Source organism: Pleurodeles waltl, chromosome 2_2 (genome assembly GCF_031143425.1).
Source record: "Pleurodeles waltl isolate 20211129_DDA chromosome 2_2, aPleWal1.hap1.20221129, whole genome shotgun sequence".
NCBI lineage: Eukaryota > Metazoa > Chordata > Amphibia > Caudata > Salamandridae > Pleurodeles > Pleurodeles waltl.
The window spans coordinates 716,276,030-716,348,118 of record NC_090439.1 but is presented as its reverse complement, the minus strand read 5'-3'; the positions used below and the strand labels follow the sequence as shown (position 1 = coordinate 716,348,118).

The 72,089-nt window shown below is 44.5% G+C and overlaps 1 protein-coding gene across 1 annotated transcript; it reads left to right on the top strand.

Annotated features, from left to right (window-relative positions):
* The first annotated feature begins 19,444 nt into the window (after positions 1-19,444).
* Positions 19,445-54,974, top strand: TCF24 (transcription factor 24). The gene is made up of 3 exons (XM_069219217.1): positions 19,445-19,531; positions 46,668-47,120; positions 54,861-54,974. Exons 1-3 carry the CDS (start codon positions 19,445-19,447, stop codon positions 54,972-54,974), a joined length of 654 nt encoding a protein of 217 aa, XP_069075318.1.
* The last annotated feature ends 17,115 nt before the right edge of the window (positions 54,975-72,089 follow it).

The window sequence follows — 72,089 nt, the reverse complement described above, 5'->3', positions numbered from 1 at the left end:
GTAGTAGAGTGAGGTTTGGTGAGTTAGATGTGGAAGCGGAGGGAAGATCTTAGGCAGAGTTATTTAGGAGATGAAAGTAGTAGAATGGATTTGGGATGAGTCAGAGTGGGAATGGAGGATAGTTTGATAGAGATATACATATATACATATGAACTCGTGCATGCCTGCATGACATCAAAGTTAAACAGACCGTATATTTCATTACACAGACCTGACACCTAGAGCTGAGATGAGTTTGTTGAGAGGTTCTTTCTTGGTTGCTGGATTCTTTCGGTTGCAGCACATGCCAGCTATCGGTAACCATAAGACCTCTTGGTTAGAAGCTTGTACAATCCTTTGAATAGGGAAGTTATATCTCGGTGTCTTTGAACTGCCTCTGTGTTATTTCACTCAGTGCATCTCTTTGCCGCTGTCAGGCTTCTTTGGTTTATATGCCACTAGGCAGTCACTGATCCCACCTCTCACAAGTGCCTTTGCAGTGTATTCAGCAATGCAGCGACTCTACTTTTTGGGACAAATGCACAATTGAGACATATTTACCTAGTTGGATTTGTCAGTATAATCCTATTTTTTTCCATTACTTTTCATCTCTCTTTCAGAGGAAGTCATGATTCTTCCATTTATCCCTGCCAGGTGTCCACAAATGCAAGATTAAGTGGCACACCACAACTTGTTGCAAATATGCAGTAGTTGGCGGATCAAGGTGTGGGTTGCCTTGAGGCTTTGTAAACACCCACAAACGTGTGGGTTTTTTGACACACGAGCTCCAACAAATACAGTTGTAACGTCCTGTCCAGGGCAGGAATGGGAACGGAACATTCCCAGTCTTTGTGGGCAAATGAGGCAAAGAGTTTTCCACAAAATGTTTTCTCTTTGGAAAAAAAAATAAACAAAACCGTGTTTATACTTCAGGCTACCATTCTCCCATACAGAGCGTTACACTACAGACAACTTCGTACCGAGAAATAGTAGATGACACAAGACATTTCCCAGCAGCATGGGGGAGAAAACTGCAGATGTCACATTATATTCTCAGCAGCACTGCTGGAAAGCTGCAGATGCCACATGACATAACCAGGAGCACGGCTGCAAAGCTGCAGATGTCACATGGCATTCCCAGCAGCATGGCTGGAAAGCTGCAGATGTCACATGACATTTCCAGCAGCATGGCTGGAAAGCTGCAGATGTCACATGACATTCTCAGCAGTATGGCTAATAAGCTGCAGATGTCACATTACATTCCCAGCAGCATGGCTGGAGAGCTGCAGATGGCACATGACATTTCGAGCAGCATGGCTGGAGAGCTGCAGATGGCACATGACATTCCCAGCAGTATGGCTAATAAGCTGCAAATGTCACATTACATTCCCTGCAGCACGGATGGAAAGCTGCAGATGGCACATTACATTTCCAGCAGCATGGCTGGAGAGCTGCAGATGGCACATGACATTCCCAGCAGTATGGCTAATAAGCTGCAGATGTCACATTACATTCCCAGCAGCACGGCTGGAAAGCTGCAGATGTCACGTGACATTCCCAGCAGCATGGCTGGAAGGTGTCAGATGTCACATGACTTTCCCAGCAGTGTGGCTGGAAAGCTGCAGATCTCATATGACAGTCCCAGCAGCATGGCTGGAAATCTGCAGATGTCACATGACATTCCCAGCAGCATGGCTGGAAGGTGTCAGATGTCACATGACATTCCCAGCAGTGTGGCTGGAAAGCTGCAGATCTCATATGACAGTCCCAGCAGCATGGCTGGAAATCTGCAGATGTCACATGACATTCCCAGCAGCATGGCTGGAAGGTGTCATATGTCACATGACATTCCCAGCAGCGTGGCTGGAAAGCTGCAGATGTCACATGACATTCCCAGCAGCATGGCTAGTAAGCTGCAGATGTTACATTATATCCCTAGCGGTATGGCTGGAAAGCTGCAAATGCAACATGACATTTCCAGCAGCATGGCTGTAAAGCTGCAGATGTCATATGACATTCCCAGCAGCACGGCTGTAAAGCTGCAGATGTCACATGACATTCCCAGCAGCACGGCTGGAAAGCTGCAGATGTCACATGACATTCCCAGCAGCGTGGCTGGGAAGCTGCAGATGTCATATGACATTCCCATCAGCATGGCTGGAGAGCTACAACTGCCACACCTTTTGAGGCTATTATTTAAAAAATCTGCAACTATGCATAGCTCAAACTTTTATGCGATATGTGTAGCTAAATTTGAAATTGGAGGCTAAAAATTAAATTAATATCCTCAGATTAATTCATGGGAGCAGTGCAAGTACATCAAACAGAGTATAGTATGGACACTGTGTGGCTTCAATTGAATTTAGACAAGCTCCAACCTTGCTATTAAAATGACATTTTTATTTGTTATTTGTGTTTGTTTGCAAATTGGGTAAAACTTGTTTTTGTGTATATGTTTGGTGAATGCTTGTTTCTTTATTTTCTGTGTATTGTTTTGCATTTCAAATAATCAACAATGTTTATGCTGGAGTCCCCTGCTTCCAGTAATGACTCAGTGTGTGTGTGGGGGGGGGGGGGTCCCGGATTCCAGTAATGATTCAGTGGGGGTCCCTGGGTTCCAGTAATGACAAAGTGTGGGTCCACAGAAGTCAAAAGTTTGGGAACCACTGGTTTAGTTAGTTAAAACAATAAAAATCAAAAATAATTCACAGCAGCAGTGCATTGTCATTTCTACCAATATAGAGCGAAGGCTGTAAAAATGTACCAGTTCATTGAACAGCAGAGTTCAATTCAAGTTGTTTGCCTGTGACAAAATTTAATTTGATATTTACAATAAGGGGAATTCACTGTTTTAAAATAGCAATTTAGCTAAAGTCTAATTACTTTCCAATTAAATGTCATAGGAACTGTGAAATCCAATCAACGAGTTCTCTCGAGTTCTCTCCCCATCCGCCTATATTTTGGTGTAACCCTGACCCAGTTGATATTTAATTACAATAAGACACACTGTTACTGGAGCGCCCGATCTTCAAACTCACAGAAACGTACTGTAAACAGTGCTTAATTTGTGCTTGTTGTTTCCGGAGCGGAGCACCGGCACTTATTCTTGAGGGCCGGGGCTTATTCGTCTGACTCAAACATTTGCTGCGAACAAAAATATGGGAAAGACGGAGGAAGGGAAAAAGGAAAAAGCGTCACAAAGGGAGAAAGTAGAAAGCTGCAAGAGTGGGCTAAATGGGCAGGGAGTGGCTTTACATGGGTTAAAGAGGCCCGAGATGACTTCAGGATTATGCTGCCTCTGTATTCCGTGTTCCCGGATTTAATTGGAGCAACCGCGTGTTTACGAGGAAGGCTTTGGGCACCTGCACGTTTTTATTGACAAATTAAGCACTGACTGTAAATATACTCTTCCTACACATACGCATCTATTTTTCTTCATATGTTCTATGTTAAGGTTTCTGCCGACTCTTTCTTATATGACAATCTCCCTAAAATTTCACAGAAAAAGCAAAAATGTTGAGTTCATGGTATGTTCAACTGGTTCCTTTGGCCAGTTTTTTGTTGTTTATTGGGAGCTTGTCACAATCTCATCTTTTGGTGTTGGATTGACGGGCAGAATCCCAACAATCCATGGATTACTCTTCTTGACTTCCAGCCACTTGCATTTGACGGCATAATATTCCTGCTTCCTCCGATTCTAAACATTACTATCTACTCTGGGCCATCGATGCGCGCTGTCACCGCAGCGAGGGTTGTATCTGGACACGGCCACAAAGTGTGAGAAACGAATAATGTCCTTTAAACCTTATCGAAAGAAATCTAACAGCAACATGGCTTCCCCGCCTGCACCGATTGCCCGGTGTCACCATAAGAATACATGTAATAAAAACGTCGACTTGTGCGACTGCAAAATGTGTGTTAAAATAGTTCAGCCCACGCACAGCGGTCTATTCCATACACTTGTCAGAGTCGGTCAGATCGCGGGGCACGATCGCCTCCTGTTTTTCAATGAAAGTCGTGACGTTCATTTGCCCAGGATGTGTAAGAGACAGCGCTGCGGTGCCGAAGAACTGGACAGCAGGCGCTTTAGGGAGCCACTATGTAATGCGTCTGTGTTCCCGCCTCTCAGACGTATTACCAAGACGCTGCTCTAGTGCGAGTCGCTGTCATTGCGCAACGTCTCCCACTCTGGTATAGGGCGGTGCAAACGATGTTTGCACCACGAGGAATGGGCCACAAACTGATTTTCGCGTTGTGTGTTATATCTCCAAATCAGACGCTTCTGGCTTTTCAAATCTGAAAAAATGTATTATCTTTGAGGCAAAACTAAAAAGTGCATTCCTGATTTGCGCTATGTTTTTCGTAAGGTTACTTTGCCAAAATCTCTATGACACCATGATGAGCTACATAAGTAAGTGCCACATGTTTAGAAACGTTTCCATAATATATGTCTTCGTTTTAACCCTGGCGCAAAACCTTTTGCAGTGAGTGGGGAGTAGAGCGGATTGAAGGCCCTAATAGCGCGATGCGGTTTGCTTTATTTTGGCGCAGATACTAAGTTTCTTTGATATTGACTCTGGTTTATATTTGTCTAAATAAATTCCACGAACACTCGCCTCTGGCTGCGCTTCAATGACAGCATTTTGTGGCTCTCACAGCGAATGTCTATTAAGGCGCGTTTTTCCGAATTCCTTGCTGCTCAGATAAAGAGTAAAGAAGGCGCGCGCCCACTAGCGCCCCGAGGTCCCCAGCACGTGACAGTGCAGCGCCTGCAGAGCTCTGCATTAGTTGTATGTTTTACCGCCAGCAGGGGACGTGCCAGAGACCAGTGGTGTCGAGTGTGTCATAGGCCCCGGTGCCACTGTACCTGCTGCACAGATGGAGCAGCGCCCCGCCCCACTCTGCTCACAATCTGGACTCACCCAGCCCGAACGTGTTCTACCACAGGGGGGAGTTATTCTTGCCCCCGTGGTGTCTTGTACGGGCCAGTGCCCCACACGGGGTATGTGTCACACGAGATTTAAACGCTTCGACCAGTGCTGTAAATGCAAATACAGACGTCCAGGTACTCACAATTTAAAGTCCCTGTTTACTCGTGAGAGGTGCTGGGACACTCTCATTAGTTGAACAACGGTAGTGCTGAGACGTGCAGGTACTCCCCCGCTCAAATTAAACACGTGTACCCAGTGCCTGACAGCACCTGCCCTGTTAAAGCACTGACTACAAAACAGCACCCCTTGCCTCTCACAGCTGGCAAGCGCTCTGCACGCGTGGAGGAGCTATGCTGCCGTAGCGTCATTCCTTGGTGTCTGCGGGTTGGTTGGGTTATTTATTTACTTATTTGTAGATTTATTCAGCGGGCACTTGGCAGATGTGCATTACATTCTGAGTAACAGCCATCGTACAACACGCAGTAAGGAAGAAAGAAAACGGACAAAGCGAACAACTGATGTCGGGATAGACGGGGCAAGTCATCCAGTGGGTGCGTCAGAGGCGACCCCTGTCTTCTCCAAAGCGCCTCTCAGTTAAGCGCCGCGCGGCCAGGAGAGCCTCGCCCCTGTTTGCTGAGGATGCGCTGTTTCTGTAAAGCCCTCCTCGGACCCTCTCCTGCGCGCCCCTCTCGCGGTCTCTTCAGTAAGCCAGACCCCCCTCCGACCCCTTGTCAGTGAAGCGCTGGCCGCCGGTGGTCGCAGGCCATCCAGAGTGACGTTCGCAGGATCAGGCCAAATCGTAAAGCAAATATAATCCGCAGCATTGCCCCTTTTCTGTATGTCGTACCGAAGCGCCTGAAGGACGGCATGTTGGCGCTACATAATAAAAGTGATACAACGAAACTGCGCCAGTGTACCGTCCGCCCACTACTTCCTCTTCACTCACAGTCGCCACCCTTTCCAGTCAGAACCACCCCTCCATCGCCGGCACCGCCGAGAGGCCCGACAGCTTCATTTTTTGCCAACGTGTTAGTTTAAGTAAACACCTCAGGGACGTCTTAAGGATGTTGGGGCCCGGGGGCGGAACATATTTTGGGGCCCCAATTTGGAACAACTTGGAATTTGATTCAGTTTTAGCTCGTTCAAGGCGTCTTTTGTCTGGTCACTGACAGTGCACAGTCATCCAAATTCTAAAGTCGTTACATCTCATTTTCTCGCATAGTGACGTGTGTTTTCAATATTGTAACACTTCAGCTTTTCGCTAATATTACTGCAAATAATCTGACACCCTCCCATTGCTCCTAGGTGAGGTTCTGTTTTATGGCTGTTGCATGAAACATAAACACAAAATTTCTCCCCAAAACATGTCTAATAGACTCTCGCACATCATTCACATTAAAAATAAATAAAAGTAAACATATTAAAAACAAATTCTGTTTAAGAATTACTTAAGGTCACCGGGGAAATACTCAGCAGGATAGAGATGGCGGTAGGAGGGCCCCCTGAAAAAGCTGGGGCTCTGGGCCAGCGCTCACTTTGCCTACGCCTTAAGACGTCTCTGAAACACCTAACGGTTAATGTAATCATCTGAACTATGTCTTCAGAATATCAAACAAATCGACTCGCTATTTGTAAGGAGAAATCCCCATTTTAACTGCCCGTCTGCACATAGAGGCCAGCCAGCGGCGGCCACGAGCCGTGAACCCCCTCTGCAAAAGCCGAACACCGCCACCGATGACCTCACAGGAGCCCACACCGAGGAGAAGATACTCCACAGTCCTGGGTTTGAGGGAATAATCATAAAAGGTGCTCTTTTTATTCTCAGGTTGAAGGAGACAGACTCAGGAGTCACTGCCACTGGATATCCATACATTAACGTCCTGTCTCTGTCTTTTCTAATGGTCGTCAATTCACCAAAATGCCAGGGGTAGCGGGAGTGACATCTCACGATATTCAACCTTTACATGCTCACACAGCCACACATTCACTCATACATTCACTCTTTTACATAAGCACACTCTTACCCGCAAGCACGCACACAACGTACAATTACTTACCTCAGCTACCAAGGGGGGTCATATTCCCGCTAAATGTACTCCATTTTATTACAGTAATAGTGAATAACATATGTTTCACTGTTAGTGTAATTTAAAAAACTGACTGAAAGCAAGGAAGTGCGGCTCCAAGCAACGTCCATAAGGACGAGCTGCCCCTGTGTACCCGGCACTGATTTTGCCACCTCCGAGGCCAGGGGTCGCAGAGGCAGTGCCAGGGGTCGCAAGGGGCAAGCTGGAGGCCGCAGCTGCGACCCCTGGCGACCCCTCAATGACGCCCACGTCTGCTCTTTTCCCCGCCTGTGGATAAATGGATCTAACATGGAGGCGTCCGGCGCGCGAGGGGGATTCTCGGCTCCCGCGTGATATCTGCACTGAAGTCCCTTCTCAGAGGTGCCTGACTACACTGCCTCGGTGCCTGACTACACTGCCTCGGTGCCTGACTACACTGCCTCGGTGCCTGACTACACTGCCTCGGTGCCTGACTACACTGCCTCGGTGCCTGACTACACTGCCTCGGTGCCTGACTACACTGCCTCCTTTGATTTCGTGTTTGGCAGCCATTTACCCAGGGCAGTGTGCACGGCGGTTTCACGAAGCCCCCTCTTGAAAAGAGTGCAGAACCCTCATTTGTTTGTTGATGCCTCTTCCAATTAATGTAACCAGACTTGTTTGATCTTGCCTTCAGCCCCCAGAGCTTCACCCACAATGCCCCCTCTCACAATTCAATTACTGGACACACAGCCTATACATATACATCACAGGGGCACAGTCTCACCTCAAGTGAGAGGTGACACTTTACCTGTAAGAACTCGAACCCCCTATTGACCAATGTAAATCCAACGAGAGGCGGGGGCGACCTTCCCAGTCTGACCTTTCACTGCGCCGAATCTGGTGACGGTTGGTAAAAGGGGTCAAAAGTGGGAAGACGGCCAAAATCCCGTGACTCCATTCTAAAGTGGAAACGGGTGTGGAAGTTGTTTTCTTGTTTGAATCATTTGTACTTTTGTAATATGAATGTACTACAAATAAAAGGAAAACGCTGCAATGTGTAAAAGTGTGTTTTTCATCCTTTGTATAACTAGGCCTCCATTAATCCTCCACTCCATTTTGCAGAACATGCCTGCTGACTTCATATTTATTCTGCGTTTATATTTCTCATTTGACACCCACACGGCAACACGTGCATTGCTTGTTTTGTAATGAATGATATGCTGTTCTCGAGGAAACCCAGGGGAAGCCTTTTGTGACTTTTAAGGCTCTTTCTGCTCACTGGCTGAAGACATTTCCTTGTTTATTGTAGCACATCCGTTCTGGCACCTCGGATGACATTAGGTTAGAAGGGTTGCATATATTCATATTAGGGGATAGTGCTAACATAGTGGGCTTACATGGTAATGCGGAATTGTGATTCATAGTTAAATCACACATTTGCTCATTTGCTGCTGCCTGCATTTCTCATTGATTTCTATGGTGAAATTTTGTCCTCTGTATAGAATTTTGAAAATTAATTTTAATAAACTGTAATGCTTTTTCTTAAATTACTGATCAGGAGCTCCCTTTTTTGAGTCAATATTTTCTTCCTTATTTATTGAGTATATTTTTGAAATGCTGTTTTGAATTTTATCCTTCGGGACACATTGTCTCATTTCATTTATAGGGACAATACCATCCCCAACCCTGCACTGGGCGCTGCTATCATGCAGATTATCTAAGTGGTAGCACATTCACAGTTTTGGTGAAGATTAGAGATAAGCCAAAATATCTTTCCTGGGATCATTTTGTCTCCAATCTGCAGCCTGTCTGCATGAAATTGATTATTTGTGGTGTTCCAGTAGTGATCCTGAGCAAAGGAGTGTATTAGCAGGGCAACATGAATAGTGAGTGATTGTGAGGAATTTTGGCACTTTGCTAGTACATTGTGGGATTTGTAGTCGAGAGTGTGGTTTTGCATGGAGTCATGAATTACTACTGCATGTGAGACTTTTGATTTGTAGTTCGTTAGGTGGTTTGATTACTTTGATGATTATGTTTTTGTCATATTTGTTAGAGGATTAGTGGTTTACTGCTGAATTCATTTGAGTGAAAGGAGATTGAGTTTGTGTTTTGCGTCAAAGAAATTATTGGATTTTTATGTTTATGTTGCTTAAGGTAATCAGATTTGTCGTATTACAAGATCTCAAGATATTTTGTTGAACTTGCTACAAAATGGTGATGTGGTTTGTGGAGTGCTACATACACACACAAAATACAGATTTTCTGAATTAATAAGACTCTTGTTGAATGCATTTAATTTAGATTGATGTTTGTTTATTCTTTTGAGCACAGGAGTAAACACGCTAATGGGGGGTGAATTACTGCTGGGCGGAATTCTGCTTAGTATGACTCACAGTGCCAAAAGAGTATGAGCTCTCCTAATTTGCAAGAATGATTTTTCTTTCCTTCCTTTTTCTATTTAGGTTGAGCAGACAAGGTTTTATTTTTGTTTGTGTGAATGCTAGCAAAGGCATTGTGTCGATTTCTGTTCATGAAGAATTGGTACTGCAATTGGTTGGCTGACCCTGAATCACTCAGGAATTGATGAGACGTCATTAGTTGCGCTGTCATTAGTCAGTTGCTGTTGTAGTTCATGCTGTGATTGGTCGATCTTTGCCACAGCAGTGCTGCAATTGGCTGACTGTTGTTTATTTTTGTGTATCCTTTGTGGGCGCTAGAAGATAAAATCTATAATTTCAAAAGTTGTTCCTATTATGGAAGGTGAAAAGGTTCCTCCTGAAGATACCCCTGCATTTGAAATGATGACAGACATGGGTTTTCATATGTGGATGTGGGTAAAAGATTGGCAGGAGTTCACATCTGGTGTCAGGGACATGCAATTTCATTTAGAGGATACCTTTAATATTAGAAAGCTTTATATCCTAAGACATACAATGTGTGAGAGAAAGCCACATCCCAGACCTACACAGTTTCAAGCATTAAACAAATGGGACCGAGTGGCCATTGAGAAGGAAAGTAAAATAATGAAAAAGAAGGTTAGAAATACAGTGAGTCTATGGTTAAAAGCCAAGTGAGGAATGCATAGAGAGAGGATATAGTGAATGGCAAGAGGATATAATGCGAGGCGTGGATGTGGATTTTCATTATATTTCAATTGGCACATAAGTGATCCCTTAGATATGCCCCCTCGCCATTGTTTCCTCCAGCAGGGAGTCCCATCCCAGTATACAGGGTCAAGATAAATGATGAAACTCATACCATTTCCCCCATATCTTTGTGAACTTCCTTCCCCATCTCCTGCTTTGATAAATTATCTTTTCTGCAGTCCATGTTGCAGCACCAGTCTTTGATGCCCTTTAATCAGGTATAACCACTACCAGTTCAGTATTACACTGCATCTTTGAATATTTGGGTATCTTGATGGATCTCCATTGGGTCCTCTTGCCGGCCCACACTATCTTCAAAACCAACTGCCTCTTTTCCAAAGTCATCAAAACCAACACCCTCTCCCGGTATCTTGCAAAAAAGTTCACCATTTCTAGTGGTTCTTGGGACACTCGCAGCCAAAAATGAAGAACCAGGCCTTTTTCATCTGTGCACCCAGGATCTGAAACAACATCCGAATCCATCAGGAGCACCTCAACAGTGCTCCAATCTAGCAAAGCTTCAAAGATGCACCTTTTTGAAGCTACCTCACAGTGCAGTATTGTTGTGTAGCCATTTTAGTTATAGCTTCATGCATGTTATTTTAACATACTAGGCCTGCCGCTGTGCACCTTAACCTAGATATATTTTATTCGGCTTTGCTTTATTATTGTTACAGCAGCCACTTTTACTGTCTTGTTCTGTTTTCTCTCTATCTGACTGTTTGTGCCTAGGTCAGCACTCTGTTCTCAAACAAGACATTCTTGCTCACCCTGTGCTTCTTCCAAGGCTGCAGTAAGATAGGTTGCCGGTGAACAAGGTATAAGTTTAGTCTCTGACATTCATGGAAAATACACATCCTTACGTAGGGATATTTTCTTGGAACACCAGCTGTTTCATTATAAAAACACTTCCCTGTCCCTTACACGTTAGAGGGAGATTCCATCCAGAAAACCATGACTGTATGTTGATTGCCGAATGCTTCGCTACAGCTGTGTTTACAGACTTCAGGCCTTTGCTCAGGTATGGGAGATGTCTTCCCAGGGGAACCAGAAGGGAAATTTAAATTTACTCCAGAGTCCAGTGGAAGAATTAGAGCTTAACACACTGTGCTCTATCATAGCCTAGGTAGGAATTAGTCTGTTGACTCTAGTGACAATATGGTAGCATTATTTTTATGTTTTACTCTCGTTGTCACAATTTTAATCTTGTCATGCTGTATCGTCCTGGTTATTGCAGTCCATGCTTTGCTATTTAAGATGCAGTCGCTTTAATAAAGCATTATTGAAATATATACTGCCTCTGTTTGTCATTGTGTATGTGAGACTAATGTAACTAAGAGAAACGGATGAGACCTGAGTGGCCATGGCTTCCCTGAGAAACCAGTTATGTCATGCGCTCGGCTGCCCAATCATCCCTGCCCATGGGTAGAGGTGAGGCACTGGTAGTTAGCCGGAGCAGAATCCGGATTGGAGTGACAGGTGTCACCTGTAGTGGGTTAGACTCAGCCTCCCACACCACAGACGATTCTGCCACTCAAAATCCAGTAGTCTCATTAGAATAATGGGAGCCTACGTGACAGTATCAATCTAATAACCAGCTACCTCTCCTGTTATTTTAGACTTGTCTTTGACCATGTACAGTACTCCACTCCCCTTTGGCTAGGTTTGTGTTATAGAAATACCACATACATACGTACAGTGTTAAACCCACCTCTACCACAGACCTAGTAACATTGTTTCTGTTTATCTCTGTTTCAGTCCCACTTGCTAGGTGATTCTTTACCTTCTCCCAGAACACCTTTATATGTAGACAGTCCCATCATAAATACAGCAAACCCCCTCTGCCCCACCTACTCTGAGGCATGGATTGGATCCAGTGAGGCTCTAGACTTTCATCTAGGTGCGTGTGTAGTATATTCTGTGTAATAGTTTGATCTGGAACTTCACCTCTATTGTGACCGTTCTAAGGCCCGTATTTATACTTTTTTAGCGCCGCATTTGTGCAGTTTTTTGACGCAAAAGCAGCTCAAACGTACAAAATACAATTGTATTTTGTAAGTTTGCGCTGCTTTTGCGTCAAAAAATGACGCAAATGCAGCGCTAAAAAAATATAAATACGGGCCTAAGTGCTCACCTCGATTCCCATTGAGTGGTCAATGCTTCCCCGATTTCTTGTGGGGACTGGGTCAGTTGGTGTCAATGCTGCACATGCGCCCTGAATCAATCGAGGATCACTTTCAAGATATGCTTGTCATTTTCATTGGTGTCTCTATAATGCATAAGCCGAAGTACCTGAAGCTCAATAAGGATTTCCTAAGTAAGCACATGGGGCCAGATGTACCAAAGGGTTTTACCCATTCTGTGTCTATGGGAAAATGTTTGAATAAATGGCCCATGGTTCCTAGTTCTGGCATCCACTCAGTAAGAGGAAGCATTGTAGACTTCTCCCAGTTTATGCAGTATCCTGAGTATTCACTGTATTCCCTGAACATCCCCAGCACCCACCCTAACTTTGAAGGAAAATATATGACTGGTGCTCCCCTTGTTATACCTATGATCTCTCTCTGCAGCTTTGAGCTCTACAGGTAATTTTATCCCTTAGTGAGAAGAGGCATGGATGCACGCCTATTCCAGCAGATAAACGTATCAACTCTTGATAGGAAGCAGCAAGAGTTTTGAGAACAAATCAGTAACAGGACAGGGAACAATTGTCATCCATTCAAAGACAATAATATTATGACAAATGTTCACTTGGCACTGAGAGTACTGGATCTGTTTCTTGCTTAGGGCAGAGAGCTTGGCATCACTGATGAGGGTCTTTCAGAGCTGAGATTCACTCAATCCTTCAAGTTTGTGTACTTTTTCACAATATAGTGTCTAGCATGCGGTTTTAGTGAGTGGTGGATTCACATCCTTGGACCACTGGAGGAGTACTTTTTATTAGTCTGTTTCATTCTTTTGTACATATTTACTGAATTTTTGTAACTTGTTTTTTAACAGTACATCTTACTTTTGGATTCTTAATTGAAGTTAAACTCGACACTTTATCCTGAGGCTGGTCTTGCGTACCAATTAGACACCAAGACACAGAAACATTGATGCACTAACTGCTACAGTTCCTTCTATATGAACTACTAATTCATATTGTATTAAAGGATATCAGGTGAATGTATAAGGACTTAGATATAATCAGTTGAGTGGTCACCTGTGCTTGCTGGCTATTGTCACTACTGAAACTCTTAAACTTTTGTGACTTTTATGACAGCAATGGGAGGCTGTTATATTTGACCCAATGAAAAAGTATTTATGAAAATGTATGTTATTGTAACACTGACATATGACAAAGTATGTCTGCTGTGTTATATTGTTAGATTTAGAGCCATGACTGGATATACGAGACACCAATTGTAGAACTAAATAACTTAGTATATTTAGATTTAGAACAGTGATGAGACAGAGGTATTACCAGTCAACTGAGTGATGTCTTGTATAATTACTACTTCAGGAGTCATTTTGTGTTTGTATTTGTCTGAATTCAGTCTCCTGGGGGATTATTGCTTTGCCCTATTGTGTGGAAATTGTTTACATGAAGCAATCTTCATTTACTCATAGTAGTCTACAGACCTCATGTTCACTGGGTCTTTAAAAAATACATGACCACCATGTGTGCACCAATTTGAGCAGAAACGAGTTTTACACCATATTAAGTGAATTCTCGGGATTTATCCTAACGTCCTTTGAAGTCAGGAGGATCAGCTCCTAAATCCGGGAATGGAGTCAAAGAATCCCTAACATTGCAAATGATTACAGAAGCCTTATCAAATGTTTTGAGACATAATGGCGCTGATTACAAGGCTTCTTTGAAATAGGGTGTAATCCACCTGGAATAAGGATGGCAGCTCTGCTGTCATGTACATAAACCAAACACTTACTTTGCACCAGTCCTGACACACTCAAACAAATATCTTCGCAGTGGATGCGGATGTCTCAAGTTCTATGATTGGTGTAACCCTGTCCCAATAAAAGAATATAACTTCATCCACAGGCCGTCTCCGATCAAAAGTTACTTTTAGTGAGGTAACATGGCAGACAAAGGGGGTCATTCTGACCCTGGCGGTCATGGACCGCCAGGGCCAACGACCGCGGGAGCACCGCCAACAGGCTGGCGGTGCTCCCATGGGCATTCTGACCGCGGAGGTACAGCCGCGGTCAGAAACGGGAAACCGGCGGTGTCCGGCCGGTTTCCCGCTGACCAAGGGAATCCTCCATGGGATTCCGACCCCCTTACCGCCAGCCTGGTTCTGGCGGTTTTGACCGCCAGAACCTGGCTGGCGGTAACGGGTGTCGTGGGGCCCCTGCAGTGCCCATGCCAAAGGCATGGGCACTGCAGGAGGCCCCTAACAGGGCCCCACCAGGATTTTCAGTGTCTGCCAAGCAGACACTGAAAATCGCGACGGGTGCAACTGCACCCGTCGCACCCCTTCCACTCCGCCGGCTCCATTCCTAGCCGGCATCCTCATGGAAGGGGGTTTCCCGCTGGGCTGGCGGGCGGCCTTCTGGCGGTCGCCCGCCAGCCCAGCGGGAAACTCAGAATTACCGTGGCGGTCTTTTGACCGCGCAGCGGTATTCTGCCGGCGGGACTTTGGCGGGCGGCCTCCGCCGCCCGTCAAAGTCAGAATGACCCCCAAAGTGTCTAATCAATTGAAAAGCGTTTGATGGGTGGCAGTACTATTTGTAGGGTCCTCATTATGTACCCACTTCCAGTTCCTGAAATCAGCACAAGCATCGGTTGCAAAACATTTAAGTTGGTCACTGTTTTCCAACTTTTCTTTTACCATGACAATCTGGCCAGAGTGACACACAGGACTGAGTGTGTTCGACCAGTAAGCGGGATGGGGTAGTTTGTTCCTACTAATGAGTAATGTTTACGCCACAATAGTTCACGTTTTGTAACGTGATGTTGCAAAGGCCTTCCAGCGAGATAAGGATGAGTGACACTGTGTACACATATACATGTATCATTATATTTGGGGGTAGTTAGGGCTACACCACCAATTGAACCGCTTCAATTCGAGATGAGATACTAACACTGATGCTCTCAGCGCCAACTCCGCTTTCACTACATACTCATATCGTGATCAGCCCTCCCTCAGGCTGAGAGCCTAGACGCGAGGTACCCACCACTCAGCCCTGACTGCAACTCAGAGGAGCTGCTACTGAAATGAATCAATACCTCAACCAGAGCCTGGAACACTTTAGGTCTATATCATCAGCTGCCTCTGCACCTCCGCATCCATCATTCCACTCGTCTCTCCTTCTGCTCTGATGTTTCTGCTCCCTTTCTCTGCAGATAATATCTAACATTTTGAAAAAATCTGTGACAAATGAGCAACATTTCCAAAATCTGCGTGGAACCTGTAATCTTCGGGAAACAAATAAATCTACATGTTTTTCTCAGGAAAACAATCTGTTTTGTGGAGTCGATCTGTCCCTTTTCATGACCTCCGGATCGCAGTACCACACACTTAACACATTGAACTATCTTTTTTTTTTTTTTTTTAACAACTTTTTATTGGCATTTCCACAAATACGAGGCAGTGCATCAATACGTCACTCTTGACTAGGATATGTACATCAGACAATCGTAGTGTGAATATTATTGCCAGGCGACATTTGGAGAAGTGTGTTCTTCTGATATATTGACAAGGATATAGTTAGGACCCCATGTGTAGTGTCCCAAAACGGTCTCAGCATCATCCATGTCCACAATGAAGTACGGCTTCCATATGTAGTGACCTCTCAAATAAAAGACCCCTATGGTATGGTAAGCCATGCATTACTACTATAACTAGAGAAGAGGAAATCAGACTCCAAAAAGACTGAAAGAAAACTATTGTCTCGGGGTCCACCCATATATAACCTGTAGGCGGTGATGTGTTAACTAAGTCATGTGTATGTAGTTAAATTGGGTATATTTGAGTCTTGTGTTCCTACAGACCAGTTTGGGGTATCCCAGTATCCTACCCCACTCCGCGTCAGTGAGTTCCTGACCCAGTGCTGCCTACCTTTTCTCTCTCATCCTCCCTAGGGGCCTCGTGGTTATGCCTATAAGACATTTATGAAGCCATTTCACTAAATGTCTCGCAGATCCCATGGTGATCACAGATTGTAGGACTGCATGGGTCTTAGGTTCATCCCTACCTCTTTGCCACAGGAAGGTCATCACCAGCAGCTCGTATGGGGGCAGGCCATACTGATCCAGTAAGCTTTCTAGTGGGGTTAAAGTTCCCAGTTGGTAGCAGTTTCCCACCGTTAATAGCCCAGCCTTCGTCTACTCTTCGAGCTGAGTAGTCATAAAAAGGACAAGCAGGTCTCCATGCGGAAGACCCAGTAACAGCAGCGCTGGGGCATATGGCGGGGCAGGCTGTTAGGAAAGTTCCCAGCCGCAAACACCAATGAGCACTGGAATCGGTAGGATGAGTATGTTTATTCTTCAAAGATAGAAATATTGAATAATGTCACCTCTTCTCCTGTCGCCTCTTTCTCAACTGCCCTGAATTCCCCCTACATTCATTTCACAACACTCACTTCTCAACATTCACACGCGAGCCTATTACATAGAACAAGGATTTTATCTACAATACAACACATCTTCCCCTTCACACTTGTTGATTTGATATTTTTTTTTTTACATATAACAATGTGATAATAAAATACTACTACATGCCTAAAGCTATAAGAGACTTAAAACATACAATGTTAGAAATTTCTTCTTAATAAATCTTATACACATTTCGTAAAAATGCTAATACTAATATAATCCGTAATATTTGATCCAATACCCTTACTGAGGCTCAGTTACATACATAGTCATCAAGTTTTCCTGGTCTTGTGATCCTCCTACCACACCTGCTAAGTTTATTCGTCACACCAGTCATGTCGCTGTTCCGTACATTGTCGCCTTTATCCTTCATCTTAGTTCTGCGCTCCTCTTGCGTAGGAATAACGCTGCTTCTACCAGCCTGCGCAGCCTGTGCAACATTGGCATGTTGTATCGGAACACCAACCACACCTTGCAAACACTTTTTATTACCCGTATCGTCATACATAAGCCAGTCAGTTCCAACCACACTTCTCCCCCCATTGCCTTTGTACGGGGAGACTCTGCTTAGATGCCATACTTTTCCATTCTCAAGTTGTACTGCATTACACAAAATTTTTGTAACCTTCAAAGGTGGATAGAATTTTCCTTTTTCACACTTTTTGAAACCTGGAACCTCCACCCTGACCAAATCACCCACCTGTATTCTTACACTTTTACATTTATGTTTTGCATCATAATACTCCTTCGAACGGATTTTGGTTTTTTAAATATTTTTCCTAACACCTTCGCTAGTCCAACTGCTTTTCCTACCATCGATCATCCAACCCACATTGTCTTTCCTCAATGGAACCCTTCCTCTCATTATCTCAAAGGGGCTGTGACCAGTGGAACCACATGATGTAGTTCTGTATGACCAAACCGTTTTCCAAACTTCTTTTTCCCAATCTAATTTTGCACATTCGGCCAATTGTCTACTATTCTTCAATACTCTGTTGAAACGTTCCACAGCGCCATTACCAGCTGGATGATAGTTGGAAGTAGTGATGTGTTTAATACCACACCTCATTAAGAAAGCCTTGAATTTGTCAGACATGAACTGCACCCCATTGTCCGTAATAATGGTTTTGGGAAGGCCCTTTCTCACAAAAACGGTATCCAAAAATTCTACAATAGACCAGGAATCCACCTTGGTGACAATTCCGATTTCTGGCCATTTAGAGAAATGATCAAACATCACCACAATATATCTGTACCCATCCTCCACCTGCATCGGACCAGTAATGTACAGGCCAATCTTCTCCCAGGGCATGTCTGGACACCCAACAGGAACTAACGGTGGTTTGAATGTGGAAAACGTTTTTTCTGACTCATTGCATAAAACACAATCTCTTACTGTCCTTTCCACAGCTAAATCAATACCTGGCCACCAATACAATTGTTTAACCTTACTTTTCGTTTTTGATATGCCCAAATGTCCATCATGGCATAAATTCAGAATTTTCCACCTGAGTACTTCTGGGGGAACTACCCTACCATTGCGCAATAACCTTTTGTGTTCAACAGACAACTCTTCCTTGACTTCCCAGATCCCTTCACACATTCTTCAAGATCTTTTTTAAGGGGCCAACCCTCACTTAACAAGATTTGAACTTTATTTAACGTCTCGTCTTCACCCATGGCCTTATCCCACTCGCTTTCGGAGATGCCCTGAAAGTCTGAGGGTATAACATCAGCTATACAACATTCCTCCAACTCCTTCACCCCCTCTTCAGTATTAGCTAAAGGCATTCTACTTAAGAAATCAGCAATCTTATTCTTGATCCCTGGTACGTAACAGCTTTTGCGCACCTCCCTGTTAGTTCTGCTTTTTTGACTACTTCTATTACTTCTTGTAAGGGCGATTCCCCTTTCGTCCATAAGCAATCCTGTATGTTCTGGTTGGCAGCATGCATAACTATCTGGTCTCTAATGAGCTCGTCACGTAAGGTGCCAAATCTACACGTTAAAGCTAAAAATTTTAAGGCTGACACATATTCTTCAATGGTTTCTTCTTTACCCTGCTTCCTATGAAAAAACTTGTAGCGATCAATCCCTACACAAACCGTGGGAGAATAGTATCTATCCAAATCCTCTAATGCATGAATAAAGACATCTCCTTGCGCTCTGTGTTTCTTTCCAATCCTATTATAAGTTTTAAGACCGTGCGGCCCTAAACAATGCAGTAAAATCTTCTTCTTTTTTTCTCCTGAAAAATCGTTTTCTTCATCACATGCGGAGATGTAATTTATAAAATATTATCGCCATTCTTGCCATTTAATTGAGACATCGCTACTTCCAGGAATAAAAGGTTGAGGAGGTGGGAGGTTCAAATTGCTAGAAGCCATTTGTATGTGTGAAAGAAAAAAAAATATTTAAAATTTCATCAACTTCAAATGTTTATAAACATTAATGTCTTTAAACTTGGAATAAAGTGTCAGTTCCCTTGCAACAGTATTATTACTTGCTTTTTTCAGGAAAAAAAAACTTTATGGGCGACTTTAGAGGATAAGAAGAGGTTAGCAGTCTAGTTTCCAAATCCCGTGAGGTTTTGCAGGCCGTGTGAAGGTAAGCTGCAACTGGAAGTTAGCGGCCTAGTTGTTCCGATCCTGTGATGTTTGCAGGCCAACGCGCAGTGGTAGGTCAAACGTTGCCAGGAGACGCGTCACAGGCACACACGCGCATGTAGCGCGGAGCATGGGGCGCGCGTGTGCAGCCTCCGCTTCAGCACTTTATGGTGAAAACAACTACTCACAGCAGTTACGTAGACTGAAGAAAATCGAAGTGCGTGGGAATCGTCTGAGTTCAACCTGACGACCGTAAGCTGAAAACCGCAATTCTGGATGCAAACGGGGCCAACAACTCGTCGCCAATTTGGTTAGGAAAGTTCCAAGCCGCAAACACCAATGAGCACTGGAATCGGTAGGATGAGTATGTTTATTCTTCAAAGATAGAAATATTGAATAAGTATCTTCGTTAAAAAGTAATAGCCGCGGCTGCACCCGGACCTGTCGCCTCTTCTCCTGTCTCCTCTTTCTCAACTGCCCCGAATTCCCCCTACATTCATTTCACAACATTCACTTCTCAACATTCTCCCGTTCGCCGGCTCGCGCGAGCCTATTACATAGAACAAGGATTTTATCTACAATACAACACAGGCACCGTCAACAGCAGGCACCTCTTCCAGCATTTCAGAGCTACTGCCAGTAATATCCCCGGGTCAGTTATCTCAACCACTGGGCAAATTAATTTAGCCAACAATGTCTCCCTGCTGATGGTCAGTCCCATTGTGTTAATCTCCCCACTGTGTAGTCCAGCCAACCAATGAGAGACCCACTGCATTTGCGTAGCCATGTAGTACAATTTAAATTGTGGAGACCCCAGACCTTCCTTCCTCTGGGGGTGCTGCAGAATCGCCAGGGACCCCTGTTGTTTTCCCCTATTCCATGTAAGTTCCCTCTGCAATGTGTCCAATGTTTGAACCAAGAACCTGTTTTTTTCACCAGTAGATAACTTAAATAATATAATAACCTCAGCAGCATGATGATTTTGGTCAGTGAGTTTCGGGCCATGATGCAGTGCTTTAGAGATTGCCAAAAAGTGACGCAAGATCTAAGAGAGCTAAGAGCACCTCCTAGATTCCCTTTCCACAGATAATCTAGTGAGTAAAAAACCTGTATACCTAAGTATTAAGTTGTCAAGGGTGACCACGTCAGGTTCCCCAGTAAGTCTCCGGGATTTGCAGCCCCAGCTATTAAGGGAAACAATTGTTTTTGAGCTATTGACCTTAAGGGTCAACACAGTTGCAAAATTTCTCAATAGAGTCATTGCGAGAGCTGCTCCTGTTGAACCATCATGCAGATACAGCAATATGGCATCTACTTCTAACAAAACGAGGTGTTCTCTACTGTCTAGTGGTATACCGGCCCCCAACCCCTCCTTCTGAAAAAGTGCATCAGTGGTTCAATTGCCAAGGCAAATAAAAGGGGGGGGCAGCGGACACCCCTGTCTAGTACCCTGGTATATGTTATATTGGTAGAGATCATATAACCCATTTTGATCCTGGCAATAGGGGCGATGTACAACTGTTGTACCCATTTTATCCATGCTTCCCCTAATCCCATCTTGCGCATGGCTTCGAAAAGGAAATCCCATCTCACCAAATAGAAGGCCTTATCTAGGTCTACTGACATTACCATTGATATTGCAGTGTATCGGTTGGTAAAGGATGTGATACAGTCTACAAAGATTCAGGGATGTGCTCTGTGTTGGTATAAACCCTTTTTTGTCATGATGTATCAACAGGGTCATACGGGGAAGAGGTCTAAGTGCCAACACCTTGCATTTGAATTTTGAAATCCATGTTTAACATGGACAGGGGGCAGAATTAAAATGCGGGAGCTCCTTTAGCAGTGTACTTGGGGAGGTGGATCACCATGGCGTCCCTAGTGGATACCAGTAGTGACCCTCGTCTCAGCCATTCAGCATATAGCTGACTGGACCTGCAAGAGACTCCTGGGCTCCCTGATCCAAGACCTGTAATGGCATTCATGCTAAGAAATCATTGATAATCTTGTGGGCAAGCGGTTCAGGCTGTCTGTAAAGAAATTCATAATATTCTCGAAAGGACACATTAATCGCCTTAGGAGTGTGCAGTATTGTGCCGTTCTCGGGAGCAATTTGGGTGATAAGAGTCCCCCACGCTTCTCGTCCGACAAGCCAAGTTGTGTAGTAATTGATAAATAATGGAAAATAAAAAATAATCCCTAGTTTGGCTGTGTTATGTCAGCCATATATCTACCACCCCTCAATGTTCCTTCCAATCTCTGAGACCTTCAGATACTTTATGAGCTAGTGACTGGTTAAGGGTGGGGTGGAACGGTCGAGGGCAACATCAGTGACACAGTTGAAGCCTCCCCCTACGAGGAGATCGTCTGCTGCCAGGGGGGCCAAGGAGGCAAACAGTCTGCGGTGAAAGGCCACTCGCTCTTGATTCAGGGCATATGGACTCACTAGGGTCATGTCTCTACCCAGGAGTTTGCCCTTGACTACCACATAGCGACTCTCCTTGTCTATCTCTGAATGGAGCAGTTCAAATGGTGTCCCTGCTCTGTCCATATGAGTGTCCCCCTGGTGTATGCCGAATAGGTGGTTGCATACAGCTGTTCTCGCCTGTGCCATCTCAGCCTGTCAGCCTCACCCTTGTAACAGTGCCACCTGTACCCCCAGCTGTCTCAGGTATCAGATCCCATCCCCTGTATGATCCAGGATATGAAGGTAATGTTTTGTCTAGAGGTGGTCATGGTCTCTGTAGTGTGACAGGTCTCTAAAGTGTCTCTCCCTCGCCCTCCCTCAAACATAGTAACAGGATACCCAGAGAAAAACAACAAAACAAAAGAATCCTCATTGAAGCACAAACACCCCATCCCATGGGTCGCCCCTCAACAGCTGGCCACCCAAACCTGTAAACAAAACATAAACATTAAGACAAGAGTGCCACCTCCACTACTCTGGAAGAGGCTAGTATAGGGTGGTAGGCTGTACCAAACAAAAGTCCACTCCACTCCTTCACACCAACCTGTACTCTTAGATATGGTCCCGATGTATACCACCGGCCCACAGCCCTTCAGAAAGCGGCCGACCGTCTAGGTGCGACAAACAAGGCCCCAGATCCAGGCAGGTGGCACCAATTATGCCTGCAAGTTAAGCATTAAGAGACAAAAAATATATATATGTTATGTAGTTAGCCGGCATCTTCAGTTCAGTCCAGTGGGTGGAACAGGAGAACAGGACCCACATCCATCATGCTTAGTGCCTGTCTTACCTTCCCGTTCCCCCCAGCATTATTTTATTTCTACACCAAGTCATCTACTGATTGCGGAGTTACTTTGCACATTAGATTCCCAGTGCTGTGTGATGCATCGGTGTCTGCAGCTGATGATCCGTGTTTTGAAGGTGTGCCGGCAGCGGCATCTGTCCCATGGGACAAAGCAATTTCTGTCACTGCCGCAGGGTCGCCCTTGTCCCTTTTATGTTTGGGATGGGGAAGGTTTCTTCAGAGGCCTCCCAGCCGGAGATCTTCGTACATGTTTTCTGATTTTGTATTCCAGATGGGCTGTCTTCTTGTGGCCCTTGCGAATAGTGGGAGATTGTGGTATGCCTCTAACCAATCCCATGTTGATCCCTGCATGTCCAAAAAATGGGTTGCACCATCAAGGAATGTACGTAGCTTCGCTGGGAGCATCAAGGAATACTGCAGTCCCTCTTCACGCAGGGCTTCTTGATAGCTCGCAAGGAAGCCCAACGCACCTGGACAGCCACAGTGAAGTCCAGGAAGATTGAAACATTGCCATTTGTGATTGTGTAAGGGCCCCCGTTTGCACCTTGTGTAAGATGGTGTCTCTGTCGCAGTAGTGGAGCAGTTGGGCCACCACGGAATGAGGAGGGTGGCCCGGGGCCAATGGGTGGGCTGGAACTCTGTATGCCCTCTCCAGTGCAAAAAAAGGAGTGAGAAAATCCGGTGCCACTTCAGATTTGAGACAATGCTAGAGGTGCTAGACCATATCTGATCCCTCTGCTCCTTTCGGTAACCCCACTACTATAATGTTCTTACGGCGATTACATCCTTCTGCATCCTCAGTTCGCTTTTCTAGCATATGTACTCGTGTCACTAAGCCATCCATCTTGTGTGTCAGTGAAATGTGCTCAGGTTGTATGTCTACTATTGAAATTTCAAGGCCCTTAATTCGATCCACTAGTTTACTATGCTCCGTTGAAGCATGCCAAGACGCACAGAGAACGCGCTATGGTGTAGCCTTAGTATCTGCTATGGCTGCAAGAACTTTGTCTAAGTGTGAGCGTAAGGAGGTTTCCAGGCAGTCCTGCTTTGGAGATTCCCCCATCGGTGGGGTAGAGTGTTTACAAGTGTTAGGTTGTATCCCTGGGTTCTTAGTCTTCTGTTTTCCCATCTTGTTGGTGTCTCCCCTTCCACCTCCTGGGATAGTACGAGTCAATAATGCACTACTGTGAGTGGCCAGGAGAGAAGGCAATCTGGGTCTCAGTGAAAGCCAGGGTCCAATTCACTCAAGTACCATGCTGGGAAGTTCAGGTGCAACAGGCCTCAACTCAGGAAGGGAAAGAACTAGGGGCCTCCATAGGCCACCGCCGCCCCCCAGCAACAGCAGTCATCCCATCCTGACAGACCAGATCACCTCAGTGGCTCGCAATCGAACCCAGCACAGATGTCGCTCTCTTCGGGAGGTCCCCAACGGACTCCCGTCTAGTGTCCCACAGTTCCTTTATGCTTCACTGAGCCATGGGAGGGAGTCAAGTCTCCCCTGTGCTACAAGCCATGGAGTCCAGTTCGACGGGGTAGTTGAGGAGGGCCCACGCTATGAGTCTATCCGGGTTCCACAGGGGCTGCACCCCACACTGCCATCGGCCCAACTGTTGTACGAAGTGGCACCAGGCCCCAATCACTGCACTGCTGCTGGTGCTCGTCTTTCACCTCTGCAGTGTCCAGGGCACAGGGGGCTTGTTTTGCACCAGTAAACCTCCTCTAAATGTAGGAAGGGGTGGAATGAGGCAAGAGGGGCACCTGACCTGCACCCACAGCTGGCCGGGAACTCCCACCACACCAGACAGCGAGGGATTGCCCCAGTACACCAGTTCAGGCCTCGGCCCCCTCGTCAGCACCAGGGCCTAGTCAGGAGCCAGCGTCATGGCCTGACCATAGCCCGCCATCCCTTTCTCATATCGTTGTTGCCCTCAGGAGGTCCCCCTAACGTCAGGCAGCCCGGACTTCTCTCCACACCACTCTTGATTCTGACCCTGAGCAGGAGCGGAAGCGTGCCTTGCAGCCCTTCGTCACCAATCTCGGGGTAGCTTCCAACTCAAACCCCACCTCAATGGAGGGTCCCGAAGGAGAGCAGACTCTCCGCTGGATCATTTGGGAGAGGAAGTGATGGGAGGCTGATGGAATTAGATATAGGTTTGTGCTGGGTGGCAGTAGATGGGGGAAGGTGGAGAGTCAGATGCGAGCCTGGCCACCCTTCCAGGGGGGAAAAGAAGCAGGTGAAGTATGAGAGTAGAAGGGATGCCCAAAGCAGGTAGGGCATGAAAGGAAAAGGGGGATGTGTGGGGGAATGAAAGTGAAAAGAGAAGGAATGAGTGAAAAGGATGATCGAGGAGAAGTTAAAAAGTCAGCGGGCACCATCGGCTCTCAAATTACTGCTAGCCGAACCCCACCAGCACCGCCAGGCCCGCAGGTAGCCTATTCGGTCCACAAATGTTGCAGGATAATCAGCGGGCTGGCACAGAGCAGCAGGCTCAAGCATCCGCCATCGTCAGCTCTCAAGCCACACCCCCATGTTGAGTTATCTTGACGAATAATGGAATAACCAGTGCTTAATTTGACCCGGTGTTTGGGACCAGCCCTTATATTTACGCATCAGACATTTATCAAGGAAAACATACAAACTGGAAAGATGAAGAGAAAGACAGATCACTGTTACAAAAAGAGAAAGCATGAGGTGATTCAAAACTACACAGCCTTGGTATGTGGCCCGCTGACATTTAATAGCATTTACCACTGACTTTTGACCTGAGCGTTGGGCACCGCACTCATTCTTTTATAAAAAGCACTGCTGCCATTGCCCTCTCTGGAGGCCTATGGATGACCCAATAGAGCTCCTGAAGCTGGGTCTGGTGACTCAGAGAACTAATTTCTCCAATCTAGGAATTTGTGTGTGACCTCATCCTCTCAGTTTTGAATACCGGCGGGTACACTCAGCCTTTCATCCTTTGGCGGTTGATAAAATGAGTACTGTTCAGTTGGGTAACCATAAACGTCTGTTATTCAGCGCCAAGAGCTCTTTACAAATATACATTTTATAATGAGAAGTCCAAGAACGCGGATAGCTGGTTCACCATCTGCCCTAAGAGAAATTCCATCATCATATACCTCTCGTGCTTCAGGTGAGATGCAAGGCCCGATTCAAAATCCTCAAACTCTTACAAATATGTTGAAGCAGAGATGCCCCCCCAACAAGATTCATTTCTCTATGTGACCCCCTAACTCCTGTCAAAAGATCTTACCCCAATTCGATGTTTGAGTCAGGAAGGCAATCTTTTTGGTGTCTAAGTCCCAAAATTCCAGGAGCAACTCTCGCACTCCAGCAGCATGTTGTCTCTCGTGACCTCCGGTTAGGCCTGAAAAGAGTACCTGTTTAATCGACTGGGCAGTCAGACCCATTCAGAGGTAGCCTTTTAACTCCGCATGGGATTGCAAACAGTGTCTGGCTGCGCTAGAACCAGAGCAACAGGAGACATTCAATTATACGGCTGAGTTGTTTTCCGCATAATTATGGTTTTGCCCATCTTTCTCATAATCCATCATTCGCTGTATAATCTGGGGATTTTAACGAAACAATGTTGGTTTCTAGAGCGAACGGATTGAAATGTACTAAAAATTCAGATATGCTTGCCTTTTTTTGGTTGCTTATTGTTGTATTTGGGTGAGAAACGTGTACTAATGAGGTGAAACATTTGCCCAGAAGTGTTAGCAGGTGTGAAAAAGTAAACAGTATAAATTAAAAGTATTTCAAAATATGACACAGTACGCCGCATAATGTGCTTTTTCTTGCCACAAGATTGACTCAACCCTGCACCATACTTTGGCGCCACATATCAGAGGCCTTAACTGTAACTCTTAACAAGCGTCACGCTAACAAGGTGACCGGATAGTGTGTTCCGCGAGGAGCCGTGGCCCGCGTGCAGACGTCCATGTTCCCGTCAGCTCCGAGGCCCCTGTGGTCGCCGGGCCTCTGTGCCAGGGCGGCTCCCTCGGGCCCCGGGCCCTGCCCTGCGGCTGCCGCCGGTGACAGCCGGAAGGCTCCTCCGAGCCCGTCAGCCCAGCAGCCTCTGTGTGTCAAGGATTTGATTAATGACTTCGGCGGGAGGACGAGGGAGAAGGGGCGGGGACGCTTCAATCACCCCGAAGCCCCTCCGTGAAAGAGGGGGCGGCCGGCGCTGAACTTCCAAACCCTCACTCCAGCGGGGAGGAGACGGCGGAGCGCACGACCGAGCGCCGGCGAGGACCGGGACGAGGCAGTGAGACCATTAGAGAAGGAGAAAGTACAGAGAGGGCAGAAGGAAAGAAATACAAGAAACGAAGGAGCATACTGGGGATGAAGTGATAATAGCTACACACACCAAGAAGGGAAGAAGAGGAGGGCGGGAAAAGAAATACATATAAAGGGAAAAGGACTTAAAAAAGTAAGAAAGGGGCCCAAAATCTTCAAATTGAAAGGAAAAATGGAAGTAATGAAGAAAAACGAGTAAGGAGGAGAACATATATTCAGAAAAATACAAAAAAATGGGACACAGCTTTATTCATATGAAAACGAAAGGACGATAAAAGAGAAAAAAAAAGGAAACTAAAGCTCCAAGACCCGGATTTGAAAGCAGGGGTCGACACTCGCAGGCGCTCCTACCACCACCCCCAGCGTGTGCTGCACAGAAGCGTTCATCGGAGGACCTCAGCTCCCCGGGCCCGCGCGCGCCACCTGCGAGGTAAAGCCCAAAGCACGCGCCACCCGGCCATGCACCGCTTCCCTGGTCACAGGGGGCACACATCCCTTATTGCCTTTTCATTGCCCTTTCATTGCCATTAGTTTGGAAGAAGAAACACTGCACAGAAAAAAAATGAAGGCCCATATTTATACTTTTTAGCGCTGCATCTGCGTCATTTTTGACGAAAAACCAGCATAAACTTACAAAATACAATTATTGATGTGATTTATACTTTTTTGTGCAACAGTGGTGTCATTTTTTGATGCGAAAGCCGCGCAAGCTTACAAAATACAATTGTATTTTGTAGGTTTGCATCGTTTTTGCATCAAAAAGTGGAGCAAATGCGGCGCTAAAAAAGTATAAATTTGGGTCTATATTTTGTAAATTTGTGTCGCTTTTGCGTCAAAAAATGACGCAATTATGGCGCAAAAAAAGTATACATATGGGCCTTACTTTATGGAACATAGAGTATGTCATAGCACCAACTGCGTTTCGAGGCCAGGCTGAACTGTTTGGAGGAGGGTGCAAATAAGTCTACAGCACAATGTTTCACTCACGCCGATTTACACAGTCATGGATTATGTAAACTATGTAAAATAGTTTATTAGCGCTTTTTTAAACGAGGTTTTTTTTTTGTCGAGATGGTCTTCACGGCTGTAGAAAGACAAAGCAAGTTTTATAACATTAAATTCGTATTTAGAAAATACAATTTTGTATGGAAGAGCCTTAGTTTTAAAGTGGCCCATTTAGGCTTTCTACTTTGTAATATGGATCTCATTATGATTACAGTAAGCCATACCTATAACACCTATATCCCAAAATGCAAACATTTTTCCCAACTGTTTTCGTTACTTTAAAAAGTTGATAATTTTCGCTAAAACGAAGCCATCAGAAACACTGCTTTTCACAAGTTTCTCAAACTATTCATTTCTCTGCGTCTGAGTGGTTTCAAAAGAATAGTGTTTCTTTTATAAAACTTGACATTGCAATTGTTTAATAGAAAATATTGTTGTTGTATATCACTTCTTCTGAAACTTTTTTTAGATTAGCATGTACTGAACTAGAGATTTCTTCACCCACTTAAATTACTAAACACACATTTCGGGGCAAATTTGGCATTATGTATTGCTAGGTGTTAGTTGTAAAGCGCATCTCCCAACGCACTGGCCTTTTGGCCATGATGGTTGTCCGGGGTCTCTCCCATGCCTTGTCCTCCTGTGTTTGTTTTTCTTGAGTTTCCCCTTGTCCGTGTCTCTGTGTCCCCTCTGTGCTAATGTCATACCTGCCATCAACTGGATGTGAAGACTGTGAATAACTTGACCTAAGCGTGACATTGTCGTGGAGTCTCTACCAGAAACAGAAATACTAAAACCAGGTGCCATGCCTGTTTCTAAAGTTATCTGCTGGCCATCCCTCTGCAATCAGTTTCATGGAGTGACTCCTGCGCCACAATGTCCAATCAAACTACCTCTTTGCCCACTGCAGTCTCACTGTCCTCCCTCCCCAGCGTGAACTTTCACGCTCACAAGTGCAGTGGTGGGGCTGTTTGTGCTTTGTCTGTGGAACCGAGGTGACTACTTGACGTTTCGATTAGATCCTCAGAGATAGGGACTGGGACCAGGAAGGGAGAATTGGACTAATGAAGATCATTGGTAAGTTACCCCTGCATTTGACGACATGTCTTTCAGTTTCCACCACATGCATGAAAGATTCATTCATACATGGCATGTCCAGATTGATATAGTGCCAACACATCCAGTTTTAAACATCATACTACAACATATATTTGTCAGATTTTCAATATTTATCTGTAAGGTGTGTAGATGTGGAGTTAACAATAGAACATCTATGTTTACCTATAAATACTTACCTTTATGATACTTTGGTAGCCAATACTCTGGCTACAATATTTTTGTAGAATTATATTTCTGTGCTCAATAGTCTGAACCCATTAAATGACCATCTGACACACAAAGACTGTTTTTAATGGCTCAGCAGGGCACTGAGGATAGGAGAAGGGATGGCAGGGGAAGTAGCAGTGTTTCAATAAAAGACAGCAGTACGTGAAAAGTGAGTTCAAGCGAGTGGGAACCGGTGGAGAGCAGAAAGTAAGAGTGGGCGATCGGGACACAAAGCAGACAGTGCGAGGCAGGAGTCCCTCTGTGCCCAGCTTTGCCCGAACCAAACATCTAATCAGGCACACTGTTTTCATCATTTGTCGAGTTTGTCAAACATGAACAAAACTCTGTATAGTAGAAAAAAAGGTCAAAGAAGAACACGGCAGAGAGACCTGGCCAATATCATGCCTCCCATTGTCAGCTTTCAGCAAATCTAGTGGAGCAACCCTGGTTAGAGAGGAGCTTGTAGCTCAGAGATAAAATAGAACCATGTTGCTATTGCCTGCATTAAGCATCATCCACGAGCTGAATGCTAGCTTTGAAAACCTCATGTTAAATTACAAAAATATTACTAAGAGTATTATGAACAAGGATGACAATAGCGTTTTATAGGGATAGTTTAGCCTTCATTTATCCGTTTCTGTCCCAAGCACCCCCCTTCACATCCATCCAGAACCCCCCAAAAACCTGATCCAATACCTCCATCCTACCATCAAGTAAGTAATCCATTTTAGCGAGCTTCCTGGCATGTTTGTGTGGCAAGGATCTGACTCATAAAGACCAGGAGGAAAAGTCAGCAACTTCTCCCGATAGGATTACTCCCATATGTTTAGATGAGATTTTTCAAACAATTCCATTTGTAATCCTGATAATCAACACAAGTTCTAGAATTTTGAAAGTACCCCATGCGTTTAAAATTGCGCACAAGGAATTTTACACTTCGTGGAAATTTTTATATGGGGATGTGTGATGCATGTGTACTCTTGTACTTTTTACTTTTTTAATGTTTTTTTCACAGAGAAAGCTTTCTCCATAGGAGAGAAACTCCTTCCCATGCAGTCTCTCTCATAGTGGTTTAAAGGTAGTTTAAATTTGCAAGTGTTTTTGAGAACTTACGAGCTTACAACTTTGTGGATTTTCATCTGCTTTTCAGGTACGATTGGGCTGGAGCTATAATAAGGCAAATGTAGACCGCTGCCTTATGGTGCCACTACAAATAGCCACAAGAGGATGACACATTTCAATAAATAGCATCAAATGGCTTTGTTGCCAGGAGAAAGACAGTGCCCATACAGCAAAATATTCTTGTGTCGTGGATTCCAAAAATCCTTGCACCCCAATCCTTAATTTGGATTTTAATATTTCTGTGTTCATCAATTCTTCTTGTGAAAAATTCCCACTCCTAGTTCTGAGAATCATGAACGGGAATTTGTCCAGGCACACAGATTCTACACCCATCAAAGCTTTGAGAATTGAGCCCTGGGATTTTATCTCACTGCACCAATGTAGCCCATTCTATTCAGGTTTTACTATTTATAAGTAATCAGCAGCATTTTGCAGGACGCCTTAACGTGCAGTGATTTTATTTCTTAAAATTAGGCCTTTCATCTATCCACATCTCCTTGTCCGCACCCAAACCGTTCCTTCGATCTATGCAAGCATCCTAACTGTGTCTCCTATATCTATCCACCTGTCCGTTCATCCATTTATTAGCCTACACTTTTATAATGCGCCATAATAAAAATAGATGGTTTACCGCCTTAATATCAACTATAACTGTGTCTCCTATATCTATCCACCTGTCCATTCATCCATTTGTTAGCCTACACTTTTATAATGCGCCAAATTAAAAATAGATGGTATGCCACCTTAATATCAACTCCAGAATATCATGATCTGAATACTGTGGAAAAATATTGAGATCCAAACAAGATAAGTATGTATACATATAGATTTACTATTCTTAACTCCATGTATATGTACATTGAAGATACCAGGAAGGCATATATACCATCAAGATACAAGTATGTGGAATAAAGTAAATCAATCTTATACTTAATTATGTATACTTACCTTCTTGATAGTTTATTCTTCAATTATTTGGCTAAAATATTTTGGTATCATAATGTTCTGTAGTCGATATTTGAACATACAGTCAAATGGATCATTCACTAGCGGACAACATGATTTATTGGAAAAAAAATAGGCAGTTCAACATATTATCATTACACTGACCAAATCAAATATTTTAGTAATGTTCCCTTTTTTTTGTTTAGCAATCACATGTTCAAGCAATTCCTAGGTGCTTTACAAAACAATAATACAAACATCAGTACACCGTATCAATACACAACAAAAATAAACGGTCTTTAATATCTATCAGTCATTAAAATAGAGATCACAATCAGATTGTGTAAGCTGACCTTAGTTTCAAGCATATGCAGGCTTTTTCCTCATCTTCTGTGCATTTGTTGATAAGCACTGAACTGTGTTACATACTTCTACCAGCATGTTTAATATAATTCAGAGCTAAACAGGGCAATATATTCTATATCATAGACAGTGCCCCAAGGTGGATCTTGGTAATGCAGCGATAGAACCAAATCCGGGGCCCTCAACATCAGTATCACTTGTTCTGGGTTCAGCACTTAGGAACAGGGAGGTTTTTTTACAGGTTTTGCAGCAGATGGTTTGCTGACGTAGACCCTCATTACTACGTGGCCACACCTGGTGAATGTAATTACCCTGGGGTTGGGTAATTACAGCTGTGGTAAATACCTCCTATGTTTTCAACTTGAATAAGACATAATGGGGGTCAGTCTGACCCCTGCAGGCGGCGGAAGCCGCCCGCCTGGCGGGAACCGCCAGAAGACCGTACTGCGGTCAAAAGACCGCGGCGGTCATTTTGACTTTCCCGCTGGGCTGGCGGGCGACCGCCAAAAGGCCACCCGCCAGCCCAGCGGGAAAGCCCCAGCAACGATGAAGCCGGCTCCGAATGGAGCCGGCGGAGTTGCTGGTGTGCGACGGGTGCAGTAGCACCCGTCGCGATTTTCATTGTCTGCTTTGCAGACACTGAAAATCTCAATGGGGCCCTGTTAGGGGGCCCCACGACACCCGTTCCCGCCATCCTGTTTCTGGCGGTGAAAACCGCCAGAAACAGGATGGCGGGAAGGGGGTCGGAATCCCCATGGCGGCGCTGCTTGCAGCGCCGCCGTGGAGGATTTCCTGGGGCAGGGGAAAACCGGCAGGAAACCGCCGGTTTCCCTATTCTGACCACGGCTTTACCGCCGCGGTCAAAATGGCCCCAGAAGCACCGCCAGCCTGTTGGCGGTGCTTCCGCGGTCGTTGGCCCTGGCGGTCCATGACTGCCAGGGTCAGAATGACCCCCCAATGTTCTGTAAGTCTGACCTGCTGGGACCTATCAGTGGAAAACTGCGAGGGTGTGATACCCATCACCAAACCCATCATTCCCATCCCTGTGAAAAGACAGATTCTCCCAAAGAGCTGTTCAAACTGGGATAAAGGGGTGACACTGGACCAGGACATTTCGGGAATTTTCACCATGCAGACTGGGCCAGCGGTCTGTTTCCAACACTGCACCTTTGCACACTCTCCACCACAGACCAGTCACAACTCACAGTGGGAACTGAGCAGTGCTTGGCCCACATTCTGACTGGCCCATTGATCCCAAAGTGGCCACTGACGAAACTATCATCCCCTGTGGATTACAAAATGAAGGATTTCAGCCAAGGCCTTCAAATGCAGAAAGCTGCAAGCTCTCCCCATGATGCATTGGGGAAAAACATGCGGCAGTCAGTGAGGAACAGCCCCTGCATGTTATCCCCCAAAATCCCTTAATCGAGAGGGTTCTCACACACACTGCGCATTTATTGATGTCCCCAAGACTACCTGTCAATAGACCCCCCAACTCGGAATGGAGCCTCTATTTGGAAATGCCATTCAGATGACAGAGTACAACCCCTCTGTGCACCACAAATTTTTCACTGCTGTGGTCCCATACAGATCATTAGCACATTTGACTCGAGTGCATCGAGACCGCGGCAGTTCTCCTTGCCCTCGTGTTCATACAGAGCAGAACCCCTTAATAAACTGTCTTAAAATCCGCTCTTAGATTTTAAAGTACGAACACATAGAACATTCTTCAGTTGCATTCAGTTGTATAATGTTACAAACTAGTACATGTACACTATGTCACAGTGCAGTTCCAAGACCCCTAGGGTTGCCCATAGTTGCCCTGGGCATTCTGTGATGGGAGTCAAACATATGATGAGAAACTAATATCTTAATCCACCACAAGTGGAGAGGAGTAGCCAATGTGGCCTCAGAAGAAGACAAGCCACCATTTATTTTTCACTGTAGTTGTTAAATGTCCTACATATGTGTCTGTAAAGAACCCGCACTGATGTCAGCCCGAAGCCAGCACCCCCATATCAGGAGTGCTGTGTTGCTGATGCAAGCGCCCCGCACCGCTACATTAATGCTACTACATATACGTTTGTTTATTCTTGTCTAAAAATCATGTAAGACCCATCCGACATTTCTTAACCCCAGTGTGCACTGCTTGTCAAGACAGAGTGGATTAACTGTCTTAGGGCCTGATTTAGATCTCAGCAGGAGGAATAGTCTGTCACAAACCTGATGGACATCTTATCTACGTGTTACGATCGCCGTAGAATATAATGGGAACGTAATGCGGCGGATGGGATATCTATTACGTTTGTGATAGAGCATTCCCCTCCACCAAGATCTAAATCAGGCCCCTAGGGCCTGATTTGGACTTTGGCGGAGGAGGTTACTCAGTCACAAATGTGACGGGTATTCCGTCCGCCATATTACAATTCCGTTATAGCCTGTGGAACTTGTAATACGGCGACGGGATATCCGTCACGTTTGTGACAGAGTAACCCCTCGCCAAACTTTAAATGAGGCCCTTAGTCATCACGCTTGTTTTTATTGACAGAAAAAGCTCCTTTTGATAATAGTTTTTCTACCCTGGCACCAATTAAATTCATTCATTTTAATTTTCAGTTTGGTGTAATCCACCAGGGCTCAGCTCTCCCCGTAAAAATCTCCAAACTACTGTATATGATTTAAATGCTAAAGTAGCCGTGACTATGAAAACCTTCCAGAGGTTTGTCAGGAGCCTCCGCGAGTTCCGTGACGAGGCGTCATTTCCGTTCTGAGGCCTATGTTGGGAATACTGCCCTGCCGGCAGTAGCAGGACGTAGGGTTAGCTCCAGATGTTTGACTTGCACTGGGGACTGCATTATGAGGCCCTGGGCAAGTAGTCAGCAGTTTTACATCTCTCAAAATAACATCACACCCTTAATGTCAGCATTAGTGTCAGACTGCTGCACGTTTCCCCCTGGCAGGCCTTCACCAGCAGCACAGTCAGAAACTCAAGGGGTCTCCGGCAGTACTACATGCGTTCACCGCCGCCAGAGCCAGGGCTTTGGGTAAGCATTAAACCCATGTATGGATACTCCCTTACCAGGTCTCCTTGCCTCCTCCCACTACAAAGATCCCTAACTGAAAGCATTATCTTGACTGTATCCCAGTTCATACTTACCAGATGTGAGCTGCAATATTATTTTAAAGTCGGTAATTAACCATTGTAGGCTTACTAGGGTGGAGTGAAAAAGGACCGAGTTATTAACTGCATAAGAGCCACAATTAAGAAAGCACTGACAAAGCCAAATGGTCTCGTCTTTTTGCCAGTTTTGTTTAGTATCGGCAACAAAAAAAAGCAAGCTTTGGCAAAGCCAAGACACCTTGCTTTTGGGACCTTTTGGCTTCGCCAATGCCATCTGGTGATGCCCTGTAGATTCGGGGTTTTACTGACACTGCAACTGTATCAAAAAAAAGTTTTAAAAAGATGCGACTATCCTCTCTTGTGTTTAGTAACATATAACGTTGCTCCGTCTGTATAAGAATTTAGACCACGTGTAGGGTACACATGATAAGTGACTTGCCACTTCGTTTACTAATAAAATTGCCGTCAGGACGGGGGCAGGAGTGTTTCTCAGGTCATGTTTCAAAGCTCTCGCTTTTAATAAATACTTCTCAAATAATCTGATTTACAAGGGGGAGACGCTTCTGCATTTTAAAGAAATATAGTTTTGTGAATTTTTACGACTTTACAATATTCTAACATGCTCTTTGTTTCAATGTATGCTAAGTTATGTATGTTTGTGAAGCGCACTATCACAGGGGAGTCATCCTGGTGCCCAGCAGGTGCGGGTCTGACACCACCTAGGATGGGAGGAACAAAACAAAGCCCGGTGTTCAGCTATAGTAATGTTTCACAGATGTGAGCGGTGGAAAATGACAACTCATCTTATAAAAAGAAAGGTAAAGAAGGGACAAAAGGAAGGAAAGCATTTGAATAAGAAGCAAGCAAATGAGACTGACAAGAAAGCAAACCAGTGATTGGCAGCGGGCTCACCCAAAGCCTACTGCTGCGGCCTCTGTCTAAGTTTCCCTATAGAAGTACCACACACAGACCTACTGTAACTAGTGGTTTAGTCGCAAACTAATTTTTCACAACAGAGACGTAACAATGCACCTTACCTTTCTTGTAAAAATCAGTGTAAGGCTAGCGGAAAAGGCAAGTTTTTAAGGTCAGAGAGGTGATAGAGAGAGCAATCCAGAGTCGGGTATTCATCCTTATTTAATTGTGATTTGTGTGATGCACTGTCCTCAGGGGCTGTGCCTGCCAAGCGTCCGTACACAGATCTGTATCAGCCAATAGCCCTTCGCTATTCTGGGGGTCCTAGGCGTTTCCACGGTAAGGTTTCACGACCCCATCGAGCGAAGTTCTGAAATATACAAAACATGCAAAAAGAGGTTAAGAATAAAGCACAGGTTTAAGGTGCACAACCCGTTTAGAGAACTGACCTGACGCTGTGGAGACAAGGGTGTCTGTCTGCAGACTCCTGCCGGCTGCCAGCGGTGTCTGCGCGTTCACCCATCTCTCTGAATATATCTCTGTCTTTCCATCTCTTCATCTCTCTCTCCATCTGTCTGTCTGCGTGCTTCCCTGTTTGTCTTTCAACCTGCCTATCGGTGATAACGTCTGTCTCTATTTACCTATTATTTACTTATCTACACATAGAGATCATTTTTCCAGGGAAAAGCTGACATGAATTCCACAGTGGCCTGCTGCCACGCGTAAGGTTAACGCTACGTTGCATTTCCCGAGGAAAATCAAATTACATGTTTTGTCTCGGACTTTTGGAATGTAAGACTAATGGTTATCAAAGCCGATTAGAGTCCTGGAATCCACATGTTCTTCCAGATGTGGAGTTTGGTAGAAATTAATTTAGTATTTCATACTTTGAAGTAGTTTTTAAGTTAGTTTGGTCACTTCTTAGGCTTCATACCGCTGGCTTCTCCAAAGAACACTCTCCGGGACATATTTTCATGTAAATTTTCTGCATTTAATTAATCAAATTTGACACGGACCTGCACCCTTCAAATGGTGACATTTGATGCAGCTAACTAGAGATAAACACCCTTAATAGTGTCCTCCTGTATATATCTATGACAGGGCATGGCACAGAGATAGCTATAGTCTAATAGTATAGAACCCACGACACTCACTGCACTACACGCAGCCCTTACAGGGGGATGCTGGGTTGGTATCACGCCCTGTGGCCTCTCCTTAGGCAACGAGGCGGGTGGAAGTTCTGCTTTATATTCTGCATCCACTTGGAACGCTCTCTGCAGCGCCTTCTGGTCATGCGCTACGACGCGCGCCGCACCATGTCTGGAGCATGTCTTTGAAACTCACTCAAGTCAGCTAACATCTCCCAGGTAAAAGAACAGCCACATGCAACACCCTTCCAGCCACACACCTTCCACTGGGCACCCGGAAACGGATGAAACCCTGAGCGCCTAGAGGCATTGTTAGAGCTATACAGGGTAATCCACATGATCCACTAGAGTGCGGTATAGTACACAATCTGACCTGTGACACATGGTCTGGAGCCCAAACAAATGTACATATGCACCAGTGGCTGATAATTTGTGCAAACAACTCTACATTCATACACAGTCATTAGGTATTATTTACAGAAGAGTCAAAGAAACCCGCGCAAAATGATCTTTTACCCGTAGCTGTAAAGCCTGACAGATGCAGGAACTGATGAAGCTTTGATGAACGTCCATTCATTAAATGTTCGCACACCTCGCAAGGTGTATACTCATGGACGTCAATTCACCAAAATGCCAGGGGTAGCGGAAGTGACATCAAACGATATTCAACCTTTACATGCTCACACAGCCACATATTCACTCATACCATTCACTCTCTTACATAAGCACACTCTTACCGCAAGCACGCACACAACGTACAATTACTTACCTCAGCTACCAAGGGGGGTCATATTCCCGCTAAATGTACTCCATTTTATTACAGTAATAGTCCATAATATAATATTACATTTTTAAAAAACTGACTGAAAGCAAGGAAGTGCGGCCCCAAGCAACGTCCATAAGGACGAGCTGCCCCTGTGTATTCGGCACTGACTTTGCCACCTCCGAGGCCAGGGGTCGCAGAGGCAATGCAAAGGGTCGCAAGGGGCAAGCTGGAAGCCGCAGCTGCGACCCCTGGCGACCCCTCAATGACGTCTATCACACCTTAAATTAACCCATTTTTGTTGTATACAACGGATACACGCCCCCTTAAAGGAATGAAAATGGAATATATATGGTCCGCAGAGAACACTTATTTTACTAAATCACATTGCACTTAGTTATTTGCGTATTTCCGCTCGTACGTTATATATGAGTAAAACGAGTTAATCTTCTCTGCCGTCTTAAAAACAACATTTATTTGCACTTTCGCCCTCACGTGTTTCATCCATGGCATTTCCTCACCTCATTTCAGACAAAGCCAAGAATTACGTATTTATCTAATTAATATATTCATAACTACTTTATGTCTTAATGATTAACTATTCGTTTATGCACACGCCTTTAGAAGGCGCATTGTTACTAACTGAAAAAAACAAAAGAATGAAGCACATAATTATGACTACATCATTCACCCGTAGCAGCGCCTAGAGGGGGTCTGTCGCGAGAGCGGGGTCTGGCTGAGCTGCTGCACCGCCTGCCGCGCACCCGCCTCCCTGAAGCGCCTGCACTCGGAGAAAAAGAGCTCCGCCGGGGCTCTCCGCTGAGTTTTACCTGTGGGTGTTTGGTATAATACTTAGGTTTGGAACTAGCGAGTTCTAATAGGATCATGTTTAATATTAAGTACCTTTCAAATTGGCTCTGTTTCCGATGGTCCTGGGCTCGCACCTGCGCGAGCCTCCTGCGTGCGGCACGCGCCGCGCGAGGGTTCTGTTTCCGATGGTCCTGGGCTCGCACCTGCGCGAGCCTCCTGGGTGCGGCACGCGCCGCGCGAGGGTTCTGTTTCCGATGGTCCTGGGCTCGCACCTGCGCGAGCCTCCTGGGTGCGGCACGCGCGAGGGTTCTATGTCCGAGGAGGCGTCGCCCGTGCAGAGGACCGCGCCCTAACACTTTGCGCTCACTCCCTTTAATAATCCGCGAGGTGTGCGGACGCGCACGAGGAAGAGTAACTTCCGGTGCACCTGGGGTGGACTTCTGAGGGAGACAACTGAGGTCTGTGGTAACTGCGCCATGACCCCAACGGGGAGAAAACCAGTCTAATAACCATATGCCGTTCACCCTGACCACAAGTGGTGCTATGCCCTCGGAGCCAGCCTCACTGAGAAAGATAAGGACAGATTTTACAAAAATAAAAATGAACACGATCACAAAGAAAATTTTCGGTTTTACTTTTTCTAAATAACGTTTTTTTTCCAAATATTATTGTGTAACTCAACTTAAAAATGAGCCAACGTGACAATATTTTTAGAAAGATATGCACCGTGGCAATTACAGTTCGAAACGGCTTTTAGTAACTAAGCGTATGTGTGTATATGTGTTTAAGATAAATCTTGCTGTTGATGAGTATTTCATCTCCTGCTGGTGTTCTTTAGCTTCGAGGCACACGCGTTTTTCACATTTGCAGTTGTTTACGTAAAAGAAGGGCTAATGCTGTCAAGTTTCCTATTCCTCAGGTGAGAGAGTAAAACACTCCCTTGTACCGTTCCCGCCAGCAAAGGGGGTGCTGCGAGTGGGGTTAAGGGGTACACACATCCCGAGGCCTGGTGACACCGCAGCGTGTGGAGACACAGCTGCAGCGCTGGGACCCACGGTGGCACTTCTCACCTCGGTCCCCCGTTCTCTGGGCGCTCGGTGCGCCCCTGGCTGGCGCCGGAACGCCCCAGGAAGGCTGGCGGAGTCAGGCAGTGCTCTGTGGGTCTGTATCGCCTGGCACCAGGGCTACTCCGCCCAGGCCTGGCACCGCTGCCACAGATCTCTGCTTCTACAACTGGCTGCTTTTATTCCACCGTGCATCTGGAAACGCCCCTTTTTTTTAATAAACTCCAACCAAAAACTGGTGTTTCTGAAACCCGCACATTTTTGAGGACACTAAGGCCCATATTTATACTTTTTAGCGCAGCATTTGCGTCATTTGTTTGACGCAAAAGTGGCGCTAAAAAAGTATGAATATGGGCCTCACTGAGAAGAGGAGACCTTTCCTTGGAAGGCTCGGAAAAACACTACAACCCAAGACGTATGCCCACTATTTACGGAGACCTCCAAATTTCTGGAGATTCGCTAAAAATGCCCGAACTAGCAGCGGAATTATAGCTCGTCTCATATTTCGATTCAAACACGTTCAGCTGTACACGTCCCCTGCAGGGTGACATCGGTGTCACGCGCACCGTTAGCTTTTGTCATTTTCTCTACCAATATATTATTTTTCCTGGAGGGGAAATTCCATCCTCCTCGCCGATGAAACGTAAAGTTCTCAGCCGGGGCGTAGCTTCGGGGGGTTGAATGGGGTGTTACAACCCCTAATAAATGCATTTTGTAAATAGTAGTTGGGTACAGTTGCTTTCAGTCGGGTGTTGTAAGATGTCTGTCGGATTTCACCTGACATATGCACACACACTGACAAAAACACGCTCTCATTTCTGTTTTGGAATCCCTAAAAAATGTTAATTATATCACAAAATATAGTGTTTCTCTCACTGAGGCCCAATTTTATACTTTTTTTGCACCGTATTTGCGTCATTTATTGACAAAGCAGCGCAAAGTTACAAAATACAGTTATATTTTGTAAGTTTTTTTGTAAGTTTGTGCCGCTTTTGCGTCAAATAAATGACGCAAATTCGGGGCAAAAAAGTATAAATATGGGCCTTGGTACTTTTACTGATTCCTCTCCCTTTCCACTGACTCTTAAGCCCTTCTCGTGCCCTGCTTGTATTTTATCATTTTATTCCAGCATGATTGTCGGGGAATCTGAAACACCCCCCCCCCCCCCCCCTCCCCCAACCTTACTGACCAAGCTGCTCCCTGCCTCCATACCCAGACTTACCAAAACCTTTAGCAGTGAGGCGGAATAGAATTGGGAACGCCCGAGAATTCGCGCAAAGGTAAAGATGGACTGGTTTTCCCGACACCTCAATGCCCACTCCCGAGCCCCTTCTATGGCAACACCCCCCTAACTCTTCATTTGATAGTGCCGAACGTTTTTCGTTTTCGCACGTTTTTCATTTTACTAAAATGCAAACATCCACAGACCCGGGGACCTGGGGTTTACGTGGCCGTTTCAGGACACTAAGGTTAAACTCAATAACTGCATCAGACCCGGCGTGATTTGCCCAGGAGCACACTGTGTTGATGAAGTGGGGAAGCTAGGATTATAAGACTTGAAGTAAAACATCTGTATTATGACAAAGATGAAACCCGCAGAAACCCAGGAAAGAGTTGCATTGATATCACAAGACAAGGAATAAAGGGCGCATGATCGTGACGTGAAAGGGCTTTCGCTTGAATATTTCTTTGAGAGGGCAGGAGTGTCACCTCTGTCGCCATGAACCCGTCTCACCGCGACCCTTTCCTTGCTCTGAGGTGCCTTGTGAAGCCCCCTGTAATGGTAATAGTATTTATATATAGCGCTTGCTACCCCTGGCGAGGCGTCGAACCGGTACGCAGCCGCGCACGGCGTGGTTACCGCAGCCACGCACGGCGTGGTTACCGCACCCCTCTCTGGAATGCCGCAGAATGTTCTATCAGTTCTCTGGAAGGGTGCGGTGCCATCTAAAGGTCCCCGAACTTGCAATAAACAGTAGTTTTTCTACACTCACATTTATCAATCTCTGCCGTTAACCGGGTTCGTTTAAGGGCACTCTTGAAAGTACCTTTTAGTACCCCAGTAATCTTAATTCGGGTGTAAAAGAAAGTTTGACGCTAAGCAATGAAAGCGATTCACACATAAAATTCACACAGACCCAGCGGGGTTCCCTGCACAGATTATGTCACGTAAAACCCGGCAAAATGTATTAGCAAAAAAAAAAAAAAACACAAAAAAATTATATTTAGCATATTGCTAATCAGAATATGGAAAATGGTGTAGTAGTGCGAATCTCCCATTCTGCCCACCGGGGCTTGGACCAGCCAGGCGGCCCCCCAGGACACACGCTTCAGCCCTGGGCTTTCACTGCCAACGGATGGCATCTCCTACCAGAGTCCAGTTTGTGTGACCTCTTTCCATCCCCGGTGGAATGGGGCCTTATTGCTTCCACATTTCAGTGTATTTTTGTAAAATAAGATTGTTTGTTGCTTGGAGACTGATTTATGAAGCCTTTGCAGCAAACGTTGAAAACTGAAAATCTACTCCGTGTTGAGTAGATTTCCCCTTAATCTGTTTTTCCACAAATGTTGCAGATGTCCAGACTTGCATCTCCTCCGTGCTTATTGGTTCAGCTTTCCAACCTACGCCGGATGCAAAGTACATTTGCACATAAAATCTTCTTTTCTCCACAAGGGAAACATTTTTCCAGAGGAGAAACACCTACCGCTGGGACCGATGAAAAAGTGTGATGTTCGGATAACAAAACCTGTCCACCCCGTTTACACAGCTCAGCCTTTTTTGAGAGCAGTTTTAGGTGTGTATTTAAGGTGGAAAATTCCACTGGAAATGTTTTTGAGAATGGCTGCACAACCAAGCCTTTCATTGGCCAACCCTTGCCCGAACCCAGAGAACACCTCTGTTCCAGGCGCTAGCCAGTAATGTACCTTTGGAAAACCCACCATGCGGGCTTATTTTCTGCCATCATCAGTGAACATTACGATTGCAAAATGAACACAATCCTGTTTCTTTTTATGTATTTATTTGTTTACTTTGCCCGCGTTTTATGTTTGGCCCCTTTGAAATGTCATACACTCAGCCGTGTGAAACAGCGGTGTCTGTATTTGGGTCCCTATGTTGTACTTGTTAGGTTAGTATGGTACCGCTTGGTTGCTATTGTGCGTGTGAGGTTGATATGTTGTAGATGTCAGGTTAATATGTTATCGCTTGGTTGCTGTTCTGCATGACATTGATATGTTGTATGTGTGAAGCTATTATGGTACCACTTGGTTGCTATTATGTGTGAGGTTGATATGTAGTAGGTTAATATGATACAGCTTGTTTGCTATTGTGCATGTGAGGTTGATATGTTGTAGATGTGAGGTTAAAATGATACCGCTTGGTTGCTATTGTGCGTGTGAGGTTGATATGTTGTAGTTGTGGGGTTAATATGGCACAGGTTGGTTGCTATTGTGCATGACATTGATATGTTGTATGTCTGAGGTTATTATGGTACCGCTTGGTTGCTATTGTGTGTGTGAGGTTGATATGTTGTATGTCTGAGGTTAATATGGTACCGGTTGGTTGCTATTGTGTGTGTGAGGTGGATATGTTGTAGGTTAATATGATACAGCTTGTTTGCTATTGTGCATGTGAGGTTGATATGTTGTAGATGTGAGGTTAAAATGATACCGCTTGGTTGCTATTGTGCGTGTGAGGTTGATATGTTGTAGTTGTGGGGTTAATATGGCACAGGTTGGTTGCTATTGTGCATGACATTGATATGTTGTATGTCTGAGGTTATTATGGTACCGCTTGGTTGCTATTGTGTGTGTGAGGTTGATATGTTGTATGTCTGAGGTTAATATGGTACCGGTTGGTTGCTATTGTGTGTGTGAGGTGGATATGTTGTAGGTGTGAGGTTAGTATGGTACCCGTTGGTTGCTATTGTGCATGTGAGGTTGATATGTTGTAGGTGTGAAGTTATTATGGTACCGGTTGGTTGCTATTGTGTGTGTGAGGTTGATATGTTGTATGTCTGAGGTTATTATGGTACCGCTTGGTTGCTGGATTTAGAATAAGCAATAGGTCATGACTCTAATGGCATTTGTACTGATGTTCTGGTTAGAGCACGCTAGTACCGGAGAGTGTGAATGGGAACTTTGGGAATTGAGTGGATAATGTATTTATATTGCATATAGTGATGGTAACTTTTGGCTACATGTGCTTTTTACTGGTCGAAAATATGATTACCATTTGCAACCAGTAAAGAATTTTATGTACTGACTAATACATTGATTTTTAAATTCAGGATCAGAGTGTGCCACAACCCAACCTACCTCGTGAATATTAATGAAGTAGACCACAAATTGCAACTCACTCCAGTTGGAGGCTATCACAGGGGCCATGACCCACTACAGTGAGCAAGCCATGACTGTGGATGTATTTAAATAAAGTATATATGTTTTCTAAATGTAGACTCTCTTCAGAAAACAGGATTGCATTAAACAAAAAAGCAGCTTAAAAATGTTTGAGAGTTATCAGTACTCTCCTGCCTACTCTCCTACATAAAAAAAAAAAAACATTAATGAAGGGGGAAAGGGTCCTAGTGGGATTCCTTAGCTTTTGGGAATGTATTACCACTACAACTCGGCAGTCGGCAATTTTTCAACATTTTGCGACCAAATTTATTTACAAAACATTGTTACATAACATACTAGTTTGGTATTTGAAAGGCACACCCAGAAACACACCCTGTCTAAATACCCGATTGGTATTTATTCACAATCCCATTTTAGGACTCTGTAGGAGTTTACCAGCTCCTAAAGCATAATTCATAAATGGCAAAAAAAAAAAACTTTTTCGGTCACAAACATCGATTGAGACAGAAAAAATGGATGTTGCTTCTGGCCCTCTATTACTGCAATACATGTGAGGCCAAAAATGCCTTCAAAGCGCTGTGGATTGTTTCTGTGCTAAAGGCTAGCTGTTGGCGCTACCAGAGCCAGCATAGGGCGCAGAAAGCAATTTCCAGACCGCAGTGGTATATATATTTCAGATTTCATGAACTAGGGAGCAATATTTCTACATTTCATTCAACCTGTTAGATTCGTTGGCCGGCAGTAGGTAAATCTTAAATGTGTCTTAAATAAAACCCAGTAAAATATTTGTTGTTTCTCATAAGTTCAGCCTCCGTAATTGTACCATCAACTGGAAGATCTAGTACTGGAAGACTTACCTAGGGGCGACACACCTAGCATATGCAACAAGAAGGAATCATTAAAATATGCCACAAAGGGGGTGAAACTATGTTGCCAGGTTGACTAAATTATACAGCAGAAAAAATGATTATTATTTGGCTTTTTGTGCAAAGGTAATGCGATTGGCAGCAATTATTGATTTTATCTGTGGATTGAATAAAGGAACACAATTTTGTAATAACTGTCTTTTCTACCTCCCAGAAAAAATAGGTTGTGTAAAACACATGCAGTGTTGAATTCCGCAGAAAAAAAGAGCGATTGAGGATGTGACTGTTTTACGTTGTTAGCAGAGAGTAACTCCAGAAAACTTTGGACAACTGCATAATCCTTAACTTTGTTTAGGATTTGTACATGGCCATACATTTGGGTGAGGAACCTATTTATCATCGCGCATCACACACTTTAAAGATAGTAATCTCCACATTTACTAAGTGCAAAAATATTTTCTAAATCCCCGGAATTTATCACTTCACACCTTTGCTCCCAATTATCTGTAAAGTACTTATGTTTTCCATTCTTCATGGATTTACATAACCCGTTTTCAGTCTCATTCTAGAGTGCCACCACATTCTACCACGGCGCTACTTTACACAGAGGTGCTTGTAACTTAGAGCTTTCTTTATCAAACCAAACATTTTGTGTTAATTTAACGTGCTATGGGGGCATCAAGAAAAACACAACCCTGGAGGTAAACAATGCACACCAGTCGTATATTTCATAAACAGACCAAACAACTGCATTGACAATCGGTTTGAAATGTATGCAACACTGCAAGGTGACACGTCTGGTCTGGTAGAAGTTCTCTAAGTGTAGTGAAATGCTCAAGCGCCTACTCTGGGGTGGGCAGCTTTAACTTGAAGTGTTACTGGCCAAGGACCACGACCATTAATCTTATCACTTTACAACCAATAAAGAACAGAAACTGAAATATAGATCCATATGGTAAATCCATAGGGGCTATTTATGAGTACTGTGTGCTGGTCTTTCGGCGGGGTCAGACCAAACCCAGACCAGCTAGGGAATTCCAGAAAATGATGAGACCACAGTCTTGTTACTGCATGGGAAGTGCACTTCTGATACTCATAGCATGTCTGCCACACCTTCTTCTGTTCTAGAAGGCTGAAAAAGCAGAATCAAATCACAAGCCACCACGAGAAGCACAGCGGCGGGTAGAAAAAGCAATAGTCCTTTTCCAGAGAATGTGTTTGACTATAATCTAAGTGTGCACCAAGAAGGGAAAGATGCAAATGAATTAGTAATAACTGGTTACTCCCAGCTTTATAGGCATGAGAATATAAATTCACTAAAGTTACCAGCTCCCCCCTTCAAAGTTACTGACTTCTCAGCCTTAGAGGAAACGAAAGTTAACAAACTATAGGAATTAGAGACAATTAGTTTCTCAGTAACAACGTATTACGTTTCAAGATACTACATTTAAAAAAAAGAAACAGGTTGTTATTCCTTTCCCTATAAAGGAACGGCCCATATATTATCTAGATCCCGTGATTTTTTGAGCGGTGGGCTTGTCCTTGTGGACTGGAGATAGTACACGGAACCTGTGGGATGTCTTTTATGTGTTTTATTTCTTTAGTGTATTTTATAGTGAGCCAGGTTCGGACTCAGGAAACCCTTCGTGAAGTGCTGGAGTTTACTTATCTATGCAGAAGTGCCACGTGCCACACTGATGCCATTTAAAGTGCTGAAGTACATTTCACCTCTGTGATGTATTTGTATTTTGTTGATTTGTAAACATGCAAAGACGCCAGGCCAAGCCAATATTCAAGGCACACATACAACAAAATAAATGTACAATAAATAAACAATTACATTAAAAAATCAGATCCAGAGTTTGAACTTCAGATCCACGTGAAGTGCAGGAGTTGAGCCACTGAGCCCGTGTCTTCTGCTCGAAGGTAGGACACTTCGCCTAAGTGATGTGTTTGGTTCTTTTCCTCCAGGGTCCTAGCATGGTGGAGAAGGTGAAAACCCCCATGGCAGGAGTGCGGTTGCCAGCGGTGGATGAAGTGCCCTGTAATCCCAGTGCCAGCTGCGACCTGGCCCCTCCCTCCCTCAGTAGCCCGCACCCAGGGCCAGGGATGAAGGCCCCAGGGACAGACAGCACTGGGAGGCCTGCGGCGGCCAACGCCGCCCGCGAGAGGAGCCGGGTGCAGACCCTGCGGCACGCCTTCCTGGAGCTGCAGAGGACCCTGCCCTCGGTGCCCCCCGACACCAAGCTCTCCAAGCTGGATGTGCTCATCCTGGCCACCACCTACATCGCCCACCTCACCCGCAGCCTTCAGGAGGACGCTGGCACAGAAGGAGGGGAGAAGGCTGCGGGCCAGCCGGCCCCAGGGGGCAGCGGTCTGCTGCAGGGAGCCCTTCAAGGAGAGGGATACCTGCACCCGGTTAAGGTATGCAATGAGCTAGCCTTCATCTTTTATTCCCCTCTACCGCTCCTTTTTGAAATATCTTTATTGGCATTTTTGACATAAACAGTTGTATTTGACTTAGGAGCATGGCCTAGTATACACCGAATTAGATCGCTCAGCATATATATGAAGTAACAATAGCAGTTGCTCAAATTTGCTGCTTTTGATATCTATCAGTAATCATACAAAATGCTGGAGTAGAATAAACAGTGTTTTTTAACTGAACCAGCTGGAGATGGACGGGTGGGTGCGGTGATTTACATGATGTAACAACCAGGGCTTAGCGTATTGCAGCAGGAGTCGCTGAGATGAAGGTAGGACCTCAAGAAATAAGGCGCATCAGAGGGATCGAGAGGGACGCAGTGGAGGGGCTGTCCCTGGTTCACCACCGATGTCGATCAGTGGATCTGTGGCAGCTCTTGCTGCCAGGTAGCAGTCTACGGGGCCACAATGCCATCACTGGGTTCTGCTTCCAGGCTCTCACATATCTCGTCCCAACCCCCAGCGATCAGGCGTTTTTTAAGTCCTCTAGCCGGTTCCCTGTACAGAGCTTTACTCCCAGCGTTCGGCGTCATGTGGTATCCAGGCGTGGGAGTGCTGCTTTCCATTGTAGCGTGATTGCTCTTTAAGCTTGTAACTTTTGGGAGAATCCGGCTCTATACCTCTGTAGGAGATGGCGACGAGGAGCGTGCTCCTTTTCCTCCAGTGAGACTCCCAAATGAATTTACAGTTTAGAAATATTGGGAGGTTCACAAAATATATATAGCAGGCAAGGTAGAGATGCCATTTTGGAGATGGCGATGAGCCCCATGATGGAGAAAGCCAGCGTCCTCCAGAATGTCACTTGGGCTCTGAGAGAAGCCTTTACTCTACCAAGGTTGCCCTTGCATAGATCGCACCAAAAATGATATCCCTGTTTACTGAGGAATCTAGAGGAGTGACTCTCCATTTTGATCAAGCCTCTGCCGAGGTTCTTGATGAAGGGAGACATGCATGTTTTTAAGGAAAAGCATGGCATCATCTGCATAAAGTGATATTGTGTGTCTTGTGCCAGACATGGGGATCCCACAGTTCCTTCCTTAAGCTCTTACCTGGACTACAGGCGTCTTTATGGCCAGCACAAATAGAAGGGGAGAGAGGCCCCCTGCCTAGTTCTCCTACCGACCCTTGTCACAGGATCAGTTTCATGCAGGTTTATTAATTATGTGATCCTTGTCCCAAAGCCGAATCTAGCCAACATCAGAAATACACATTGCCATGATAGTGTGGAAGTCCTTCTTCAGGTCCAAGGTCCAAGACCAGAGAGGCGTTCTGCTGCCAAAGTCTTCCAACACTGAGGGATGTACTGCGCCATGGGATGAGTCCATTTTGGACCGAATGGATTAACTGTGGAAGGATCGGATGGATTTGACTAACTAAAATGTTACTGAGGATTTTATAATCAATATTCAGGATGGTAATTGGCCTGTAAGAGGCAGGGTCTGCAGCCGGGCGCCCCGGTTTCAGAATCTATACCTTTCTCTCTACTCTCTGTCTCTCTCTCTCTCCACACTACTGGTAATCTCTGCTTCTTCTGCAGCCCTCTAATTTATAAATCTCCCCTTCTGTTACCAAAATCCAGAATACCCAACAAATATGCAAATAATGTCTACTAGGATCCTTTTATATGTAAATTATTCTCGGACAGTTAACATGCACATATCTCAAAAACTCAATTGTGTTCTGCTATTTGTTTGTTTGATAGTCCCTTTCTTAACTGTCAATTCTCCCCCAAGCCTGCCTCCACCCACGTCTCCATCACACACGCCTCGTCTTTTACCTAAAACTGCGTAATGTTGCAGGCCCTACGGAGCAAGTCACCTCGCAATTCTGTGCTGTTCGCAATTGTGAAAGCGGCGCAGGAGACGATGCAAGCTGAGCCACTCCTCCACGACCTGCAGCACTTTGTGGATCGTGGAAGAGCACGTTTGTTTCCATCAGCTCCCATGTCCTGTCCTCAAGTAGGAACAAGGCGTTGGAGTGGTTCAAGCCACCCTTCTCCTCCATGAACTACGGCAGTGTGTAGGTCAGAGAGGAGAGGGCCAGGTGCATCCTCTCCTGCGTCCTGTTCACACTGAGGAACAAGGCACAGGAGACGAGGGAATCACTGTGCACCTCACGAAGGAGCACAATAGGTAACAGATTACCAGCTCTTCTTTTTCTCCCCCCCACTTTTTTAGAGAGCCCTGCTAGCTCTTTGGGAAGGCAAGGGGAGAGATAACAATAGGTCCTCACTCTTGGGGACGGTGAAGGGGCAAGAATTCAAGGAAAATTCCTCCATTCCCTGCATTTCACCAGTGTTGATGGGTGTAGGGAGTAAATCACTTAATTCTCACCTCTGGACAAGGTGACTGGAGGTTTAAAGAGGAAAGGGCACAATCTTCCCCACCCTTTGGAAAGGTGGGTGGGGCAAGGGACAGTTCCACACTGACCCAGTGTGAGGAGGACATTCATTTTGTCCACATTTACCTTTAATGATTTACTGCTCATCCACAAAATGATGGAGAAGAGAGAAGGGTGAAAGTTAATCTTCCCGTTCTTAGGGTGGTCACTTAGCAGATCAGAGTCTGCATGTTCTTTGATTGGGATATTAACGAGAAGTCCAACGACCTAACAAGATTGTCCAGGGGGACGACATTGATATCAGAGAGTGTACGCTTGAGGGAAGAACCTTGGGGAATGGCATTGTAAAGAGTTTTCAAAATCAAATGAAAATTGAAAAAGGGGGCAGCCTAACAATGAACCTTACTCCAGATCCATACACTGTGGGAGAAGATTGTAGGCAACCATATCAAAGGCAGCAGAAAGGTTTAGGAGGATCAGGTCCGCACAGAGGCTCCGATCCACCAGTAGCCGGGTGGATGAAGGTTGAATGGATGCAGTGCTATGCAGGGGCTGAAGCACATCTTGACAGACTCAGGAATATGGTTTGCTTCCAAAGAAGAGGTGAACTGTCTGCAGCTGTTTCTTTAGGATCACAGTCAGGCGAGGTCAAATGGAGATAAGAGGGCAGTTGATCTTAGTGGAAGAATCTGCTGATGGTTCTTTAGGAGCAGAATGAGTTTGAGAGATTTCAAGCACATGGGACAGTGCGCTCATTAAAAAGCTGCTGCAGATCTCATTAAGAGAAGCGCCAGTTGTGTCAGCAACCGAATGCAAAATGAGAGCCAGGAAAGAGTCGACAGACATGCCGGACATGACGGCAAGGAAATGAGAGATAGTCTGAGTCAAAGTAAGTATAGAAAGGTCAGTGAAGGATACTGAAAAATTATCAGAGGAGGGGACAGGAGCCTGCAAGATGGTGGTAGGGTGGGGGCATGGACTTCATTTATGGGTCGCCGGGGGTCTTGCCCCTTGTGACCCCTAGCACTGCCTCTGCCATCCCTTGGAAATTCAGTGCCAGGAACACAGGGGCAGCTCGTCCTTATGGGTGTCAGGTAGGGTTTCACTCTTTATTTTCTGTCAATTTGTTACTACACTAATACTGAATAATAACATACTATTCACTATTAGTGTAATAAAGGTGGAGTACAATTAGCTGGAATCTGTCCTTCCATGGTAGCTGAGGTAAGTAAAAATACTTTATAGTGTATGTTGTGTGCGTGCTTGCGAGTGAAATTGTGTTCATGTGAGAGTGTATGTATGTGTGAATCTGTATGTTGTAAGTATGTGTGTCAGTGAAAGTGGAGATCAAAGGGCTTGTGATGTCACTTCCGCTACCCCTGGCATTTCGGTGAATGGACGTCAATGGGTGGGGGCCAGCAACTGTTAGGTAAAACAGGTGACGATAGTCCTCAGAGAAGTCTCTGGGGGATTATTTTGCCTCTGCAATATGCTCGGCATTGTGCTGCTCTAGCCACGAAGACTTGTTTCTTACAAGTTCACAGCATTGTTCTAATAGAGGAATAATGGCATTTTCAGGGATTCCACTCTACCTGCCAGCCACATTCCTGGGATTTACAGAGTTAAATTCAGTGGAGGACCAGGAGGTGGACAGTCTCGAACGGGAAATTACATACAGATTTAAGAGGGGCAGTGGATTGGAACAGCCTGGTATAGATGAAGAGGAGTTTAGAAATTTTCAGGTCTCAAAGGTCGTGGGAAAGGAGCAGAAAGCACCAGTAAAAATACAAATCAGAAAGAAACCAAAGAACTCAACACTAACTAAACGAACAAAACACCATTGTGCACATGAACTAAAGAACAAACTATAACAGATCAGGACATGGTGCTGGATCTGCCGTGTTGGCGCTGCAGTACTTTCCTATGACCCACCATGGACAGCCAAGTAGGCGGTTGGCATTCCAGTGGCAACGTGCCACCCAGGGGATGGAAAAATAAAAGCACTAACGATGGACAAATTAAGATTGAAACTTGGATCCCAGCCCCCCCTGCCTCTGGAGGGCAGCTCCTTTCTGTTGCAAATAAAACAAACTAAAATAAAAGCGAAAAGTGTCAAAAAAGTGCATTAATATAAACTAAAAAAATATAATAAAATAAGTGAAAATGATGCTAGGTGTGCAACATACAAGGAAATAAATATTGGTGTAAAAGAAATCAAACACGTCGTAGTTCAGAGCCCCTGTGAGAGTTGCATATAATTGCTTTTTTTCATTACCTGCCCCGGCCACAGAGAGCCAAGCAAATGGGAGGCGTTGCTGTTGTAACAAGCCACACTGCAACAATAGAAATAAAGGTTAAAAAGGATGCAAAAATTAAGACTGCAACCTGAAGCAGAGCCACCTTATTTTTGTTTTAGAAGATCTTCTTTGCAACTCACTATATATAGTGTATATATGAAATTCAAGACATCACATCATCCTGAAACTTCACTAGCAGTACATTCTTTCTAGAAGATCTTCTTTGCGTGATCCTTTTGTACTTAAATTACTCTATTGTGAGTAGAGAAACAAGATCTATTCTTGACATGAGGAAATTTGACTCTTACCAAATCTCCCACAACAATTTTTAATTTATGTTGAACCTTTCCTTCGTACCATTCTTAAGCATTTCGTCGTTCCACACCAACATCACAAATTAGTTTTAAAGACACATCCCGATTCCTGATCCAAGGTTTATTTATCTTAGTACCAGAAGGCCTCCCCTTCAGGAGTGGTGTGAACGGCATTCAACAACTGCCTCAATTCAAACATCCAATTAAGACCATTAACCAAACATAGTTAAATGTTTTCTTGTTACACCACTCAAAAAATTGCTTCTGGCATGGTGTAAGCATGTTTTAACATGTCTTGCATAAACATCTCAAACTCTCTTGACACCTTTTGTGGACCATTGGCACTTAACATTTTCTCTGAAATTCCCTCTCTCAAAAATTATGTCTCCAAACATCGTACAACCTTAGATGTAGTTATACTGTTCACAGAACCTATCTTGGGCCACTACAAATCTATCATCACAATACTAAATTTGCTGCATCCCCCAAATAGGTACTATAATGTTGATGGCCAACTTTGACCAAACCTCATCAGGTACCGGTACAAACTCCACCCCACTAGGCACTGTGACTTGAGATTTACCATAATATAACTTACACACTGTCTCACAAAGTGTTCCACTGATCTATCCAGACCAGACTACCAGAATAAATCTTATATCCTCCTATTAATGGCACACGTTCCAATGTGTCCTTCATGTGCCAGCTCAACCATTATACCCTGCAAAGACTTTCGGAACCACAAGTACATCCAGACATCTCAAGCAGTTATTGAGGATGTACAAATCCCCTCAGACATGCCTGAATGTATCCACTTCAGCATTAACCATTTTACCTGCAAGCCAACCTTCACGCACAGAGTTCATAAACATTTAATTTTCAGCAAGAGTATAGGACCATTCTTGTTCAGTAATGGCACCACCAGTGGCAACTGCAATTTCATCAAAACTCTTCCATCATCAGAAACCGCATTGTCAATTATCTCATAATGCGCAGTAATGTAATGTAAAACCCAACAATGATGTAGAACTTAAGGACAAGAGTGGAGAGGGCGAGTATGTGTGAAGGAAGAGTCTGAAGTTGAGTACGTGGGTCAATGTGTGGTTTGGTTGGTTTTATTTTACTTAGATGTGGTTCTTTCTGATGCCAGGTTGGGACTCACGGAATTCCATAACCTTGGATCTTGCACTCCAAGAAACCTGCGTCTTGTGTCTGCTGTTTGCAGTGTCCTTGAACCTTGATGATCTGAGGACTCAGACTTATTTGTGGTTATTCCGGTAGAGACTGAAGACCTTGTCTCTTTAAAATGGGGATCCGTCTGGCTTCTTGGGATTTAAGCTCTGGAGTCTGTTTAAGAGTTTGTTTCTAATTAGTATTATAGTAAGCTAGCCATGGCAGCATCAAAGCGCTTGTTGGTGCCATTTGATGAGATATTTGGAAAAACAGCAGGCATTTTCTGAGAAAGATGCAAGGTAATTCTCTTTATCACATAAATTTTATGTAATGTGAAAGTGCGGTCCACTTAAAAGTAATGTATAGATGAATACCTTTTTGACAAGGTGAATGGGCAACCCCAATATAGTGGTCATTCGAAGGACAGAGGTCTATCATTTGTACACCCATGGTCAAGACCTCAGTCTTGGCTTCACTGAGGCAGCGATAGATCCCACCATCCACTTGTTTATGTGACTGAGACACTCAAAGATTTTATTCTAGTTTCTTGATTAATTTTCCATAAGAATGCAGATCAGATAGTCTTTATTATAGAGAAAGAATCAATTGTTTTGAGAGTATTGAACAGAAGTGGTGAGATTATCCTTGTAGTGAAAGGCATGGTACCCTGCTTTTGATGGAATTGGTTGCGTAATAGATTTATTGACTAATCTAGGATCAAAAATTGCATCAACTCAGGGGCTGTATTTGCAGTTCCATTCCATTCCATTCCTTTTGCCTTTTAATCATAATTTCATGATTTACCATATCAAATGCGCTTAGGTCTAGAAGCATTTAATGGTGCCAAGATACAGGGGCGCTGGCAATATAGTCCCAGTTTGTGGTACAGTTCACATATCTGAATGTATATTGTTTCATGCCTCCTTTTGTGGTATATGCTCTTGTTTGATTGCTTTGTCAGGAAAGAGCAATAGGTTGCCAGTGGTCAAGGTGAGACTTAAAAGCAAGGATTTGTATACAAATGTCTGTGTGTGTGCATGCAAGTGTGAGAAGGGTGGTCTAGGAGAAGGGATGTTGAGAGGGCCTAGGTGTGCCAGGCTGATTTTGAATATTGTTGGTGGAATTTCCATTCATCATAGTAGCTTGCTACAGTGACATGGAAAATATCACCAATTTCGAGTCCTGCTTCAGAGATGGAAGTTCCTCCACCAAATTGCCTGTCTCTGATATGAGAGGAGCCAATTTGGAAGATGGCACCTCTAAAATAAATTGCACCAAAACTGAAGTTGCATGGTGGAATGTCCATGATCAACATAGGTATTGGAATTGTTATATACAGCATCACTAATATCTTAAGCCCATTCAGTTAATGTATTTTCAAGGATCATGAAATTTATGGTGAATAGAAAAGCTCTCCATTAATTTAGGTAATAACGAATGTAATGTGCCAAGATCTACTTCCAGCACTAATGGTTGTTGTAATAATGTTATGATATATAGGTTATTACACTTTTAACTTGCACTAACAGGTTGTTTTTTGACGCCTCCTTTTTCAGAAATGGCCGATGCGATCACGACTGTACACAGGAGCATCTGGGCAATTTCTGAACAACTCATCACAAGCAGAGAACCAAATTCAAGGGAAATCCTCTGCATCGTCACAGTTCTGAGACTGTGTTTTGTATTTCTCGAAGTACAGAAAATGTGTTGGTTATATTTATTGCATCAGACATATTATGTTAAAATCGGTCACTTGAAAAAAAATGTAAATATTTAATTATGTTTTATGAGTGCTAAGGAATTAATATGTAAAGGGTATTGTGTTGTGGAAGCTTTCACGGTTGCAGTACAACAATGGTAATATTTAAGTGTGTGCCACAAGCACAGATATATTTAAGTGTGTGTTAAACACAGATCCCATTGTGATATGAAGGCAGTATGGTATTACTTTGCCTGTATTAAATGCTAAAACATGATGTACGAAGATTGCTTCGAGACTATTCCAAGCACAGAGCATCCTAGATCCTTGGACAACCCTACCATTCTATTCAAGTGCTCTTGGAAGCGGTGAGGGACCTGGAACTAATGAGAACTAGGATTGTACGCAACAATGCCTGACTTAAAGATGGCCACTACCCACAACACACTGCCCCATACTTACTCCTCATCAACAGTCTAGTGATATAGTAAGGATGTGCATTACTGCTTGGAGACAATGCATGAGTTAAGAATCCAGCCACCCTCTAAATGTCATCATTTTATTTTGTATAGCACAGTACCCTTCTTCTGAAACACTCCGAAGGTCATTCTTAATCTTTTTTTTTTTTTTTACAAATGAATTATGCCCTTTCTAATGATGTTAGGTGCTTTTTTATCTACAATGTTTTGCTTTTATTTGTGAATGTAATTGTAAACTGAGCATAGAAAATGCACATTAATTGTTTTAGTTCACTCTGAAACGTATCACTGATATGTCTTTCACAAATCTGAATGTTTCGTCTGTATTTACATGTAAAAAGGGGAGCCTTAACTCCTGCCAATTGCGCCGTCAAAAATAAGGGAAACCATGGTTATGAGTGGATGACAGTGTGTGGGCTAGGAGTACACATTACTTTCAAAAACTGGATACTTACGCTTTAATTATTGAACGCTAGATGGTCAAATGTGTTTAAAACAGTGAGATTATTTGCTTTGCGCTTCAGGGAATTTTGTATTTGTAAGGAAAACGAGCTTTCATGCCTGACTGGTTGGCTATGCACTTTCAGTAAAAACATTTGCACTAAATGCATGCAACAATAGACAAGCGATCTGTCAAGTTAGGTGTGTTGGCGGAAAACAGTCTTCGTCTATGGACCCCGCCTCCATTTTGTACCCTGTCTTTCGTGCACGCGCACACTAGGCATGATCCACGCAGTTAAAGAATAATGCTACTAATGTGCATTCGTGAAGGGAGTAAGGTCATAGATTTCCCTGTGAATAAGGAGGAGGACGTGTTATACTGTCCAGGTACCGAGATGAAACAACCTGCACTATAAATAAAAGCGAATTAAACTGTTGGAACTGTTGTGTCTCTTTATTCTAGGACAGGGATGGGCAGCTAATAAAAAATATAAACTGCAGAAACATATATTTTGACGCATTTCCCTATAGAATCGGTAAAACCTGTGGCCCCTAATGACCCTGGTGATGGTTAGATTTATTTGTGATTTTTTTTTTTCACATAGACAGCTTTTCCAAGAGTGAGAGATTCTTAATTTCCAGACAATCTGCGGGGCAACAAGCAATAACGGATTGACCTTAGTTCAATAGAAGTGGCATTGCATATAAACCTATGAAGTGCCAATCCTTGCATCGCTCAGACCCGCACCTTTGCATGGCGACAGAGGAATTCTCTGTATTGTAGCCAGGTCAATCCCTTTGTTTGATTGAATACCTCGATGCACTTTTTGCCCTTATTTCTTCCACCTTTTCCTAAAGGCATATAGGGCGCCACCTTGATCCATACCGGCAGGGCACCGGTAACTCAGTGCGCATGCGTGCTTCTAAGGAATTAGTTTGCAGATGGTGCCAACTCGGTCAAGTACTAAAGTATACAAACAAGTTTTAAACTTAAAAAAACTATCATCCAACGGTATTGTTATATCAAGTACCTATAACACGCGCTCTCGCCATGCAGTTTAATAAAATGCAATTGCGGCAAACTATGTGAGCGGGGTGAAGTGAAGTTCATAGCATCAGCAGGGCTTTAAATGGGCCAAGTTCTGTAGGTCTTGCACCAGGAGGTTTGTTCCTTTCCTTTTCTTTACGGGCAAGATCTAGATCTCTTTACGTTATCCAGGTCAGCAATGACGTACCTGTTTACAGTGTGCATTTTATTTTACCTTCCCTTCCTTAAAAGTATCTGCTTTTTCCGGTTTTACTTCATCTTCCCATACCCATGTGTATTATCGTCTACAGACGGTGTGCTTCTGCAGTTTTCTTTCATGTAACATAGTGGCTGGGAGTTTCTGACAGTGTCTGTCACTGCATAACACAGGTCTTAGGACCACACGCACGTCACATCCCCGGCCTCCCTGCAGAGCGCACAGAGCGATGGCCACATCGGTGCCACTTGTAATGGAAAGCGTGTGGAGGAGGTACTCAGCTGCTGACATACGGGCAGCGCCGAATGAAAGGAAAATACATTGGTTACAGTCGAGTGGACAACGCAGCCCAGACCACGCGTGCGGTTACATCGCTGGCGATACAACGGATGCGTCTTTAAGGCGCATCCCCTTACCACGCAGATCTTTACAACAGCATGCCTGTGGGAAATTGGCAACGCTTTCAATACTGATGCGCAGACTGGAGTTGGAATTGTGAATTATTCCGCTCCAAAGTCAAACGCATTCTCTACTGCATGTCGTTGTAACGATATGGGTGGTAAAGGAATGGGTGGTAAAGATTCATTTGTTGTAATGCCCACATTGTGTGGTAAAGCAGTGCATATTCCAACATACAACAGTTGTGTGGTGGGATGGAGAGCTGAAGGAGATTTAATAACATTATAGCAGAGGGAGAGAGTGAAAACCCTGCACTGGAGAGACAATAGGAGACGGATTTGAGAAGGATGAAGGCAGAAAAAGGACATAAGTATCTAACAGAGTGATCGATGGTAGAGGAAAGTAGTATGCACGAGACAACAGGAGGGAGTGGGATACCCTGATAGCCACTACCCTTTCTGCACACCTTAGTAATGTTTTATTTACAGTCTCATATACTCAGAATTGAAGATGCTAGTAGAGCTAACATGTTGAATATATCCTTAACCAAAGTGTCTGTGTGTCAGACACAATTCGGGGGCCACACGGCAGACAGGTGCTAGTGGGTCGTAACTATGGTGGTTGGGGTCTTTTGCCACTAGTGTCCTACAGTCACACACTACGCATTTGCACACGTGAACAACATTAAAACAAAACAAATTCTTTTATAATTTGAGTAATTGAAATCTATTAAATATCTACAAAATATTAACGATTATTAAATTCAGACAATGTAATTCAATCACAAACTTAATATCCTCCTAATGCATAGGTTCCAAGTTATATAGTCCATTTCTCAACAAAACTAAAGTCCATTTTGAATTCCACTCCAAAGTCCAAAAGAATTATTCCATAAGTCCAATACGATGCTTTCTACATGATTGATCCCAAAAGTTACCAATTCAATCCATCGTCGTCAACACGTGTTTCATCCGGGGAGTACACCTGGATTTCATCAGGACCTCCTATAATAACATTTCCATGATTAATGTTACAATATATGACTACTAAGTAACAATCTCGATTACAAACCGATAATATTGTGACCTGATAAACTATTTGACAGTGGGAACCACGTTTATCGAATAATAGATATCACCATTACTTGTGAGACAAATCCATATTAACAATCCAAAAAACAAAACAGTAAATGTGATATAGATATTCAATCCATGCACATCCCAAGAAGAGAACACCATGCTCGTGATGTGTTTCCAAAGACCAAATACACTCCCTTATAGACCCAAATGCATAATCCATGATCTCAAATAAATCATACCTTCAATTTATGATTAATTTGTAAATACACTTATTGGTGCCCCCCCCCCATGATTCCAAAGTCTTAATATGTCCAGCTGAAACACAGGTAAGTTATCATATACATTAAGTGATACATTCTCCCCCCAGAACTTTCAGAAAGTATTATTATTGTTGCATACATGTTTATTAAACTCACCAAATTATCTGTATCCTCAATTTGCATCCCAATATATGTTAGTAATCTCTCTATTCCTGTGAAAATCGTTTGAAGATATCACATTATAAAATCCTTTCTCTTTACATGAAGCCCCCCACCCGATGTTGTGCCTGAGACAATGCAGATTCCCCAATATTGTATTGGCTTACCGGCTAATATGATTATACCCGAGCGAGTGCGCTTCCATATATTAAAACCAAGGCTCTGTGACCTCGATCTATTTAAGCGTCTCTCTTTATAGTAGAAAGAGAGAACGGACTACAAAAACTCGCGTCTCTACTTCCGAAATGGTAAAAATCAAAAGCGGACTATATTACTATGATTCTACCCGAGCGAGTACGCTTCCATATATTAAAACCGAGGCTCTGTGACCTCGATCTATTTAAGCGTCTCTCTTTATAGTAGAAAGAGAGAACGGACTACAACAACTCGTGTCTCTACTTCTGAAATGGTAAAAATCGAAAGCGGACTATATTACTCCCCGTCGAGACTATACTCTTATCTACATTTATATTTCTTAGCTCCAATTATAAAATGAACAAATATCACTAAAATGGATTTATATCTGTAGTAAATGCAATAAATAGGAACAAATCTTGTCTGTCCCTCATATAACAAAATATTAAACTAATGAAAGATACATTACACGTGTCTTCACAATTATATGTTCCAAATCGCATAATATGCCCTAATTAAATCTAAATTAGCAGGGCAATTCCTCCCTATCACTAAATACCTTATAAGGTGATACCATAACCCCTAAACCCTATCACAATGTGACCTATAAGAACAGAACTTTTTACCTGCACTTGGGCATCATTATTTGACATTACATCCCTAAATATACATTCTCATATACTGGGCTATTTATCCCCCCAAACATTTTTCCATTTCATAATCAGTATTAAGGCCCTGTTCCACAGCTCCTAATCTCATAATCCATCTAGATTCTCTTCTCCGTAAGGCCAACTCTCTATTCCCCCCTCGTGGGTTCACTTCACAGTAATCAAAACCAATAAATTTGAACACTTTATGTGCTCTACATACTCTCATATGGGATGCTATGGGATAACGTTCATCTTCTTGATTAATCGCTCTCCAATGTTCTGAAATCCTTACTCTCAAAGGACGTATCGTACTGCCTACATATATTTTCTCACATTTACAAATGAGCATATAGATGACAAATTTAGTATTGCAGTCTATATGTGATCTTATGAGCACTTTATTGCCTCTTATATCTTGCAGTTCCTTTTTGGGCTGCCATGCCCATTTACATACTGCGCATGACCCACACTTATAGAAACCCAAATTCCGCTTAGTAAGCCAGTTTGTTTTAGTTTCATCTACTAAATAACTTGGACTTGTGAGGGTATTACCTCTCCTATATACCACTTCTGGTCTTTTGCCAATACATTTCTTAAGTATCTCATCACGACTCAATATGGACCAATGTTTATTCATAATCTTTATTAGTTTCTGAGAGTTTTCCGTATAATCTAAAATAATTCTAATTTTATGGTCCTTATTCTGCTTGCCCTCCTTACTCTTACGTATACCCAAATCCAACGTCTGTGTCCGAGGCATATTCCACACTTTACATAGAGATTTACGTATAACTGTCTCCGAGTAACCTCTGGCTAAAAATCTCTGTCCCATGTCTTTAATCTGTCCATAAAATTCTCTATCCTTGCTGCAATTTCTCCTGGCTCTTATCATCTCTCCTAGTGGTATCGCCTCTATCTGATGTCGGGGGTGAGCGCTTGTAGCGTGCAATAAAGTGTTACAGGAGGTTGGTTTGCGATATAATCTGCTCTCAATTTTGTCATCTTCAACATATAGTTCCACATCAAGAAACTCCAAATGAGTCTCACTAAATTTGTATGTGAAATTAATATTCACTTCATTTGCATTGAGATATTTGCAGAAGTCATGTAATGTTAATTCATCTCCTGTCCATAACATGAAACAATCATCGATGTATCGCCCCCAATGTAAGATGTGCGTATGCCATCTTGCTGCACCTGGGCCCCATAACCAAGTTTCTTCAAACCACCCCATAAACATATTCGCGTATGAGGGGGAAAATTTAGAACCCATTACCACACCCTGTTTTTGTTTATATCATTCACTCTTAAAGAGAAAATAGTTGTTATTTAATATGAAATCAATCATATTTAAGATCATCCGCGTGTGTTCTAGAAAAGTTCGCTGCTCTTCTGTTCATGAAGTGTTCTATCGCTCTAATTCCAAATTTATGTTGTATTGAAGTATACAGTGCTACCACGTCCAAAGTTACCATGATCATACCTGCTTCCCACTGTATGTCCGATAGTGTACTAAGTATATGTCTGCAGTCCTTCTGTAGTGTAGCCATTTTTATGTAGCCTTTGAGCGTTTGCTTCAGGCGTTAGGCCTTTGTGCACTTTGCCCTGGATGCATTTTATTCCTTTGCTCGCAGCATCGGGCCTCTGTGCACTTTGCTCTAGATGCATTTTATTCAGCTTCGTACTGTTATTTTTTCAATAGCCAGTTCTACGGTCTTGTTTTATTTTTTATATCACACTGTTTAGCCTACTTCAGCACTGGAGTTCTCAATAACACATTCTTGCTCACTCTGTGCTTCAGTCAAGGATACAGTCTGGTACATTGCCGATAGACGTGGTAGGAGTTTAGTCTTTGGGTTGTAGACGATACACACTCTTGCGTAGGGACGTTTTGTTACCACATCGACATGTTAGTTATAAAAACACTTCCTTGTCCTAATACACGTGAGAGGGAGATTCTGACCAGGGAACCACAACTAGACACTGACTGCCCTGTTGCAGATGCTGATCCAGATCACAGGCCTTTGCTCAGGTATGAGGGTTGACGTCTTTCTAGGGAATCTGAAAGGCAAGCTTAGAGCTTAACATGCTGTGCTCGAAATAGAACTTAATTAGAGGGAACGTAATCTATTAACACTATGATAGCGTTATTCTTATGTTTCACTCTTCTCGTGACTATTTCAATCGTACTGTGTTGTATGGTTCTGGTTATTGCGGCTCACACCTTAATATCTAAAATGCAGTTGTTTTATTAAATCAATCTATAAAACTTAAACTGCCTTTGTCATTTGTATATGAGATCATACCGTAAATGAGAGAGCTGGTTGGGATCTGAGCGACCACGACTTCCCTGAGAAGTTCTAAAGATGTCATGCGCTCAGTTGCCCAATCATCCCTCCCCCTTGGGAGAGATGAGGCACTGCTAGTTAGCCGGAGCAAAACCGGATTGAAGGTGACAGGGGTCCTTCTTAGTGGGTCAGACTTAGTCCCCCACACCAGGAATGACTCTACTACCTAGAAATCCAGTAGTCTCATTTAGGATAATGAGAGCCAACACGACATGGTGCCGCCAACGATTGGTCTGGCTCTAATTTTTGGGTCCGGCTGACTCTCTCGGTCTCATATATATATTGACTCCTCGGTTCCGTTAACGGAGACGTCCGTGGCACTGAGGACTTCCGCCACCGCAATATAGGTAGATCCTAATTATAGCGGTTGGTCGTTCAAGCTTGAACTCTGAAAGGAAAACCCCGATATTGGTGTGCCTTCTCTGAACTATAGCTGTTTTCATAATGGCGAATCCCCAGGCAATACAAATAGCAGTTAATATGTGACAACCGCTCACGGTTCATTTGCTAGCACATGGTCTAACAAACCAGGGGGGTCCAGTCACGTTTGTGGTGGACACCCATGCAGCCTATAGAACAGAACTTTTTTATTCTTGGGTCACATTTCCAGCAGTTGATGGGAATTCAAACACATTTCACAACTACATGTTTGCGAACGCCCCTGGACAGTACAGGGCATATGCATATTTAGAAATACCTCTATCTTATCAAGAACATAATAATTGGCTTGATGGTGCCCTACCCCACACCATAGCACCTGTTAGGCTAGGTCCACTTAGTAACAATGGTCCTACCTGGCCTTTATTGGCTACATATACACCACATCCAGCGGTTGCTAACTTGGCGGTGGCTGAAGTTCGTCGTTTATACACAGACTTAACGGCTACATATAGACGCTTAGTACAATGTGTGATGCAGACACTAAACACAAACCCAGCGCGTGCTGCCCCAGCGCAACAACATGCAGTAGTTCCGGGTATCAATCCGGCGACTGTACACTCTGTTATGGGCAAAGTACCGGCTAAACGAGAGGAGACTCCGTTTTGGCTGGCGCAAAAAATTAATACGCTGGAGGCAGTATTTCCCCATACAGGCCCTCAGGATAAACATAGAATATTAACAATGTGTTTACCCTTTGGTATGGTTCCCACAGTGGACCATTGTAATACATGGGGCACGGTGTTTGCCACGCTCTACACTACAGCACACGGTACACCGACATTGGCCAACTTACCGGAAGTGCTCAAACAAATTCAAGATGAATATAGGGCTGCCCCAGCCTTAGATTTGGGGATGCAACTGATGGGCAATTTTGCCACGGTTTCTTCCATTATATTGAGTAATCTAAAAGGGGAGGCAGTAGCACTAGTGGTGCGTATGCGTCTTCGTGACGTCCCGCAACTAGATCAGGAGCGGGAGCTGCAGAGAATAATAGCGGAAACATATTCCAGTATAGGTCGTGATAGCCTTTTGGCTAGACCACAGAAACCACAGTTTCAGGGTAAGGGTAGTAAGGATACTACTAAACAACAGCAACCTGAGGGTAATAGAAAGCACTGGGAGAAAAACCAACAGACACCTAAAAAAGAAAGGGGAGAATCTCCGAGACAGGAGACCCCTCAGTCAAAATATAATCTTAGAAATGGGGATAATTTGAAAACGCCTGGTAGATATCAATACACTGATACACGCCAATCTCGTTCCTTTCAGGACTCATCGGAAAAGAGAAATGAGAGAGGTGGGCGATCAGAGCGGAGAACGGAGTACGTGAAGCCAAGACAGGATTCACAATGCTCGTCGGAGGTTTCTGTAAAGAAGGAAGAGAAACCGATCCAACAAAAACAACAGTTTAAAAAGAAAAAAAGTGGCGGCAGTCTCAGTTAGACATGCCACACAGGAAGAGAGTTCTCTTGAAGAACAAGACATGGGCACTAGCACTGTTAGACAGCGCGGCAGAGGTCACAATAGTTCGCCGGAATCTTCTAGAGCATCTGGAGGTGAAAGCAACTGATGACTTCATACAAGTCGAAACAGCAGATATGCGTGTCTCTGATCCCGATAGAGTTTATACAGTAACTTTACAATTGGAAGGGGACATTGAGCGCACTATAAACGCCATCTTTTGGGATTGCGTAGTCAAGATATATGACATTTTGCTGGCCGAACAGGATTGGCCCCCTGACTTTGTACGCGACTGTCCAGTTGGGGAGGAGGTTATTACACCTTCGTTCTCACCACTTGTTCCGGGAGAACTCGCAAAGTCCTATAGCATTAAATGGGCTCTGGCACAAGCACCCGCCTTATATAGAAATCATGTGGGGTGGGATAGGGATTCTCCTTATCATGTAATTCCGATTGGGGCGTGGCCAACATGGCGACCGGGATGGTCGCATAATAACCAGCTCCGGTCCCGGCCCGCTTTTAATATCCTGTCACAGACGCCTGCACACAAAAGCGTGCGGGGCGCCGCCGGCTCTCACCGGAGCACCGACACTGTTTTGCCCGGACCCGGCTGCGGAGCTCCGGGAGTGTGGAGTGAGCCGCGACCTTAAGGGGAGGCGGAGGTACGTCGCGGAGGCCGTGACTCGCGTGCTGGGCCCATCGGGGTGAAGCGCTGTCCCGCATCGCGGCGGCTCTGGCGGGGGCCGCGATCGCGCTCCCAGCGTGCCGCTGCCGGAGTGGGTTGCCGGAGGGGAGGCGCTGACTCCGGTGAGAGCGGGGGGTGCCTGCCCCTAATCTGGGATTGTGCGTCTGGGGCGGCCGCCCGCGCCGGGGGTTGCGCTCGAACGGGTGTGGGCTGCGCCCCCGGGGAGGGCCGGCCCGCTCCCCTCGCCCTACAAGTTTTGTCCTGTTGGACCGCACGGAGCTCGGGACTATTATCGTTTTGGCTGCGCTTTCCGTGGAGATGGGTGTGGCCTCTCCAATACTATAGATCCGGGACTCGGCACCCAAGGCGACTGGCAGTGTATGCCCCGGGCTAGTCGTCAGACGCTGCCACGTGGATCAAGTCCGGACCGGGGAGCTGCCCAGTAGAAAGGAGGTAAAACAAATAGAGGGGGCACAAAATAAAGGAGGAAGAGAAAAAAAAAAAAAAAAAAAAAAAAAAAAAAAAGAAGACAAGACCAACAAAGACTGAGTAAACTGAGTCACACCTGTCCCAGCCTCAAGTAGCAGCACGACGACAATAAATCACACAAAAGGGCATGATGCTGTATCCTACTGTAGCGCTTCACCGGCGGCACTAGTCGAACCGCAGCGCCTTGAGGCTCCTCGCTATAAGGGAGTACATCATACAAGCAAAGTACCCCTACCCAATCCTCACTATTCCAAGCAGCGATATCGGGTCCCAAACTGTGGGCCATACTCCTTGGCAGCAACACGCAACCCTGACAGATGTGATACGTTTTGTCCGATTGCGAAGAAACTTAACTGCCTGATGCGTAGCGAGTTCCCCACTTCAAAGGAACAAACCTCTACAGCCCTAACCAATTGTAGCTACTGAAAAGACAATCTCTGACAGCAATACCGTCACGTGCATAATCAATGGGCAAACCAAAGACCCCACGTGCACCTCCTGGTACAATGGATGCTGATGCCCCAACCCCACCTACGGAAGCCTCAGCCACACAACAAGCACTGCAAAAGATGGAAATAACACTCCAGACACACACAACGCAATTTGAAAAGATTTTACAAGCTATATTAGACACCAAAATCACTCTGGAAGCAAAAATAGGCTCGGTGATCGAGGATGTTAACTTATTGAGAGCGGACCAACACGCGTTGACGGAAAGGATCGCCGATTTAGAAAAAGATACGTCACACCTCTCACCAGCGGTAACCAAACTCCAGTCACAAATGGGGACTGTAACAGCAGAGTTGGAGACTCTGAAGCGCAGAGCTGAGGACGCGGAAGGAAGATCCAGGCGTAACAATATCCGCTTCGTGGGATTTCCCGAACGCGCTGAGGGCCCGTGCGCAGAACTCTTCATTGAGCAATGGCTAATGGAAACAGTACTGAAGGACAACGTCCCGAAGTTCTTCTCAGTAGAACGTGCCCATAGGGTTCCTGGGAAACCCTTACCACCCGGCACACAGCCTCGACCACTAATAACAAGACTCCTCAATTACCGGGATAGGGACCTCATATTGCATCTGTTTCGTAAAGAAAGTCCGATACGCTTTGAAGGAGCAAATATATCAGCTTATCCGGATTTTACAGCAGAGGTGCAGAAAAAGCGTAATTCATTTTTCCGGGTTAAAGAGCGACTAAGAGATCACAACATCAAATACGCTTTGCTGTTCCCGGCCAAACTTCGAATACAGGATGACACCCGCACTCTCTTCTTTACCTCACCAGAAGATGCATGGACTTGGCTTCACGCAAAGGGAATCGCTGATCCATTAAATGCAAGAAACCCCGTGGACACAAAACACCCCCCTAGGGACAAACGCAAACCTCGCAGGCAACAAGACACTAAACCCACCCCTGAGCAATCCCGCGCGGAACGTTCTTTACTACTGCAGACTACATCCCTCCTCGCTAATACATCTCCGAGGTCCGTGTCGACACAATCGGGAATGGAGGCAGAGCTAGGAGTACATTCTGACTCTGCGGATTCCACTTGCGGCCCCGACCTCACTCCACGGACAGCGGACGATATCTGATAAATACATACCGGTATCGAACACAATGGTACAAGATATCCCACAGTGGAAGCCAATAGTCGCCCGCTAAAGTTGTCTACTACCCACCGGCTTCGCCTCTGCTTTGCCGCTACTCCTGACAGCGGCAAAAAGATCTATGGTTGGTCCCAGTGAGCAGCAAATCTCAACAAGAATATAGCGGGTCGGGGCCAGCATTGACTTGAACGTACTTATTCGAAACACCCCTGCACCGTATGGACCGTTCTACCTGGTTGGCAAGTATTGTATCGGCGAAGCCCTTGCCACAACCACAGTTATTGTTAGATATAGTTAATGTTACTGTTTTAATTAGCAGAGTCGCAACAACAAGGCATAGATTAGCTTATGGTATTCGAAGTAAATGTCATTATTATGTTAACAATAAGTATACACTAGGTAACCACAGCTTAAACTGGCTAGTCACAATGGGCATGAAATACACTACTGTAGCAAAAAATAAAATAAAAGCCAGCCCCCCAAACTTGCAAAGCCCATGTATAAAATCACAAATAACCCATGGCAGTCCAGAGACAACAGTATAACTTACAGTATAAAATACTCACTTGGAATATAAGAGGCATGGCTTCCCCGCGTAAGCGACAACAGATACACGCATACCTTAGGAGACACCAAATACATTTTGCCATGCTACAGGAGACACACCTGGATAAGTCCTCCTTGGAACACACCAAAGTAAAATGGAAAGGGCAATTATATGGTACTACCTTTTCAACATATGCCCGGGGAGTAGTGATCTGGATAGCCCCAGGGGTCCCCTACGTCACGTCCCGCGTACAAGTTGACCCACATGGTCGATATGTCCTTCTGGAGGGCTCCCTAGATGGAGAACCCATGGCTTTAGCATCAATATATACCCCGAACTCAAATCAATGGGACTTTTTAAGGACACTTAACACTAGCAGGCTCAACGACCCAGAGATGGATGTCATCTGGGGCGGTGACTTTAATTGCGTATTAGACATTCACAAAGACCGTTCTGTCCCTCCGTTAGATAACACCCTAGCTAAGCGCGCATCACTTGAACTCGCAGAGTGGGCTTCCAATAATAGGCTAAGTGAAATCTGGAGAATAGGCCACCCTGCACACCGCGAATATTCTTTCTACTCCCCAGTGCATAAATTACACACCAGATTAGATATGTTATTCGCATCAAGGGACATAATTCCAAAAATAACCACATCAGGCTACCTAGCTCGCACCATATCTGATCACAACCCACTCCAAGCTACCCTGAGAATGGACCGCACACTCGCGTGCATTCCCACATGGCGTTTACAACCAGATGCCCTTATAGATCCTCCTTTTCATGCCGAGTTGGCTAAATGTATAATAAATTACTTTGCCTTAAATAAAAACACAACAATAGCGCGCGCCACGGAATGGGATGCTCACAAAGTGGTTATACGCGGCCACTGCCTTGCAGCTTCAATGGGAATTAAAAGAATGCTTAATAGAGAACTCCTAGAGCTAGAATCTAAAATGCGCAAGGCTGAGACCGAGGCCACTATTAGTGGGACCTCGATTGAGACACTAAACTCGCTGAAATCAGACTACAGAGAAGTAGATGCCAGACTCAGCAGACATGACTACAGACATTTTAAAGCCCGGCAACACGCAGAAGGAGACAGATCAGGCAAACTACTAGCATGGCTGGTGCGCCAACCACTACAGACCTCACCTATAGGCGCGATTAGAACACACTCAGGAGAAGTGATTAACACTCAAGCTGGAATTAATAAGACCTTCCACACATATTATCGTTCCCTATACCAACCCACTAGCCCTCCAAATGAACAACAACTATCTGAACTTCTGTCATTGATTCCCCAAAATAGTAATGTCATTGATAACGCAGCCACTCTGGATGGTCCCATTACTGGTGAGGAACTACGCTTAGCTCTCTCTCAAATGGCACGTGGCAAAACCCCTGGTTCAGACGGATTACCAATGGAATACTATAGCTCATTATCCACCCATCTACTACAGCCTTTGATCGAGGTGTTTAATGAGGCACGTAATAGAAAACAGCTACCAGACTCCATGTGTGAAGCATTAATAGTGGTACTGCCAAAACCGGGACGCGATCCACTCAATGTCAAATCCTACAGACCACTTTCCCTGTTAAATACTGACTGTAAACTCCTGGGGAAAATCCTAGCAAACAGACTACTCCCTTATTTGTCAGACTTAATCCATCATGATCAATCTGGATTTGTACCAGGGAGGAATACTTTTCTAAACATAAGACGCCTAATCCGCATACTTCACAGCACAACAGAGACCGAGGCAGTGGCTGTGGCATTGGATATAGAAAAGGCGTTCGATACACTGGGATGGGAATATCTCTTCCGCACGTTAGAGGCGTTCGGCTTTCAAAACGGCTTCATCAGCTGGATCGCCACGTTATACGCAAAACCAACAGCTCGCGTCAAAACGGGCCAAATGATATCAGAAGCGTTCCCCATTGGTAGAGGCACCAGGCAAGGATGCCCTTTATCCCCTCTATTATTTGCAATAGCTATGGAGCCATTAGCAATCAAACTCCGTTGCTACGCAGACAGGTGGGGCATCCAAGAATCCAATATTTATCATATTGTTTCCTTATATGCGGATGATGCTTTAATATACTTGCGTAACTATACCTCTTCCCTCACAGAAGTTGTACAAATCCTGGATAACTTCGCCTTATCCTCTGGCCTATGCGTTAATTGGGCGAAATCATGTATTTTCCCGCTTACCTGCATACCTGCGGAGCAGCAAATGTCATTACCATTACATCAACTGACATGGGCATATCAGACCTTTAAATATTTAGGAGTTCAGGTATACCACTCCATGACAGACTTACGGGAGGGCAACCTTGACAGGCTGCTACGTTCAACTCGTGGATCTATGGCATTTTGGAGCTCCCTCCCACTGTCACCAATGGGCCGTGTGGCCATAGCTAAAATGTTAATATTACCTAGATTCCTATACTATTTCACAGCGCTCCCGTTGCCCCTACCGCGCTCGTTTTTTCATAAATTACACTCGCTACTAACAGATTTGCTATGGGGCAGAGATAGACGGAGGGTGGCATTAGCCATTACACAATATCCACAAGAAGAGGGCGGGCTGGGCATGCCGAACTTTGAACTGTACTACGCGGCAGCCCAACTCCAATGGGTGGCCGTGTGGTTTAGCGAACCCCCCACCCCAGAGTGTACAGCGCTATTGTCTTATACAGCACCACAAACGATACTGACATCACTCATGTCCAGACCTCCTTACCTGTCTAATAAAAATCCTCTATTGGAAACAGCCAGGTACTGCTGGCGGAGATATGTCCAGGGTAAAACTCTAACTCCCCCTTATTCGCCTGCGTTGCCTCTGGCTCAGGTACCAGGTGTCCAGAACCTCTCCCATCACCATGATATACGTGTAACCAAGGCATTGAAAATAGGGGACCTGTACTCAAGCTCTAAGAGAAGCACTTTCGCAGAGCTTGTATCTCGCGGTGTCATGCAACCAGGGGCCTTCTTAACATTTAACGCCATTAACAAACTTCTGCAAAACTTCTGGGGGCGCAATACAAATGAACCCGACGAATCCCCTCTACTCACATCATTACTCACCATAGGAAACACAAAAGGCAGCATCACTAAATTATATAAAATCCTGCTAACAGATACCTGCACCACTCTGACCCAGGTCAAAGACCGCTGGGATGGGGTTCTCTCCACACCAGTTGACCAGAAGGCCTGGGAAGCTGCCCTTTCCACGATTAAATCTGTATCCCGTAATGTCAGACTGAGATACACTCAATTTAATTACATCCACCAGGCATATCTATCACCGTCTCGTATCAGCAAAATATATCCAAACTCTAAACCAAACTGCCCTAGATGCGCTACACCCGCTGCTAATTTCTACCATATGGTTTGGGAATGCCACACAATAAACACTGGTTGGTGCCGCATAACAGAAACGGTAGCAGACATAATAGAAAACACGCTTACACCCACGCCAGAATCCTGCTTGTTGGGTATACGTCACCGGGGCAAGAATGTAAAACATACTCACAAGTTTATAGACCTTGCGTTTGTAATATATAAGCGATTGATCGCTACACTTTGGAAGGCCCCTAATGCCCCCCCCTATTCCGTTTGGCTTGCAGCCTTGCATAGCTCCACACTAGCGGAGGCTCACACTCTAAGACAGCTGCAACTCAGAGGTCAGATACAAGAGGGTGCCGAATACTGGAACCACTTAGTAGTACAAATAGAATCTAGAGATGATAAATACCCCCCTTGAAACACGAAACATGAACAATATGCCCTTCAAATAAATACTTAGAAATCATGATAAGGAATATATTACACCTGACGAGACACCCCTCCTGGTACCGGCATATTAACCCGAAAAAACACAATCGGATAACAAGTGCAACACCACCCAATTGTGAATACGCAAACTGTTAGTGGCTACTGATGCGCTGTTAATCATGCCCTTGCCCCATAACAAACTATATGTCATGTAAACAAAATACTGACATCTCCCACGCCCACACAGCTGAATGCTACCACAATTGCTTCGAATTCCACTAAATATAAATATACTTTAACAACACTGCAAATATGCCTATTGTTATAAAATGTATCAAGTTTAAGTTGATTGTCAGCACATTGAAATATAACCGTACTGTATAGAAACCACAAGTACGTGTAGAGGCACATGAAAAGAGAAAAATGTTTACTCTCTTACTGATTTAAAGGAAATGTACTGCTGTTCGTGTGTTATGTTTAATAAAAAGATTTAAAAAAAAAAAAAAAAAAAAAAAATCATGTAATTCCGATTAAGGACGAGCCTCAGCCACAACCGCAATATCCTATTAAATATGAAGTGAGGGCATCGGTGAGAAACATACTTGCACAACTGGAGTACCAGGGAGTGTTATTGAACCCTGTGTCTCGCCAATGAATAATCCCTTATTCCCTGTAGCTAAACTGGACCATTCTTATAGAATAGTGGTGGACTACAGACATTTGAACGGACATGCATGTACATATGCTATACAAAATTCACATAGCGCAGCACTCATGAATAATATTGTGCGTAAAAAATACAAAACCACTTTAGATATCTC

Coding starts and splice junctions, on each gene's coding strand:
- TCF24 (XM_069219217.1), top strand. CDS start 19,445: ATGGGGCGCGCGTGTGCAGCCTCCGCTTCAGCACTTTATGGTGAAAAC. Junction 19,532..46,667: donor GTAGACTGAAGAAAATCGAA/GTGCGTGGGAAT, acceptor CTTTTCCTCCAG/GGTCCTAGCATGGTGGAGAA. Junction 47,121..54,860: donor GATACCTGCACCCGGTTAAG/GTATGCAATGAG, acceptor CTCCTTTTTCAG/AAATGGCCGATGCGATCACG.